The sequence below is a fragment of the Aphelocoma coerulescens genome (assembly GCF_041296385.1).
Source record: "Aphelocoma coerulescens isolate FSJ_1873_10779 chromosome W unlocalized genomic scaffold, UR_Acoe_1.0 ChrW_unloc_scaf_2, whole genome shotgun sequence".
Classification (NCBI taxonomy): Eukaryota; Metazoa; Chordata; class Aves; order Passeriformes; family Corvidae; genus Aphelocoma; species Aphelocoma coerulescens.
This window is the reverse complement of record NW_027184081.1, coordinates 1,928,805-2,000,893: the sequence shown is the minus strand read 5'-3', so window position 1 is coordinate 2,000,893 and position 72,089 is coordinate 1,928,805. Positions and strand designations below refer to the sequence as shown.

General features: G+C 46.4%; 1 pseudogene; it reads right to left on the bottom strand.

Moving 5' to 3' along the window:
• Positions 1–24,975: 24,975 nt before the first annotated feature.
• On the bottom strand, positions 24,976–44,267 carry LOC138102801 (uncharacterized; annotated as a pseudogene).
• Positions 44,268–72,089: the final 27,822 nt, after the last annotated feature.

Here is a 72,089-nt window from a genome sequence, read left to right as displayed (position 1 = left end):
CTTCCCCCTCCCCAAGACACTTGCCTCTGCCATGTGTTCTGAACTCCTTTGTTCCAAGCACGGGCAAAAACAAATGTAACTCAAACTCTTTAGCAGTGTCTGATTGCCCGGTCACCCCGGGTCTTCCCCCAGTCCTCCCCTTTCCCCTTCTCCGAATAAAAAGAAGGGCCCAAAGGGGGGCCTGCCCTCTTTGGCTTGCACCCTTTCTGCAAACATCTGCTTCTGTTTCTGTTTGAAAGCTTCTAATTGCAGAAATTAGGCAACTGAAGACTATATTTCTCCCTCTTTGCTTCTGCTAGTGATATCAGCTTTGCAGCTACTATTGCCACTTTTAGAGCTACTGAAATGCTAGATTGCCTGTGCTACCTCTCTAGGCTGCCCGAGGCTTTCTAAGGCATTGGACTACGAACTAGCTGGTAAAAAGCTGTAAGTATTTCCACAAGAAATGGCAGCTGGAAAGTTCTCTCCAGCTGTAGAAGTGACTAAAAGAAAGATTTAGATTGGAGATTCACCAGAAATCACAGACCTATCTGCTGAACTCTAGACACTGCAGCTGAAATATGCTTTTTAATTTGAAATAGCAGGTACCGTTTATATGAATTGCAGTATGCTCTCCTCTTTCCTTTCTGCTCTGTTTGCTAGAAATCCCACCAAAGGGGGGTGGGGAAAGGTACCCTGATTAGACCACAAGGGGGGAAGGTACTCTGATTAGACTACAAGGAAAAGGTAACATTATATTAGTCTTGGGCTCTGTCTTCAGCCATGGGGGTGGTTGCCAAAGACTGGAGAGATTGATGTGTCTGAGACACTTCGGGATGCCTTTGTGTGAGTGTGTGTGGGGGGAGGGGGTGGGTCAGGCATTGCCCTGCTGAGACAGTGAACTGCTCCTCACCCCATCCCCAGAGCCAGCATCCCAGCTCTGCAGTGGGGCCATTCACAGACAGCAGAGGCAGTGCTCCATTCTCCCCATACCCAGCTCCAGAGAAACCAAGTAAACAAAAAACCTACTGGTGGAGGGAAAGCCCAGGAAGGCCAAGGGAATAAACATTCCTTTTTGAATTTCTATATGGGTGCTTTTCTATATATTCTCTTTCCTTCTTCTTGTCAGGAAAATTAATCCACAAACACCAGAGGTTTATGTCCAAAAAGGAGACAGAGGAGTCCTGTTACTTTATTCGAATAAAGGGAGAGATCATGTGCATTTCCCATGGGGTCTCCCAAATTTTTAGAGGACGCAGCCTCCTTTTTATCCTAATTTCCCAGCCGCATTTCCCTCCCTCTTTCCCCATTGACTGAGGTACTTGAGAGGTACAGACTTCCTGAATCGCCTAATACAGATTTCCTTCAAATGTATACCCCCCCCCCCCCTTTTTCTTTTCCTATGGAATTTGTGGTTCTTCTTATTGCTTCTTTCATGTCTCAGTATCTATCTTTACCTATCAGCAGACTCACACTTTGTTTGTAAAGACAAATCTATCTCATTCATTTCGCTCGTGTCAATCAGTGGAATTCCTATGGAATCTATGGTTCCTCCCATTGCTTCTTTAATCTCTCAGTATCTGGTCTTATCTAGCAGACCCAGTTTGTTTATAAAGACAAATCTCTCTCATTCCTTTCATTCTTCAAAAATTTTAATTAGTATTGGTTAAGTCAGTAAGTTAGGTGGAAGTGACCCTAGAGTTAAGGTCACTTCCAAAGGGGGGAATTGTTGGAAAATATACCAAGTGTAAAATTTTTTATTTTATGACTTTGAATAGCCCCAAACCGGGCCAAGAGACACTTGAGAGACACAGTCAGAGAAGCAGGCATTTGCTTTATTCGGCACTGGGTGCACGGGGGATCGCTTCTCTTAACACACACACCCAGCACTCCATACAGTCCAGTATCATGGGTAAAATTCATTAATATTTATCATATTCCTTGGGATAGGAGTGGTTATATAAATTACTTTTCAGAAGTCATTAATATCATCAGCATAGGTGCAAAGCATGTGCTGTGTACCCTGGTGGTCGCACTGCGGAAGGCTCCTCTTCTTCCTCAGGGGACCTTCTGAAAAAGATTAGTAGTCTTCGTCACAATGCACTTTTCACCTTTCTTTCTGGAGCATGCGCAGTCCTTCGTTGGATGATTGAGCGGTCTCTGTGCTGGTTTTCAAAAGATCCTGTTCCTCTTATCTTGACAAGATTAAGGCGAATCCTGCTTCTTAGGTTTTGTGATTAACGTTTCTGTCTCTTAATAGTTAATTCATGCTTACATTAGTTAACTATTGATCAACCCTCTTCTCAATCCCCCCTTTTCCTTGATCATTTGTAATTCTTTACAAATCTTGTATGTCTTGAGAGTACCCTTTTTTATCTTGTTTTTAAGTTTGTGCTTTTGCCATTGAGAATAAACATTGTGATTTTAAGTACATAATATTATACAAAAATAACTACTAATAAAAACAGTAAATAACAAGGTAATAACACAAATAACTATTGCGGTGGCTAAGTCCACTTTACACCGCTCAAGTTGCCTTAAAAGTGGTCTCTCCTTACAACACTGCTAGAAAGTTCTCCCTTTGTCTAGATTCTGCTGGTCACTGGCCCTCTCCCCCTCCCATCCCTTTTCCCATTGGCCCCTGTTATGCCATTCAACCTTGCCTCTGCCCCCTAGCCCTCAGACTATTGGTTTTGGATGCTCTGCCTGCCTTTGGGAGTTTTCGGGATAAAACGGGTGCAGGCTTTCAGTTGTGGTTCTTTCTTGCCTCTGTTCCCTTCAGAGTGTTGCCATTAAATGCCTCGGAATTGCATGCAGAGAAACCCTCTCGCCTCTTTGTCTCTGGTTCGTGCATAGACTGTGTGTGAGCCGCTGTTCGCAACCACCTGCGAAGGTGAGATTTATGTGCACGCGAAGGTGCTAGGAGAGTGCCGCCTAAGCGGTCCACGAGGGACCCAGTAGGGACAAACGTGGCATCGATCCACCGAAGCTCTCACTTCATTAACTGGAGCATTGAACAGGGACTTCGGCTGAAGTCTTTGGAAGAGTGTCCCCTGGGGAGCGAAAGCCCCGAGGAGCCACTGTTCCAAGACGCCACGAACCCGACAGGAGATCTAAATTCTATTAGACTGGCCTGGAAGGACAGCCGATAACTCTCTCAGCGTGAGAGAACCGGCTGACGAACGGAGAATCATCTACTGAGATTTTTCTTTTACCCGGGAGCTGGGAGCCAGAGGGCTTGGCGGGGCTCGGCGCTGGACGAGTGGCATGGGCAAGGACACCACAGCAGGGCTCATCAGAACGACTTCGGAGTCAGTGAAAGCCGGCGAAACTCGGGGTGAGTGAAGCCGAGGGAAGCTCATTCGGATCCCTTTTCACATTTTCTCTTATTAGCTTTTTTCTCTCGGTGGCTGGGTGAGGTTTCTGGGGAAAGATGGGTGCGAAATTCTCAATTCCCCAACGAGAGCCTTTCCTCCCAGTTAAAAATACCCTAAAAGTGAGGAAAATCCGTTTCTCTAAGAGACTTTTGGAACGCTCTATGCAGTGGATTTTTTATTACTTCCCTAATGTTACAATAGAATCTGTTAAGAACCCCGCGTTTTGGGACCGGGTGATCGAGAGGCTGACTTTCCTGAGGCAAGGGGGGAAGGGACGAGTCGGTTAAGAAGTTTTTCTGGTTAGCAGTTTTAGTTTATAAAGCGGTCTCAGAATCAGAACGGGGGTTACGACGCCTGAGAATGCCGATTCTCAGGCAGGAGATGCTCCTCCCGGCAGCGCAGCGCTCCCCACCCGAGGCCGCTCGTTGCTGCTGCCGTGCCGGGGCGCGACCCCCCCACTGAGTCCACCGAGTAGTGGCGGCAGCCTAGCCTGCACCGCCACGACGCCTTCCCCAGTTCCAAGTTTGCGCACCTCAGCCCCGGCCCCGGGCCACAAACATGGCTAAGGCCACATGGCCGGCTCTGGCGCCCGCCCCCCCCGCTACCGCGTCTCCCGCCCCTGCCCCGAACAATGGAGGCCACGCGTCACCGGCGGCTCCTCAGAATGGCGAAGACCATGCGGCGGGCATTTCGCAATTGCGCGGTCCCCATCCCCCGCCTGCTCCCGCATGCGTCATCACGCCGAGCCCCTCCCCTACGTCGATGGGTGTAACTCCGCCGGGACCCTCCTATGTCACCGGGAGTCCCTTCCATGAGGCAGACCCCACCCCCGCAGGGAATCCCTTTTGCGTCACGGGCTCCGCCCACACCCCCACCCATTCTTTCGGTGGCCCCTCCCCTAACCCCGCCTCCTCCTTTGGTTCCCACGCCTCCCCCTTCTGTTCCATGGTCCTGCAAACCTGGAAGTAACCCAAGACTGGGAGTTCATAGCTGCCCCTGTTACGTACAATAGACAGGGACAGAATCCCCGGTGGGAGCCATTCCCATTTGCCAGTTTAAAAGAACTGTGTAAGGCTGCAAATGATTTCGGGCGGGAATCCCCTTGTTTCAAAAGCCTAGTTCAAGCTACTTTTGCTGCAAGTATTCTAGTGCTGCATGATATTAAGAGAATCATGTCCTGCCTGCTCTCCCCAACTGAATGTCTTTTGTGGGAGATGACATGGAAAAGGCTGCTTCGGGACCTCCATGCCAGTTACCAGAGCGATCCCAACAGATCAAATTTAACCCTAGAGCAGCTATGCGGCAAAGGCAACCTAGAGAAGCCTTTAGATCAGGCCCAGACACTTCCGGAGCCGGTCCTGGGTGACTTAAAGTGGGCTGCAGAGAGGGTGTTGTCCCTTACCCCCATCCGCTCTACCCCTCCTGCCAGCTACTCCAGTATAAAGCAGGAACAAGGGGAGAGCTTCATCAATTTTGTAGACCGATTGAAAGGGGCAATAGAGATCCAGGTCGAAAGCATAGCAGCTCAGAGAGAGCTGCTTAGAACTTTGGCGAGAGATAATGCAAATGCAAGATGCCAAAGTGTCTAAGAGCCTTCCCCTGGATCCTGCCCCTACCCTCGACCAAATGGTGGAAGTGTGCACCAAACTAGTGGGAGAAGAATCCACTGTTAACCCAAGCTTCCAACAAGGGCTGAAGTGGAAGGTATCTTTTCAGCTTTATACCGGCTAGTGCTTGTATTTCAATGCCTTAGAAAGCCTCGAGCAGCCTAGAGAGGCAGCACGGGCGATCTAGCACTTTAGTAGCTCTAAATCGGTACCTGTATCAGCTGCAAAGCAAATACCATCAGCAGAAGCAAAGAAGGAGAAATATAGCTCCCTGCCCGCTCAATTTCCTGCAGTTAGAAGCTTTTAAAATGAGAGAGACAACCAGAGATGTTCACAGGAAAAAAGCTGAGCTGAGAGAGAGCGGAGCCTCCCCTCGACTATCTTTTATTCGGAGAAGGGGGAAGGGGAGGACTGGGGCGGACCCGGGGTGAGCGGCCAATCAGACACTGCTAAAGAGTTTGAGTTACATTAAGTTTTGCCTGTGCTTAGAACAAAGGAGCTCGGAGCACATGGGCAGGAGCACGTGTCTTTGGGAGGGGGAGGGGAAGCTCAGAACAGGCAGCAACAATTCCCTATTTTTTTTCTTTAAAGATGGGTTGTAACTCTTAGTAACTTAAACGTGCATAGAACAGTAACAAAACAACAGTGCAAAACATAATTGGAATCTATCGTCCCTACAACTCGACAGTACCTAGGATGCCTTTAAACTAATTCCCCAGCAAAACTCAGGGGGTTAGTCAGGACATCTATGGTATGGAGTATCAGGATGAAGATTTACAGAATACAGTGCAAAAACCTGAGTGCAAAACAGTGCAATTTAAGGGATTAACATCAAAATGTGCAGTAGGGGGATTACATGAGGGTGCAAAATCAGGATCCTTTTTACGGCGTCTCTTCCAGGAGGCAGTTTTAACCTCCTTAATTTTTGAGGAAGTGACATAAGGTTTTACCCATTTCCCTGGGATCCACCTCAGTCCTTGAGGAGTAGAGACACTGGCATACCCACGTCCCCAAGTTACAAGTTTGTATGGTCCTTGGATTTTTTGAGTCTCTGGGTCCCGGATCAGGACTTCTGGATTTTCCTTCAGTTTCTGTCTCCCGGTGTTCTGGAAATGGCAATAGATGGGAGGGTTTGGATCCTCAAAGGTGCCATTTAGGAAGTTTATGGTAAACAGTGCTTTGCTGAGTCTGAGGACAGGTGAGTTGAGTTTGGTGGTCCCTGATTGTTGTAGCAGCATTCGCTTGAGGGTTTGATGGGCACGTTCAACAATGCCTTGTGCAGTTGGGGAGTGAGGAATACCTGTAACATGTCAAAATCTCCACTGCTGACGAAAGTTTTTAAACTCCTGAGAGGTGTAGGCAGGTCCACTATCAGTTTGTATCTCTTCAGGTATACCGAGCACAGCAAAAGCTTGGACAAGATGTTTTTCAACATTCTTAGCTTTCTCACCTGCATGTGCAGGGGCAGACATAGCCCCAGAGAAGGTATCATTAGAAACATGAACGTATTTTAATCTCCCAAATTCAGGGAAATGTGTGATGTCCATCTGCCACACTTCACCGCTATTAATGCCTCTGGGATTGACCCCCATGCCCAGTGATGGAAGCTGTAGCTTCTGTCAGTTGGGACATGTTGCCACTATTGCTTTTGCCGGCATCTGCGAGAGATGGAACATGCGGATAAGAGCAGAAATATTTTGATGGTACATGGCATGGCTCAATTTTGCCTGTTCGAAAACTTGGGGGGAGCTTTGGTAAATCAGCTGATAAAACTATGTCTGCTGGCATAGCCAGAGCATCAGCTCTTCGATTACCTTCCGCAATAAATCCTGGCAGGTTTGTATGCGACCTCATATGCATGACAAAATAGGGATGCTCTCTGTGGGAAACCAGATAAATTAGCTTTGAGAGCAAATCATAAATTTTTTTGTTTGAGATTTCTTTTAGGAGAGCATGCTCAGCTCTAACAGTTACTTCAGCTACATATGCTGAGTCTGTCACCAAATTAAAGGGTTCTTTGAACCTCTCAAATGCTCTAACTACAGCTGCTAATTCAGCTACTTGTGGTGATCCTTGGATTACCTTGATGTCAGATTCCCACTTTTGCGTCTTTGGATTTTTCCATGTGACCACGGACCTTCTTACTTTTTCCTGAGGCATCAGTAAAAATGGTAATCGCATCGAGGGGTTTTCTACTTTGAATCTCTCGAGGGATGAAAGAGAATGCCAGATTAAACATGTTATGTTTTGGGTAATGATTTGATATTTGGCCTGAGTAACTATCTAATGCAAATTGTAAATTTATATTATTTTGGAGTAGGTGATCTAATGCGTCTGTTGTTACCGGTAAGTAGATGCATGCAAAGTCACATCCTGCCAGGGTGCGGAGCCTTGCTCTACCCTTCATGATAATTTTTGCTATTAATTCTTGTGGCTGTGTGATGGTTTTAGGAGGTTGGAGTGGAAGGAAAACCCATTCAATTATGATGAGGGGTTCCTTCTGCTCTTTGTCCCACTGAAATATGAGGCCATGAAAGCGTGGTACCTTCCCTAGAATGACAAGCTTAAAGGGCAGGGAGGGCTGATATCTGTGTGCTTGTCTGGTGGAAATGAGCTCTTGTATCTTTTTGAGAGACTGCCTTGCCTCTTCTGTCAGGGATCTGGGGGATGCTGGACCGCCTTCCCCTTTTACTAGGTTTGCAATAGGAGCTACATCCTCTGTGGTGAGTCCTAACCAGCGCCTTAGATAGGTCAGTGTCCCACAGATCTGTTGCACTTCCTCTAATGTTTTTGGGTTATTATTAATGGTGACGTGTGTTGGGGTGATAGAGGTTTCTGTGATTTTTGAGTCCGAGGTATTTCCAAGGGCTTGTTCTCTGCATTTTTTCAGGTTGTAATTCAAAGCCCTTGGCCTCTAGGGCCTCAATCACCATGTTAAGTGTCTGCTCAAGATACTGATTATTGGGAGCACACACCAGCACATCATCCATGTAATGTTAGGATGATGGCTTTCTCTGCTTTGGCACGGATGGGAGATAGAATTTTAGCAATATACTCTTGGCAGAGAGTTGTGGAGTTTTTCATACCTTGGGAAAGCACAAGCCAATGGTAATGTTCCATGGGGGTTTCACGATTAAGAGAGGGTACAAAAAATGCAAATCGAGGGGCATCTGCAGGATGGAGTGGACTATGAAAGAAGCAATCTTTAATGTCAAGAACAGCTAAATGCCAATGTTGTGGGAGCATTGAAGGTGATGGCATACTTGGTTGAAGGGGTCCCATGTCTTCAATAACCTTATTAACTTCTCTAAGATCTTGGAGTAGCCTGTATTTGTTCTTTCCCGGTTTTTGTATTACAAACACGGGTGTGTTCCATGGGCTGTTAGTTGGAACTATATTTCCTTTAGCCAATTGTTCAGCTACTAATGTTTTGAGTGCCTCTAAGTTTTCTTTTTTTAGCGACCACTGGTTAACCTGCACGGGTTCATCTGTTTTCCAAGTTAATTTCTGTGGATGGCACTCTGCTTCAGTGGCCTGCAAGGGAAAATTTTGATGTCTAGGGGTGATATAAATTTTTGTTCCCCACTGAGACATGGCATCCCTTCCCCAGAGGGTGAATTTGGTGTCCAGGACATACGGACGAAGTGTCGCTATTTGTCCTTCAGGACCTTCAATTTGGATGGTGTGTTTGGATTGCTTTGCAATTTGGGTACCTCCAATCCCATGTATGATGCCCTGAGATTGCAACTCCCATTGCTCAGGCCACTTATCAAATGGAATGACAGACACATCAGCACCTGTGTCTATCATTCCCGTAATTCTGATTTTATGTGATTTGTGACGGAGCTTACATTCTATTACAGGTTTGTCGTTTCCCAAAACCTCAGTCCAACAGATGGCTGGGATATGACCATCTGTGGGCAGGTATTTGGGCAGTGGAATGGCCTGTGCAATGACTTGACCCTTTGGCATAAAGTACGGTGGATATATACATTGTACAATTAGGTTAGAACACCTGTTCTGATCCACTTTCATGAGTGTGGGTGTAACCTCTATCCCAGCAGGTGTTTCCCAAGTGTCCCCAATAACAAAAAGGTATGTAAAGTCTTGCATGTGGTCCACATTCTGGAATGAGATGGGTATGACAGTCTGTTTGCTGTTGTTGAAATGGGGTGTTTCAGCACAGGTTACCTTAAACCTGAGTCCAGAAGTCCAAGTTGCTTTGTCTGCAGCCCTATTTATGTCTAAACGCTGAGCTGTTAGGACGCGTTGAGTCGCTAGTTTCCCTGCTGCTGACCTGGGGAAACAGTCTTTGGAGAGTTTTTATCAGCAGTTATAATCGCTCTGCAATTGCGAGCTACATGTCCCTTTTTCTGACAACAATAGCATATAAGGTTACCACACAATTGAGTTTCTCCTGTACCCATAACTTTCTCTACAACTTCCCCAACCATCCCCACTTTTTTCAAAAAGGGAACAGCTGTGTTCAGCTGCACCTTCTTTGTACAGACTTCGAGGATGGATTCAACAGCAGGAGGAGGATGAAGAGGGAGAGTGAGGATGACTTGTTTGCAAGCATCATTCGTATTCACTTGGAGAAGTTCGAGTAGGAGCGCTTGTTGGAGGTCAGGATTAGGGACCTGGGAAGAGACAGCTTTGCACAAACGGTTATAAAAGTGAATAATATTTTCATTTGGCAATTGCTTGATGGTGGTATAATGAGAGTTAGGAGTTTGAGATGGTAATAATATTAAGGCCTTTTCAGCAGCACATGTGATTTCAGTAAGAACTGGAAGAGGGATAAGCATTGCTTGTCTTTGAGGATTTGCCATATTATTGTCACCAGATAAAAGGTCTAATGTGATATAATTATTCTCAAAGTCCAGGTAATTTTCTAGAGTTTGCCACAAAATTTTTAATAAATCAGATAAAATTATTTTCCATTGCTTTTTCAACATCACAAAATCACCAGGTGTGAGAAGAGTTTGCATCAATGTAACTAAATCATGAGGTACAAGTAAGTGAGTTGCAAAAGTAGCACTTAAAAGGCTCTTAAAATAATTACTCTGCATTCCAAACTCCTTAATTGCCTTGCACAAATCCTTAATATTAGAATAAGGAAAGGGTTTCCAATCAGGGTTTGCTCCATTGCTAATACGAGAGAGTGTAGTAGAAGCAGTTGGAGTTACTTCCTGGTAGCCATGGGTTCCCGGATTTAGAGAGGTAGTCACATGATTGTGGGAACCTGGGGCGGGACAATGGGAAGCAGGGGGAGGGAGTGGAGGGGCAGGGGCGGGGAGTGGAGGCTGGGACACGGCCGGAGGAGGGGAGGGGTTGGGGGCAGGGTTGTGGGAGGCAGGGGCGGTACTTGAGCCATGGGCGGGCACAGAGGGAGGGGTGAAAAACGACACTGTGGGGGCGGGGTTTGGGGCGGGGTCAGGTTGTGACGCAGGAGTGGGAGGGGATGGGGACAAGAAGGGATTTGTGGGGTGGGGGAGAAAGGGATTGTGGGAGGGGTAGTTTGGAGAGGAAGGAACATTGTGTCCGCCATTACTGGAGACAAACAAACTCGGAGAAAAGGGGTTGGGGGGAGGGATTTTTTCCCGGGCTGCGAGCACATGGCAATGGCTGTCCCTGGGAACAAAGAGATCGGGGAGAAGGGGTTTTTACGCGCGCTTGAAACATGAGGGCTAGAAACTGGGGACAAGGGAGTGGAGAAAAGGGGTTGGGAAGGTCCTGGGACAGGCTCCGGATTCCCGTCCAAGGCAGGGTGCTGAGGAAACACGGGTGAGCCAGGAGGACAATAGCTCTCCTGTACTAAAAAGCAGTCTGCTCTAGCTGTGTTTTCCAGCGTAGGGGAAGAGGGGTCCGGGACACAGGGGTTGCAAGAGGGTATAAGGGAATTAACAGGGTTTTTTTGCAGAGGCTTTTCATGTACTGCCTTTTTCTCTGGCAAAGTATAACTTAGTAACAGGAGAGGAAAGAATTTTGAAACTGTTTCATCTCCTGCACGCCTAAGAGAGGAAAGTTTTCTCCCCACCTTATCCCAAAATTCAGCAGATCTTATGTCTTCGGAGGTAAGATTAGGAAAGTACTGAAAAAGCCATTGTACAAAAGATTGAACTAGATTTTTAGGGTATTTATGCCCAGTTAAGGAAAGGTAGCTTTGAACTTGCGTGTATATTTCTCTATGGTGTGCAGAAACTTCAGATCCCATTATGAATGCACCACCACAAACCTCAACCCAACTCGCCAAAAGGAGGAAAAACAAGAGAGAAAGTTTGAACCGGCACCAGCTTAAGACAGGAGCCCCTAAACCAGCAGGGAAATACTCACCAGAATTCTGGATTTTACCACAGGAAAGCAGGTCCAGAGAAAAAAAATGCGAGAAGGGTCTTCTGCTTACCAGCGGTTCCCTTGCCACGTGGTGCGGGGGAGGTACAGGCTGAGCCTCTGGGCTCACTGTTACGCAAAAAGTAACAGCTCGCTACACAGAGCTGGCACAGCAGGACGTGCAGAGCTAACTCCAGTAGACACACAGCTGCCGGGACACCCTGAAAGTCTCTCAGAACCGGAGTTCAGAGATAGCACGTTGGGCGCCAAAAGTGGAAGGTATCTTTTCAGCTTTATACCGGCTAGTGCTTGTATTTCAATGCCTTAGAAAGCCTCGAGCAGCCTAGAGAGGCAGCACGGGCGATCTAGCACTTTAGTAGCTCTAAATTGGTACCTGTATCAGCTGCAAAGCAAATACCATCAGCAGAAGCAAAGAAGGAGAAATATAGCTCCCTGCCCGCTCAATTTCCTGCAGTTAGAAGCTTTTAAAATGAGAGAGACAACCAGAGATGTTCACAGGAAAAAAGCTGAGCTGAGAGAGAGCGGAGCCTCCCCTCGACTATCTTTTATTCGGAGAAGGGGGAAGGGGAGGACTGGGGCGGATCCGGGGTGGGCGGCCAATCAGACACTGCTAAAGAGTTTGAGTTACATTTGGTTTTGCCTGTGCTTAGAACAAAGGAGCTTGGAGCACATGGGCAGGAGCACGTGACTTTGGGAGGGGGAGGGGAAGCTCAGAACAGGCAGCAACAGGCTGATAGGTGCATTAACAGCAGGAAAGGACGACAATGAAAGGCCCCGGTGTTACAAGTGTGGAAGTTTTCGACACTTCGCAAAACACTGCCCTAAACCCAAGATATCTAACAGGAACAGGAAGCCTATTGTTACAGACTGTTCTACCTGTATGCACCAGCTGGGAAAGGGGCAATGAAGCGCGGCCTGGCCTTCTCACGCTTTGACACCAAATCATTGGCTGTCTCTCCCTGCCCTGCCACCCATGCCACGGACAGTGATTCCTCTCTGCAGTGGGAAGCAGGCAAAAGACTTTTGCTTGTGAGTACCTGTGCACACCTTTTCCACGACAGAACTCAGCAACCCATACATGCATGTTTTGAAAAACTTTTGGATAAAACAGTAGACATTTTAGTAATCGGAGACACCGTGCAAGGTCCACCTGAGCTCTGTTTCACCTGAGGTGCACACGGTAGACCCCAGTGGACAAATACAGATTGCTGTCTCCTGTGCTAACACCCCTTGGTTTCTACAAAAGGGTCAAGTTTTAGCACAGGCTATCATCCTGCCTGAGGACTTCCCCAGGCACTACAGGACGCCATCCAAATGGTGGGCACAAGTAGTGGGACAAGACAAACCAACCCTTCATTGTAAAATACACAATGGGAAATCCACAGCCACATTGGCGGGGACAGTAGATACAGGGGTTGATATTATCATCATATCCGAAGCAGAGTGGCCACGGCAGTGGGGACTTAAGCCAGCTGCTGGGGTGGTTACGGGGATCAGGGGTTCTGCAGCATCTATGAGGAGTACAAATAACATCATTATCAAGGGCCCAGATGGACACTATGCCTCCATCAGGCCATTTTTTATCCCATCAGGATTCACCTTATGGGGCAGTGACCTCCTTAGTCAATGGGGAACTCAGCTGGTAATCCCACCTCCATCTTGGGATTTTTTTGTTGGGGCCACTGTAAAGCGTGCCACTCCAGCTCTTACCTGGAAGACAGACAAAGCTATCTGGAGCAAGCAGTGGTCCCTATTGGCTGAAAAGCTGCATGTGCTTGAGTCCCTTGTAGAGGAACAGCTGGCCAAAGGCCACCTTGTTCCCTCCAACAGCCCTTGGAACTCCCCTGCCTTTGTTCTAAAAAAGCCAGGCAAAGACAGGTGGAGGCTTCTTCAGGACCTCCAGAGAATTAATGAGATAATTGAAGACATGGGACCCCTGCAGCCCGGCCTGCCCTCACTCTCTATGCTCCCCCAACAGTGGAAGCTTGCTGTCATAGACATTAAAGACTGCTTATTTGCCATCCGCTTACATCCCTCAGTTTGCCTTCTCCGTGCTATCCCAGAACCGGCAGGCCCCCTTGCGCAGATACCATTGGCAAGTTCTACCCCAGGGTATGAAAAATTCCCTGACAATCTTCCAGTGGTACGTTGGATATGTCCTGTCCCCTATCAGGAAAGAGTTCCCCAGGGCCATCTTACTCCACTATATGGATGACATCTTGATCTGCACACTTGACGACAATTACCTGGACTTGACCCTCCAAGAGACTCTCCGAGCCATCAAGAAAGCAGGGTTTGAAATTCAAACTGAGAAGATCCAGCGTACCTGCCCGTGGACCTACCTTGGACTCTGCATTGGTGAACAGACCATCGTACCCCAGCAGCTCACCATCCAAGATGACCCAAAGACCCTTTGGGAATTGCATCAGCTTTGTGGGTCCATCAACTGGGTACGTCCTCTGCTGGGTATTATAACAGAAGACCTCTTGCCCCTGTTCGACCTTCTCAAGGGTTGTGAGGACCTGGACTTGCCACATGCCATCACCGCAGAGGCCCGAGAAGCCATCAGTAAGGTGCAGCTCAGCCTGTCCTCTCGACAGGCTCACCGGACCCTTCCACACCTGCCTTTCAGTTTCATTGTTCTAGGTAATGTACCTAGATTTCATGCCTTGGTCTTTCAGTGGGATCCTCTAATCATCAGAGTGGATCTTTCTGTCGCATCAGTCGCCCAAAAGCATCACAACACCACAGGAACGAATGGCCCAATTAATCATGAGGGCCAAGGCTCGCCTCCGAACCCTCGCTGGGTGTGATTTTGCATGCATACATTTGCCATTAACAGTTGGTAACTTGGAGCATTTGCTCCAGACAAACAAACATCTCTAGTATGCTCTGGACAGCTACACAGGCCAAATTTCAGTCCACAAACCCAAACATAATCTGTTTAACACAGCATTCAATCTGGTGCCAAAATCACTGCTAAGTCAAACCCCTCTCAAGGCTCTGGCAGTCTTTACAGATGGTTCAAGCTTGCACAAATCTATGATGACTTGGAGGGACCCCAGGACACATTTGTGGGAATCTGATGTCCAGGTAGTAAAGGGATCCCCACAAATTGCTGAATTGGCAGCCATGGTTAGAGCATTTGAAAGATTTCAAGAACCATTCAATTTAGTCACAGATTCGGCCTATGTAGCTGGCATGACCACCAGAGTAGAACATGCCCTGTTAAAGGAAGTAGCAAATCTCCAATTATACCAACTGCTCTCCGATCTGGTCTACCTTCTCTCTCACCGAGAGCAGCCTTATCATGTGATGCATGTGAGGTCACACACAGATCTGCCAGGACCCATTGCAGAAGGAAACCGGAGAGCTGATGCCCTGGCCATGGCTGTGCACAGTCCCAACTTACCTGACACCTTTCCACAAGCCAAGTTAAGCCACCAGTTTTTCCATCAAAATGTTCCTGCCCTCATTAGAATGTTTAACATCCATAGAGATCAAGCAAGGGCAACTGTAGTGATGTGCCCTAGCTGTCAACAATATCAGGTACCATCTTTAGGCAAAGGGGTAAAGCCCCATGGCATCAGCAGCTGCCAATTGTGGCAGACACGTCACCCATGTCCCCCAATTTGGGAGACTGAAATATGTCCATGTGTCAGTAGATACTTTCTCTGGAGATGTCTTTGCATCTGCCTATGCGAGAGAAAAGGCCGCAGACGTGATAAAACACTTTCTCCTTTTCTTTTCCACCCTGGGAGTGCCTAAAGAAGTGAAAATGGACAATGGTCCTGCCTATTTTTCTAATAAATTGCAAGATTTCTTTAGTCAGTGGGGCATCCAGCACACCACCGGCATACCCTACTCCCGCACAGGACAGTCCATTGTTGAAAGGACCCACCAAACTCTCAAGAGGGTCCTTGACCAACAACGCAGAGGTGCAGAGGTTAATTCTCCTGTTGTGAAACTCTGCAAGGCTCTCTTTACCATCAATTTCTTAAACAACTCCTTCTCAGAACCCACCCCCCCTGTATTCCAGCACTTTACCAATTCAACACAGGCTAAGTTAAAAGAACAGCCACCAGTGTTGGTCAAGGATCCAGAGAGCTGTCAAATTGAGGGACCCTTTCCACTCATCACCTGGGGAAGGGGATATGGTTGTGTTTCCACACCAGCAGGTTTGAAATGGGTGCCAGGAAAGAATATCAAGCCCTACCTTGGACCACCGACAACAGCTCCTGAGAACATGAGAAAAAATGCAGATAACCCTGATGCTGAATCAGCCAAAGATGAGACTAGTGCTGCCTGGAGGCAGCGTCAACGCAAAGTGACAAGCCACATGAACATCTAGTTTGCGCCCCCTCCAGACTGTTTCAGTTTAAAATCCCCCTGAACCCCTCTGACCTTCCCTCATGGTTTCCCCGCCCGAATAATCCCTTACCCTTCTTATACCCCATACCTACCTCCTTTTTTGAAAAGGGGGGATAGAAAAGGGAAACTGACAAAGGGAGAATGAACATTTCTAGTTTCAGGTATTCTTGAGTGATTTGACCTTTCAAAAATCTTGCCATGATCCTTAACAACTTTGTTTGAGACCCTTACAGAGACACCGGCCCCAGCTCCCCCATGGAACCTGGCACCTGTCACCTTGCCGTCTCCAAGATGTCCCTAACCCGAGCAAGTACACAGAGACGCTGCTGTGGCTACAGATGCAGTGGCTGATAAGAGGATGGAAATAGCAGCCTCGGTAGCCCAGAAAGGTCCACCGCACCCAGCACCGTCGAAGGACCTTGGGACTTGTTGGGACATTGGGAACTCGGGGGAGGGGTTACCTCCCTCCAGAGGCTTTGCAGGTGTTTCTGGTTCTTCTGCCATCCATTCATTGTTTGAAATGCTGCCACAACCCTGGGCCCTCACTGTTTAAATCAAAATATACTTTCCCCACTCATAGAAAGGGGAAGAACGATTCTCACCTTGGTTAGTTTCAAGTAAATGGGGGAGGCCTTCTTTTAAAGTAAATTAGGGGGAGATATTGCAGTGGCTAAGTCCACTTTACACTGTTGCAGTGGTGATACTGTAACACAATGTATCAAACAAGGAGGCCATGGAAAAGAAATATATATAGACAGATGCTTGATAGATGTTTCAGAGATGTTTATTTCTCCAGCCTCATGGCCGGGGTCTGCCGAGGAACTGCTCTAGTCACCGGACTGAGGGTCCTTGCCCGCGCAGGGAAACACAAAACAACCAATGGGGAACGAGGCTGACCAGGGCCTAAGGAAACCCCGTGTCTCTCCCCTCAGGGCCCCTCTCCCAGGGCTACATGGCAGGGGGAGGAGACCCCGACATTTCACTCGTTTATTTTTAACAAAAAGAGATTTAAAACTTAACATTGAAAACAACTGGATAAGCATAACAAGAACAGTTTCAAAACAATACAAACCACTCTCCTGAGTCTTTAAATGTCCAAACAGATTCTCTGGAACATCTTAAGGCTGACAGAAGGGAGACAGGACTCTCCGAGCATGCTTTGTGGGGAAACTGAGGCAGGAGAGGGTTTAATTTCTTCCCTCCCCCTTTTCATCCCCCACTTGGCATTGGAAAGGGATTTTTTGGGGAAACAATTGGCAAAGGTATGGTTTTGTGAGGGAAACCATGGAGGAAAAAATGGATTGGGAATACACTGGGGGTAATAGGACATAGGGTAAAAGGGAAAGATGGCATTAGGAAAGGGAGACTGCAGGGGGGGTTTACAATGGAGATATTGTCTAACATGACTATGATTTTTAGCATGTATACTGCCTTTTACAGGAACACCATCAGGCCCAGTGACCTGCGATGCTTGTAACCCTTTTCTACCTTGTATAATTTTGAATTCCACCACCGCTCCATCTCCCCAGCTTGGGATGTATTTTTCAGGGTTATTCTTTTTAATAGCAGTTCTATGAATGAATATGTCTTGCTGGTTGTCACATCTTGTTATAAAACCATAATTTTGTTAAACACTATACCATTTCACTATTCCTAAAACCTTAGCTATGATGATCTTTTCCTTTTTCTGAGTGGCTGCTGTTTTCTGTCTCGCTGTGTTCTTGCTTTCTCTTTCGCTCGCTCCCATGTTGAAATTGTCGGCGCTGCTTGTGCCTGCATGCTCTTCCTGGGGTCGCATTTGGGGATCCGCGGGCCGGGCTGGGCCGCGCCTCTCAGTTCTCTGTGCGTCGCCTCCTCTGCTCTCAGCTTCGCTGCCGCACCCAGGTGCTGCATCCACATCTCGGCCGAGCCCCCGAACGATGACCCCCCCGCGCCCTGCTCCAGCGCACATTTCAGTTAGGCTTGGCTCCGCTCTGCCACCACCGCCGCCGCCAGCCACTGCCTGCGTGCCGCCGCTCTCAGTCAGGCATTCACGGGCCTAGCTCCACCATGCTCTGGGTGGGGCCGGGCGGGCACTGCCGGGTCGCACCGCTCCCGCCGCACCTCGCTCCGCCACCAACACTGCAGCTCTTGTCGCTCCACCCGCGCGCAGGAATTGCCTCACTTGCTGCTAGCAGAGGGCTTGGTCCACGTGGCCTGGGTCACACGGTCCCTGAGCCAGGCTTCCCTTTGCCAGGACACAGCTGACATTGCTCAACAGTCTCGGTAATTAAATAATATTCACGAAAATATTCTTCCATCGGCATATATTTTTACTCAAAAATTAACTGTGTCCAAACGGTGTTCCAAAAGTCTTTGGTAAGAATCAAATCCCAAGAAACATAGAAAAAGTTCTTAAAAGACCATGAAAGGGAATGTTTCAGTTCCTTTTGAGCTTGAATTAAGCTAAAATTTACAAATCGTTGTTCAAGTATCTTTTTAAGTTTAAGATAAATGTCCATATGCGGCTCTGAGAGCCAAGAGTCTTCCCACGGTTCCTCCATAGTTTAGATATAGAATAGCAAAACAAAAACAAGAAGAGGAATCCAAAGTTTCTAGGGTTTACTCACACAAATCAGTTGCTTAGGGATCGGGGATCATTCTGCTTGCAATTCTCCCACCATTATGTTGCAGTGGTGATACTGTAACATGATGTATCAAACAAGGAGGCCATGGAAAAGAAATATATATGGGCAGATTCTTGATAGATGTTTCAGAGATGTTTATTTCTCCAGCTGCATGGCTGGCATCTGCCGAGGAACTGCTCTAGTCACCGGAACAAGGGTCCTTGCCCCCGCAGGGAAACACAAAACAACCAATGGCGAACAAGAGTGACCAGGGGCGAGGGAAACCCCGTGTCTCTCCCCTCAGGGCCCCTCTCCCAGGGCTACATGGCAGGGGGAGGAGACCCCGACATTACACCACTCAAGTTGCCTTAAAAGTGGTCTCTCCTTACAACACTGTGCTAGAAAGTTCTCCCTTTGTCTAGATTCTGCTGGTCACTGGCCCTCTCCCCCTCCCATCCCTTTTCCCATTGGCCCCTGTTATGCCATTCAACCTTGCCTCTGCCCCCTAGCCCTCAGACTATTGGTTTTGGATGCTCTGCCTGCCTTTGGGAGTTTTCGGGATAAAACGGGTGCAGGCTTTCAGTTGTGGTTCTTTCTTGCCTCTGTTCCCTTCAGGGTGTTGCCATTAAACGCCTCGGAATTGCATGCAGTGAACCCTTCTCGCCTCTTTGTCTCTGGTTCGTGCATAGACTGTGTGTGAGCGGCTGTTCACAACCACCTGCGAAGGTGAGGTTGTGGGCATGCGTAGGTGCTAGGAGAGTGCCGCCTAAGCGGTCCACGAGGGACCCAGTAGGAACAAACGTGGCATCGATCCACTGAAGCTCTCACTTCATTAAATAACTATTACAAACTATTGTTTAAGCTAGGATAAGTTGGGTAACCATGCTGTAAGTTTATCTTAAATCTCTTTAAACTTCTAAGAAGTGTCGTTTAAGGTAATCTGATGCAATGTTTGGTTTTGTCCCAAATTGTAAGGTCCTTCCTATTTTTCCTGGAGTGGATTTCTTGAAAGAGACTTAATATGAACTTAATCTTTTGGATTCATATTATGAAAGGGTTTATCAGGTGGTGGTGGTTGACAATTAACAACTGTAGTGCTTATTGATTGTAATTTTTTACTTAAATGCTTAGCAAAGTCATGGGCAGAGCCTGATACTAGTATAAATTAGTTTCTTGACAAATTTTGGCTAATTGTTGCTGTATTAAGTGATTCTTTTTTTTTTTTACTTGTTTACTTGCTTGTGGTCTGTATGGTGTATGTAGTTGCCATTATATACTTTGTAGATGACTCACTCTTTGCACTACCTGGGCTACAGAGTGTGATCTCTTATCAGAAATACTTTCCCTGGGTGTCCCAAATCGCGGAATAATTTTCTGTATTAAAGCTTTAACAACTTCTCTAGCCTTATTTTTCTACAAGGGAAAGCTTCTGGCCAACTTGAAAAAGTATTTGTGAGGACTAAGAGATACTTGTATCTCCTTTTTCTAGGTAATTTAGAGAAGTCAATTTGCCACACATCCCGTGGTAAAACTCTTTTAGGGATAGTCTCTGTGTTTAGCTTAACAGTGGTATTAGGGTTGTTTTTCTTCAATTGTTTCTTTTAATTTTAGTATTATTACTTTGTCCTTTAAGTGGTTATGTAAAGCATCAACTCTTCAATGTTTTCTCACATGTTTGCTTTGGATAAATAATTTTAATAGTTTTCTGGGTATGACTATGAGATCTTTTATTTTAGCTTACCCATTTGCGACAGTGAAAACAGAGCCGCATTGTTCACCTCCTTCAGAAATGAACAATCTAAGTGTTGGGTTATATCTGCTACGTAAGCAGAGTCAGTAACCAAATTCAAAGGTTCCTGTGAGAATCGCTGAAAAGCCATGGTAACAGCCCTTAATTCCACTAACTGAGCAGAGCCTGACTCATGGCCCTTCAGCACCTGCCATTCAGATCCCTCCTTCCAGGTAACAATGGCTTTCCCAGTTTACCCAGAACCATCTGTAAAGACAGTGGGTCCTTGCACTGGCACTCGACTACTTCTCCGCCGCAAGGAAAGTATGGTCAATTCTGCCAACTGCAGTAATTTATGGATGGGCAGATGGTAAGTGATCTGCCTTGAAAAGTTTTGCAGCACGCTTTGCAAAGGAGCACTATGGATAAGGCTCAACTCCAAGTATTCCTTTGAGACCGGAATGACAATTACTGCAGGATCCGCAGCCATCAGTTGCAAACACTGTTGGCGGCATTTGATTATCAGAGAAGCGACCAATTCAAACACCGTGGTCACAGTCCGTTTCGGCTGATGAGGCAAAAAGACCCATTCTAGGATATTCAAAGGATCAGGCCCTTGTGCATTCCACTGGCCAATGATACCTGTAGGATGGAGATCTGGAATAGTAATGAAAACAGTGATAGCAATGGAGGGGTCCACTCGATAAACCTGATGAGTGGAAGCAGCCCGTTGGACCTCTTGCAGCACTCGTCACGCTTCCAGATTCAGTTCCCGAGGTGAAGTCAGATCCGGATCCCCTTTTAATGTATTAAAAAGCGGGAAAAGTTGCTTCACGGTTAGACCTAAATAAGATCATAACCAGCTGACTACACCCAGCAGTTTCTGAGCATCATTCAAGGTTTTAATCGAGTCTGGGAATTGCACCTCTTGGCGTTGAATAGTTTGGTCCAAAATTTTCACTCCTAAATATTTCCAAGGAGGATGCTGTTGAACTTTCTTTAACGTTACCTCTAATCCATAGGCATGCAGAGCAGCGAGCAGCTGAGGCTGTATTCTCAGCAGCTCGTCTCAGGTGGACGCTGCCACCAGGATATCATCCATGTAATGGTAGCAGCGTGCATCAGGAAACTGCTTGCGAACTCCAGATAAAGCCTGAGCGACATACTACTGACAGATAATTGGGCTGTTCCTCATCCCTTGAGGGAGGACCTTCCATTGGTATCGCTTAGCAGGTTCAGCATTGTTAATGGCAGGCACAGTAAAGGCAAATTTTGGTTTGTCATCAGGATGCAAAGGAATTGTGAAAAAACAATCCTTTAAATCAATTATCAGGTTGTCCCACCCCATAGGAATCATGGTGGGAGAGGGCATGCCAGGCTGCAATGCCCCCATACCTTCCATTACTGCATTAACTTTCCGGAGGTCCTGCAATAACATCCATTTCCCTGATTTCTTCCTAATTATGAAAACAGGAGTATTCCAGGGGCTAGTAGAAGGTTCAAGGTGCCTCGGTTGTAACTGTTCCTAAACCAGCTGATGAAGGGCATCTAACTTCTCTTTTGGTAGGGGCCACTGCAGCTCAAAAATTGGTGTGTTAGTCAGCCACCGCAAAGGCAGTGTAGGATACTGTGCGCCCTCACGCACAGTGACCCCTGCTAAAAATTTGTCCCAGTCCATACCCTGCCAAGCTGCCAACACGTCCCGTCCCCAAAGGTTAAGGGAAGTGGTAGTAACATAAGGCCTAATCATAGCTCTGTGCCCCTCTGAGTCCCTCACCATCACAGGCTGCTCACTGAAATAGCTCTGTGTGATTCCTCCTAGTCCTGCGATGGCCAATCCCACCGGGGATAAAGGCCATGAGGGAGGCCACGCAGAGAAGTAGATGATAGTTACATCAGCACCCGTATCAATCAAACCTCGAAGCTGAATCCGGGGCGGATGGGCGTTCGGCAGGATCAGGGTACATGTCATCTGTGGCCTTTGGTCAGAGATGTCTGCAGTCCAGAAGGCCTGCGGAAGTCCCGTAGATCCACTGCCGTTATCCCAGTGAGTTGGTTGTTCTATCCTGGGGACACAAGACTTAAAAGGCACTAATTTACCAAGGCAGGTCTTTTCAGGAATAGTTACAGGGGGGTTTGGAGTGGAGACCATAGCACAAATCTGACCTTTAAAGTCAGCATCAATAACTCCTGAGTGCACTAAGATTCCTTGATGGGCAACGTCAGGTTTTCCCACCAGCATTGCACTGGATCCCTGGGCTAAGGGTCCATATGCATCCAAGGGAACCTTATAAATACCGCTAGAGTCTAAGACAACTGTGGCTGCGGTATGGACGTCAAAACTGTCTGATCCCTGGGTGCCATCTCTCGGGTGGCTGGGTAGGCCTGTGCCTGTACCTGTGCCACTCTCTGGGGGAGCGACTGCATCGGAGAGCAATTCCCCCTCCTTGCACCCCGGCGGAAGTTTCCCGACAAAGGCCGACCATCAGCATGAGTCAGAGATCTACAATAGTCCGAGCAATGCCCTGGTCTGCCACACCTCTTGCACTGGGGGATCGGTGTGTTTTCTTTTTGGCTCAGCTTAGGCCGCTTCCGTTTTTCGCCTGTTTGGGTTGCTTTGGTTCACTATCAGATGTGCGAACAGGCTGCAGGAACGCAGCCAAAGCAGACCTTTTCTGGTTCCCGGATCCCACCTTAGCTCAGGCTTCGACCATGTCTGTTACCTTAGGGTCTCCTGGTAAGGCATCTATGATTTTTCTGCACTCTTCATTTGCGTTATCTCTCACTAACTGCCTTAACAACAACTGTCTTAACCTGTCAACCTGCTTCTCGAGAGAAGCAGCGACTTTCTCTACAAAGAAGAATGACTCTGATTTGCCTTGAACTATTTCAGTATATCGCTTTCTAGGTGCAGACAACTCTATGGTTTTCAACAGGGCAGCCATGCCGACCTGTTGAGCTTGCTGCAGGATGCTAGTGGGCAAAGTACCCTCTAGGCTGGGATCAGAGAAGGGACCAGTCCCCGTCAAAGCATCCATTCCTTCTGTCCGTCTAGGATCGGCAGCAGGGAGCTGCATATTCCCTAATGCAGCCTTGTCGGCCAGCTTTCTCCTGGTTTTCTCAAAAACCGTAAATTGTATAGGTTGAAATAGAATTTGACCTAAGTGTCTAATATCAAATGGAGCAAGCAAATCTGTATTTATCACCCTTATTATCTGCATAACCTCAGCAGAACCTAGTCCATGTTGTGCCACCTTGGATTGTAAATGCTGCACAACCTTCCAGGCAATTACCTCATGCTTATCATGCTGGCCTGAGTTTGGGAGAGCCTTAGATACTGGGAAAGCTTGAATCTACCCTTTCAGGGAGTCACTACCAGCCTGAACTTCTGGCATAGCCTGTGGATGCAGTGTAACAGCTTCCTGATTACTCCCAGGATCCTCAACTCTGCTTGGCATCCCCAGTTTTTCCAATAAATCCCAATCACCCACCTCCAGAGCCCGCATCTTAAGTGACTCCCAGAAACGGTTGTAGTGTCTCGGACGCACTGTCACAGTGCAGTCTGGGAAGATCCAGGGGCGAGACTGGAGCAGCCTTTTCTTTCGCCTCCTGGCTACAGCCGCTTTACGACCTGGGGCCAAAGCCTCCTCTGTCTCACTGCCTGACGATGAATCATCGGGTAAAGGCAACTTTGAGGTGCCATGAACGAATAAAGGTGGGCGGGGCGGGGAAGGGACTGACCAGAAGAGAAACTGGCAGCACAAGCTGCAGTCGGCTGCACTGTGGTTTGAACTGCAGCCTATTTTTGGGATGTGATCTCTGCCAGTTTCGACCGATCTGGCGCTGGAGCTGCTGCTGCTGTCTCTGGTGCTGCTTTCGCCCCCAGAGCCGCTGCCATCTCCTGTGCCGTGGCAGCACCTGGAGTCGCCGCCCACCTGGGCACGGCCGCCGCTTCCACCGCTTCTGTCGCTAGTCTTGGCTCCATTGGCGGCTGGAGTGCCGGCGCCGCCACTGCCGCCACGGGTTCCAGGTTTGGAGCTTCCGGCAGCGCCACTTCCATGTTTGCCATATCTCTTGCAGGTGGTGCGGAAGGCGCAGGCATGGAAGGCGCAGGCGCGGTGCGCCCTGCTTGGTGGGGCACCTCTGGCCGCTGTAACAGATGCCTTTGCAAGCTGAGCAGTTCCAATAGCTGCTGTGATATGTTCGGCAGCTCTGTCAACAAAGGCAGATGCTGTATTAGAAGGTCGATTGCTTGGTTCTGCTTTTCCACAGCACTGTCTGTCGCTACGGAGGGTGATGAGCCGCATCCGGGCATTCTCAGTGTGGCAGGTGCATGCGCAGCCGGGCTAGGAGCTGCCATGGGCATCCAAGATGCCAGACCACTGAACCGTGGCCCCGAAAAAGCGGTGGCCGCGGCTGAGCCGAACGGAAGGGCGGGCTGTCCGCCCCTCCGTCAGTTTCTCTGCCAGCGCAGGGTTCCTGGGGGGGCGCGGAGTCCTGCGACTGCGCAGGGTGACCCGGTACAGGCTCCAGGGCATGCCCCGCCTGTGGACCCGGGGTGGATTTTTTGGATCCACCACCACACGCCCCTGGAGCCAGGCTAGTGGGGGTCTCCTTCGGATATCTCTCCATCACTCGCCACTGAAACAGGCTAGCCAGCTCTGTTGCCACAATTATAGTCTATTAGCAAATTAAACAAACCCCGCCATGTGCGCAGTAATTCCAGCACTGGCGGATCCCCAGATGGAAACTCGCGCCAGAGCACACAGCTGACTTCTTGCCACAGCCTGAATTCCAGGGCGGTGTCTGCGTTCGGGGACATGCCATGCAGAGCAGCCCAGTCTATTAGCTCACAGAGGGAATTCTCATAAATGCAGGCATTCATTAAACTGAAAACACCTTTCCAGACTGATAGCACAGCGTCAGTTTTTAAGCCACTGTTCACCATTCTCTCAGTCCCGTCGGACATCCCGGTCTGGGGGAGGTGGGGAGGGAACAGCGTACCTCTAAAGAATTTCGGCTTGGTTTGCAGCGTGCAGGACACATCGGGGTTCACGAAATATTACTGTATCCCGCAGCCGTAGGGAGGTGTCATGGGTTAGCTAGCATAGTTTCGGAAGTGATGTTCTCGCAAATGGGTGCTTACAGCTTCCCCCATGACCTGACAGAACCTATCAGCTAGCCAGTTTGAATATGGACAATTCTTTAAGCCACTTAAAATTGCGACCGCCTCTGTGATACACACTTAAGAAAAGACAAACCCCCCCCACAGCTCTCTCTCGTTTCCAGTGCTGGGACAGGTGGCTGCGGGCCCCATGCGGGGGCCAGTGGGCCCTGCCCAGGCCCTGCTTGGGCCAGGCCGGGCCGGGCCACGGCCATCCTGGAGCCAATGGGCCCTGTTCCACCTGTGGAACCACCCCACAGCAGGGCTGTGGGCAGCCGGAGTGGCTCGGCTCTCCCCCCACCTCCACTTCAATAAGCCACATTCCAGCCGCAAGGCCGAGGTGAGATTAACCCTTTTAGTGCTGTGAAGAGCTGAAAACCTGAGGGAAGAGAAAGAGGAGATGCTTAAAGCTGAAATTCTGTTGTGAAGCTATGATATGTCAGAGTATCCCGTTGTAATCTCATGAAGATATGGGGGATGGAGTGTTCAGTTCAACTTGTAAGCAAAAGCACCTGTGCTGAGATAGGCAGATGCTGACGCAGCTGTAATTTCATGAGAAGTTTGGACAGGGAGAGATGGAAGCGATGAGGACTTTTGCTCCAAATGGGAAAGGAGAAAGCCTCAGTTCCTAGAGATGCTCCCAGAGATAGTCCTAAAGATGAAGATGAGGAAGACCCTTTGCTCCCAGGGAAGGAGAAGGGCCTCTGTTCTTAGAGATGAAATGCTCCCAGAGATGGGTGAAGAGAACTTTTGTTTCTGAACGGGTCAACCTTAAAATTGTACCCCAAAAACTTCAAGAGTGGACCCTCGAAAGCAGTTGTGGGAAAAGCTGCAAGTCGGGGGAAGGGACTCACATGTGAGCAGAGAGACCTCTTCCTAAATGGACTGAACAAGGTTATTATGGAAGTGGTAAACAGACTGAACATCTCAAGGGTTGTCTTTTTACATTGTCAGTGGGAGAAGGGAGGAAGGTGGGGGGAGGAGAAGAGTTCTGAAGGTGTGGTATAATTTTTTTTTTCCTTCTTTTAGGTCTGTTAATAAACTTCTTTATATTCTTTCAAGTTTGGTGCCTGCTTTGTGTTTCTCCTAATTCTTATCTCACAGAAGGTAAACAGTAATGAGTATCTTGGACCAAACCACTACACTAAATTGGTGTTTCTGCCCGGTTACAAACCCAACCCGCTACAGGAGGAGAGGAGAGATATCCAGCAGGCAGGAATTGTGCAGCAAGATTGATTTATTTAATTATTTTACAAACTCTTTTACAGACTTTTTTCTTCATAGTCTAATTGGACAAAGGATCAGCCACCCATTGGGGTGATTGGCTAAAATTCTAAAACATCCATTGTCAAAATATTTTTCTACTGTACCATAAACATGGATTTGCAAGGCTGCAGGTGTTCATAGTTTTTAGAACTCTGCTACTATCTTCCTGAGAGAGAAAAGTATCTCACGGGCTTAGAAAGAAGCAGGAAAATTTCTTGTTAACAGCATTTTTGTATCCACAGAATTGGACAGTTGCAAAAGCAGTAATACATAGAGTGAAGAGAAGCATACAACAGCTGGGACCAGACTGTAAGGATAATGTATGGTTTTGGGATATACCAACTTGAGTTGTCGCCTCTTTAATTACACCTGGGGTGGCGGCAGCAAAAGCATTAGGAGATTTAACTAAATTAGGGTCTTGGGCTGTGAAGCAGTTAAACATAACATCAGATATTATTACGCAATTGCTTATGGATGTAGATAGCGTAAGACATGCTGTATTACAAAACAGAGCTGCAATTGATTTTTTGCTTTTAGTGCAGGGACATGGGTGTGAGGAGCTTGAGGGAATGTGTTGTATGAACTTATCTGACCATTCAGTATCAATTCATAAGAAGCTGCAGGAGTTGAGTGACAACATGAAGAAGTTGACTGTAGGCAGTTCAGGCCTTGATGAGTGGCTAAAAGGCTGGGGCATAACCAGATGGTTATTAGATATTTGTAAGCAAGGCATTGTAATTGTAGGCTTTGTACTAATTATTTTATTAAATGTTCCTTATGTAATGAGAGGGGTGTCTGGCACGATTGACAAAGCTATGAAGAAGGTTTGGCTGGTTCAAGAAAAGAAAGGGGGAATTGTAGAGATGTATTTGGAGGAAAACAGTTACATCATGAACCAGCCATACGAGAGTATAGAGTAAGCACGTAGCCAAGTATCAAAGGTCACCGGGAGGAGAGGAAAAGAGGAAGAACATCGATTGCTTCACTAAGAAATGAGGAAGAAAGCCAAGAACAGCTGGATACGCGGGAAGTACACCAGAAACTAACTGGACCAATAGAAATATTGCTGAGTTGCATGATTGCCTCGTGCAAAAGGACTTGAACCAATCAGTAAGAGCGTGATTGTGTGAATAGACAGAAAAATTGTATATAAGGGATAGACAAAAGCAATAAAGTGGCTTCTGCTTGATTCATATTGAATCGTGTGGAGTCCATTGTTTTGTCTCCTCATCCCACAGGCAAAAGTCCTCCCCAAACTGCTGCAATGTGGGTCGTTCTCCCACAGGGTGCAGTCCTTCCAGGACAGGCGGCTCCAGTGTGGGCTTCTCTCTCCATGGGTCTCCCATGGGGTCACAGCCTCCTCTCAGGCATCCACCTGCTCTGGCATGGGGGTCCTCCACAGGCTGCAGGTAGATCTCTGCATCCCCATGGATCTCCATGAGCTGCAGGGGGACAGCCTGCCTCACCATGGTCTTCACCACGGGCTAAAGACACATCTCAGCTCCAGTGCCTGGAGCATCTCCTCCCCCTCCTTCTCTACTGACCTTGGTGTCTGCATAGTTGTTCTTCTCACATGTTCTCACTCCTGCTTTTCTCTGGCCGCAATTACAACTGCACAACTTTTTTTCTTTCTTCTTAAATATGTTATCACAGAGGCATTACCACCATTTCTAACTGGCCATGATGCCTTGGGCTTTAACTTTTATATTTTTCAAATCCTGTACTGCTTTGTGTGCAACTCTGAAGTTTCTTGTAGCCTGTAATTTCTGCTCTCTCATGCTACGTAGACATAACAAAGCCTCTCCAGGCTTGCCCTTCAAGGACACCCAGACCGTCCTAGGCCCAAAAAGTATAAACCAAAAGCCTCTAAAGGGGGGCAAGCTGAGGGGAATTACATAATTAAACTGAAGCTTTAATTGGAGAATTAACCCTGATATGCAAATGAACCAAACCTATAAAAGTGTGAAGAACTCATGACCTGTCATGCATCTTGGGGTCCATCTTGGCAATAGCCTCTGGCTCCCCAGGGGGTACCTTTGAAGGCCTTTCAAATAAATACCTACCTTTATTCCCTTACTCCTGTCTAGTTTCTGTTTGTAGGTGGTCTCTCAAGGCATCAGTTCTTTGGCACCACCAGAAGGGACAACAAGGCTTCCGAAAATCCTCTGGGACTCAGAAAGATCCAGCTCAGCTCCCCTCCTTCTGCCAGCACCCGGGGGGGGGGGGGGGCAGTTGCTACAGTCCAGGAGGCAGAGGAGCCCCAAGAGCCCAGAAAATTCTCCAGGTCCAGCACAGAGGCATGTGAGTAAATGAATAAAGGTGGTATTCTGTTAGCACCTGGGTTGGGTGTTAAGAGATCTCTTACAGTTTGTTTAGGGGCTCAAGAGAGTCCACAAGGGTCTCAACTCCAGTTGGAACACCTTTGTTTGCTAGATGCTTGTGAGAAGCTTGTCAGGGAACTCGTGATGAGTCCCAGGGGATTCCCTCTGTCAGTTTGTTCCTGCCTTGTGAAAGGTTTAGAATTGAAGCCACTGTCCATCGGTACATAGCCAGGTGGTGCTGTGGCTTGGGGTCTTGAAACATATTTCCAGCCACATTTGAAACCCCGGGGTTGTGAGTTCCAATCCTGCCTTCTCTAGTTTTCTTTCTTTGCTTAGTAGCGTGTTTTATAGATCGCTTTGCTTTATTTTTGTGAATTTTCTGTTTATAAGCATAAAACCATGGGCTGTAATATTTCTCATATGGAGAATGAAATACCGCAGAGCTGCCCTTTGAGGCATGTCCTAAAAAAATGGGGGAGGTTAACTGGTGGAGATAAAGCCCTTACAAAAGCAGAATTAATTTGGCTTTCCACAGTGATCTAGCCAGTTCATAGTTAGATAACCAGCAAAGGTGGCCCCAATTTGGAAGCCTAGATTGTTGGAGTCAAAGCTTCTCGGGACCCAGGCCCAGAGGAAAGCCAAAGTACAGGGGTTGAATTAAAACCTTTGGATAAGCTGAGATACATGAAGTCACACCAAAGTGAAATAGAAATATAGATTTTTAACTTTTAGTAGAAATATATGCTAAGTGCTTTAAACATTGAAAAGCTGCAGCAGAGAACTTAAACACAGTTTTTATTGCAGCAGTGTTATCTTTTCACAGAATTTCTTTACTTGAGACAAAATATAGCTAGAACTATACTGTTCACAGTTTTTAGATAGAGTGTTCACATAAACAGTAAGAGCTGATAGAAACTATATACGCAAATCTGTGTTGATGCCATGAAGATTTTTGCCTTTTCTTTTATACCCGTTATACCTTTTTACAACTTCTGTATTCCTAGTGCTTATTGCCTACATTCTTGGACTTGTTTGTCAAGCTGAGAGACTAAACATTTTAGAAGCTTCGTAGCTAGAGATCAGTGTGCCCCAGACCCCAAGGTCCTCTCCAGAACACATTCTGTAAACCAAGATAGAACCATCCAGGGGAAGGCTCCTTGGGGAGGGGGGCTCACTTGAGCCTCTCATTGGGGAATCTTTGATAGATATGCTAATTAGTAAAACCTATAATGTTATACCCAATGTTGGGGAGGGGGGAGAGACATAGATAGACTCGGCGGGGTGCATCTCGATGCATATGACCTGGACGTGTACACCTAAGGATCCTTAAAATAAACACCAAGGTAAAATCCCTTTTCCCCTTCTAACCGTGTATGACTCTTGATTTTAAGACCAGAAAAAGGCATCAGTGTGATACATATGTAACACTCGTGTAAGATTTACAACTGTTAGAATTAGACCAGGATAGGTTAAGAAAAGGAAAACTAGAATCACATGTTAATCTTATTGGTCAATTAACAAATATAATCCACACTTCTGTAAGAAAAAAAGAAGAACTAGAATTAGAAGAAGCTGTTTGCTTCTTGCTGTCTGCCTGCTGCTGCTGCTGTTGCTGCTTAGCCTTATGATGTAACCCCTTCGAACTCTGCCTTCAAGAAAGCTATGAGACTATGAAATAAAGAATTTAGCAGAACGGCAGCCTACTTTGCTCTCTCACCCTCGTCCCAAAAGGAAGGGTATCCCATCAAAAGCTCAACACTAGATGAAAAATTAATATCAAGTTTAATATCAAGCCTTCAAAAACACCACTGCTTCTTAGAAATCGAGTATGCAAGACTTTTTAGTTATAGCCCAGTTACAAGAATCAAAGAAGCATATACTGCTTTAAAAGAAAAAAGAGAAAAAGAATAAGAAGTCTATGTTGGACGTGACAAATGGGGAGGACGTGGAGATAGATCTAATAGCTCCTGCCTTGAGAATGGGTCCTCCCCCTCTTCTTTCTCAGCCGATGGGGGTATTGCAGATGGGGGGGGGGGGGGGGAGGAGGGGAGGAGAGACAGCTTTGGATGGGTCCCTGCCAGTGAAAAAGGAGAAGGTGGAGGCTGTGAGAAATGAGACAACTCTTAGTTAAAAAAAAAATTAAAATAATTTATTGAAAACAGAAAAATGGAAAAATTACAGAAATTAGAAAAATATAAAAATTTGGGATCCTATGGCTCAATAGATGGTATGCCCCCGGAGCACAGGGATTTTAGATCTTCTGGCTGAAACAGCTCTGCACCTCAGAGAAAAAGGACTTGCAGTGCTAGGCTGGCTTTTGGCTGGTCCAAAAGCAAAAAAATTACTAAAGGCTCCTTAAGAGGAGTAGGCTTTCCCAGCACTGACATCCACCACAGCTAGGCTGGAGAGAGAAAAGGGGCATGGCTCTGGCTGCCTCATTGTTTTATAGTGCCTTTGCTCCGCCCCAGTCCGCCCACAGCCCGCCCACAGCCCACCCCTTCGGTTTAAAGTGATTGGTGCTTTCCCTTTGACAGATCATCTCCATCCACCACTGGCTCATCGTTGTCAGAGGGGTGGTACTAGTTGAGATAAGGGTGCTACAATGCCTTCATTAAAATTCAGGTTGCAATAGAGCTTGCCTACAGGGTAATGGCTATGGGGCTAAAAATAGCTGCTGGCTGTTAGAACTGGGGTTTTTGAAATTTGCCTTGGAACCAAAGTACAAGTAAAAACACCTAAAAAAAGTATTAAAATACATCCAATACATCTTAAAACACTTGTAAAAGTATACAATAAACACAGGAAAGATAACTCTTATGGTGTACAAGTGGTTTGAAGTTTGAAAAGGGAGCATTAAGTTGGGAATTTTAACTGGGGAATTTTTAACTGGGAAGGGTGCAACTCTCTTAATAAACTACTTTGAACAATTGAAAACACTGATAATGGAACTTGATTTTTGTGCCTGGGCTGATGGGTTAATTTTAACATTCAGTTTAAAAATCTTTAACTCAAAATTAATTAATTAAAGCACTTAATATGCAAAGACCAAGCACAAATAGGGATTTCATGTATGACAGAGGCGGACTGGCTGCCCCTGCCCCCTCCTGCGGACCCGGGAGACCTCCCGGCAGCGACTCGGGCTGCGATTCTGGCCAATGTAGCAGGCCATCCCCTACAACCACTGCTGCTGCAGCCAAGCAGGGACCCAGCTCTGGCAGGGCCACATCTGAAGGAAGAGGGGGACTGGCTGTGGCAGCTCTGGGTGATGTTTGCATCTTCAGTGACTTCAGCCCAGAAGCCGCAGGCTGTCTCCCCTCTCCCCTCCGGTCCCTCCGGGGGGGGGGAGGGACTGAGGGGAGAGGACAGCCAGCATGTGTAGCCTACGGCACCACCCTTAGAGGTGGAGCTGGGAGGCAGGGCTTTCCACCGGGGGGGTGGGGAGGGAACCTCCCACAGGGGAGGCAACGCTGCGTGCCTGGATAGCGGTTCAGCGGATGACGTCAACAGACTGAGCCAAGTCCTTTCGGTAAAGGAAGCTGATGGTAGGAGTTACCGATTAGTGCAAAATTTAAAGGTAATTAGCAGAATTACAGAGGCCATACACCCAGTGGTAGCAAACCCTTATACACTTTTGACCACACTGACAGATGAATTTGGGTGGTTTACTGTTGTAGACCTGAAAGATGCCTTTTTCTGCATTCCTGTACATAAAAAGAGCCAAGAGCTTTTTGCTTCTGAGTTGGAAAATCCCGAAACAGAGAGGAAAAGTCAGCTTACTTAGACAGTCCTAACCCAGGGTTTCAAGAATAGCCCAACAATATTTGGAAAACAGCTAGCAAAAGGAATTAGAAGATTGGAGGAGACGAGCCAGGAAGGGTTATCCTTCAGTGTGTTGATGACATCTTGATTTCAGCTAAGACCAGAGATGACTGCATCCAATTCACTCTAAGCTTGTTAAACTTTTTGGGACAGAGTGGATACAGAGTTTCCAAAGACAAAGCACAGATCACCAAGGAATCAGTAGTTTACTTGGGACTTGAGATCTTCCGTGGACACCAACAGCTCAGCAAAGAATGGAAAGAAGCCATCTGCCAGCTTCCAGAGCCCCACTCTGTGAGAGAGATGCAAGCTTTTCTGGGAATGGTAGATTGGTGACATTTCTGGATAGCAAATTATGGGTTGTTGGTGAAATGCTTGTATGGAGCAATAAAAGCAGCTGAAAATGGCATTATAATTTGGACTGAAAGCACAAGGGCTGCATTTAAACAGCTGAAACACTTTAAGCTCCAGCACTGGGCTTACCAGACTTGACTAAGCCTTTTGAACTTTTTACACATGAAAGACTTAATGTGGCACTGGGCATATTAGCACAGCTATAGGAGAAAGTTTCACGAAGGATGTCTGGACTTCAGGTGGCTCTCTTGAAAGCTGTTTATTGCATAGGTGAAGTTACAGCATTTCAGGGAGTGGGTATCCAGAGCCAGCCCTACAGCTGCCAGCTCCAGCTGTAGGCATACCTGAAGCCGCTTTCTGTTCAAGTTACAAAGCATTTTATACTTTTCTTTGCAGAGTATCTTAACATATAACAACCAATAAGCACCATACACAATACCTTTACATTTGCCTATTGCCTATCATAACTACTACCATCACCATATTATAGTCATTATTATCCAATCACAAGAGTAAGTAAGTTACAATTTAAGCTTACAGTGGAAAATTCTCAGACCTCTCTTTTTCTTCCTACATCAACATTTCTTGTTTGCCTGCCATATCTCTCTTTTTGGTAAAGACATGTTTTCTATTTACTTATGCTCTTCTTGAGACTTATTTACTCCATGAAAAACATGTCTTTGTTTGTAGTCACATACCTTTGCCCTAATCATAAAAATCTCCTTCCAACTCATCTCCAACCTTTGCCTTCTCAGTTACTCAGTGGTCAGTGTTTCAGCAAAACATCTTTTACTCTATATCAAAACTTGCTTTCATTTCTATCTCATCCCCAGTTTCTACAGTCACAGATCTTTCTGCCAAGCCTAAATACCTGTGAAACTTCCCAACAAACTTTCATCCTCCCCAACACACAGTGCCTCGGATGCCAACAGAGGGCTGTGGCCTAGTTTTCCAAACAGCTAGACAATGTTAGCCAAGAGTGGCCTGGGTGTTTGAAAGCCGTGGCAACTACTGTTATCTTGATTCAAGAGGCCTGGAAACTCACCCTTGGACAACACATTGTAGTGTATGTGCCACATGCAGTAGCAGCAGTACTGGAACAGAAAGGAGGACGTTGGCTGTCCGGCAAGTGAATACTTAAATATCAGTCACTGCTGTTAGAACAGGATGATGTTACCCTGAAAACAACTTCTGTTGTTAACCCTGCCATGTTTCTGTCCTCTACCTTAACTGATGATGTGCCTCAGCATGACTACAGGCAATCGAGGAGGTCTATTCCAGCAGACCAGACCTGAAGGACGTGCCCCTAGGAAATCCAGACTGGGAGCTGTTTAGAGGTGGGAGCAGCTTCATGAGAAATGGTAAACTAATGACAGGTTATACAGTAACCACTGAGGACAAGGTGATCGAGGTGAAGGCCCTGCTAGCAGATGTGTCATCACAGAAAGCTGAACTGATTGCACTGACAAGGGCCTGTCTTGGGGTGACCTTATGACGTGTATCCCATATCGCTGCCTATGCCCAGAAATTAATTCTTGTGCCTTTCTATGCCTCTAAACTGAGCCTGAGAGGGGGAAGAAAAAAGTGAGCAAAACTTTTTCAAAGCAGTTTGCAGCTTGTTCAAGGTCACACACAGATAGCAATTGGTTTTCCCAGCTGCGGCAGGGGAGGGAGGAGGCATCCGGCTTGCTGCTCCCGGGACAGTTTTTGGGTCAGTGGTTCAGCTGCTTTTTCTCCGGAGAGACTGAGAGTTGAATTTTTCCTTCCCTGGAATTTTAGATTTTCCCCCTTTTCTACTGGACTGCTTGATTGCTTTAACATCAGAACACATCGGGAGGACTTTCCACCGGGCACAGAGGGCCTGGCCGTGGGCCAAGCCCCAGCTCCGAGGAGACCAAAGGGAGGACTCTAACACTTTCCCAGGTTTTTCCTCCACAGTGAAAGATTTTATTATTTAGCATTATTTTCCTTTTCCCATGTGTTTGTTAAATAAATAGTTTTATCTCCTTCACTTTCCTTCGAGGAAAATTTTTTTTTTTTCCCGAACCTGGTGGGGGAGGGGTGGTTGTGCCTTCCCTCAGAGGATATATATCTAAATTTGGCCAAACCAGAACAAATTTAGTGGCCCCCAATGTAGGGCTCGAAGGAAAGTGAAAAACCTGCGATAATTACATTTTGGTTTGAATTTACTTATTCTGTGTCCGGGTAAAATAGCCATCATGTTGGTTGAGCTCATAACGTTTCTCTGGCTTGATATATTCATGTATTTCTGGTCTGTAGGGTTGTTTAAGGTACTAGTGCCTTTCTGGTCCCTAGGCTTATTTGCCTATCCACTGATGCCTTTTCCTGGTCTTAAAATCAAGAGTCATACACGGTTAGAAGGGGAAAAGGGATTTTACCTTGGTGTTTACTTTAAGGATCCTTAGGTGCACACATCCAGGTCATATGCATCAAGATGCACCCCACTGAGTCTATCTCTGTGTCTCTCTGTTTCTCTCCCCAACATTGGGTATAACATTATAGGTTTTACTAATTAGCATATCTATCAAAGATTCCCCAATGAGAGGCTCAAGTGAGCCCCCCCCCACCCCCCCACAAGGAGCCTTCCCCTGGATGGTTCTATCTTGGTTTACAGAATGTGTTCTGGAGAGGACCTTGGTGTCTGGGGCACACTGATCTCTAGCTACGAAGCTTCTAAAATGTTTAGTCTCTTAGCTTGACAAACAAGTCCAAGAATGTAGGCAATAAGCACTAGGAATACAGAAGTTGTAAAAAGGTATAACAGGGGTATAAAAGTAAAGGCAAAAATCTTCATGGCATCATTTCCCCCCTTTTAGAGACTAACAAAACTCTATCTTGTCTAGACTTTACTCTACTCTACTTTACTCTACTCTATTTTTACCCGCAGAACCAGTTTACACAACTGTCTGCTCCCCAGGAAATTACACAGATAATAACTACAATTACAACTATTATGAATATTTCTTTTACCCAGGTCCAGTTTGGTAACCATGAGGTGAGGGTATCAAAAATATGATCAAATTTTAAAGTGTTATTTCTAGAAGCCACTTCATGCAGAATTTGAGTTCCCTTCCAAATTTTATCCAAATCTTTCTTAATTTTTCTATTAAAATGCTAATTAATGGCCAGTGACCCTTCCCATCTAGGGGCGGTAACTGAGTACAGATCTAGCAATTGCTCATATTAAGAATTTTGGACACATTTTGGACCACAGTCTTATGCAAATCATGGGGTGAACCCTGAACCATGGTTACCAGTTGGGCAAACAGCAAACATGTAAAAAACAGTCTAGACTGCATCTTTCTGATTTGTATCAGTCTCTGTCTTCTTGGTGATTTCGGGAGCAGAAGCTTTCTTCACCCTGGAGTAGTGAATCCACGGTCCCTTGCCAGCAACCTTGACCGCAGTAAAAGTGGTCAGCAAAATTTGGAATGGTCCCTTCCACTTGGCTTGAAAGGGGTCACTGCCCCACCACTTGATGTAGACCCAGTCTCCAGGCTGGAATGGATGAGCAGGTGTGTCCAATCCTATTGGTTTGGGTAACACGACGAATCTCTGGAGCTTCTGCAAAGTGGAACTCAGAGCCATAAAATATTTCTGCAAATCATTTTTACCTCTCATATGAATTTCCCCTGGGATATGTGGAACCTGGTATGGCCTGCCATATAATATTTCATAGGGACTGATGTTGTCCCTTCGCCTTGGCTGTATGCAGACCCTCAGCAAGGCTATAGGCAGGGCTTGAACCCATGTCATGGATGTCTCTTGACAAATCTTGCAAATCTGGGTTTTGAGGGTCCTGTTCATGCATTAAACTTTGCCACTTGCCTGGGGCCTGTATGGTGTGTGCAGGTCCCAGGTAAGTCCCAAAATCTTGCTAACTTCCCCAACCACCGTTGCAACAAAATGTGGTCCCCTATCTGATGACATTCCCAAAGGAACCCCAAATCTTGGTATTATATGATTGAGCAAAGCTTTCACTACTTCTTTTGCTGTGTTGGTGGGACAGGGGAAAGCCTCAGGCCATCCACTGAAGGTGTCAACCAGTACTAGTATATACCTTCATCCCTCTTTGCGTGGCATCTCAGCAAAATCTATTTGCCAATAATCTCCTGGGAGATCTCCTGTCTTTGTCACTCCTAACACAACTCACCTGCTTGCGTCAGGGTTGTTTTTACAGCAGGTTTCACACTTGCTTGTTACAGATTGCACAATATCAGTCATTCCTCTCCCTATCACTACTTTCCTCAAATGTTTTAAAAGATTTTCTGTTCCCCAATGGGTACTTTCATGCTCTCGTTGGGCTATTTCCCGAAGGATCAGGGGTGGAACTACGACTTGTCCTACCAGGGTAACAGCCCACCCACCTTCTTTGATTTCAGCCTTAGGGAACTTAATTAATTTGTGATCCCTCTGATCGTTTTTTGGGGTAAATGATGACAAATCTATCTCTTTTTGTGGTACCACTGCAAAAATGCCTTTTTCTGCAATCCCCCTGGTTGTTTCATCAGCAAAACGATTTCCCAGTTCAGGGGCTGTTTTCCCTTTTTGATGACCCTTGCAATGCATGATGGCCACTTCCGTAGGCTTCCAAATGCTCTGTAAAAGTGCAAGAATCTGTTTAGCATGCTTAACTTCATTACCTTGAGCAGTCAGCAGGCTACGTTCCTTCCAAATAGCTCCGTGGGCATGCACAACACTGAAGGCATATTTGGAATCAGTCCATATGTTCACCTCCTTCCCCTCACTCAGTTCTAGAGCTCTCGTTAGTGCAATGAGTTCAGCTTTCTGTGATGATACATCTGGAGGCAAGGCTTTTGCGTCAATGATTTTATCTGAGGTGGTTACAGCGTAACCGGTCATCCTCCTACCGTTTCTCATGAAGCTGCTCCCATCAGTGTACAATTCCCTGTCTGGATCCTTCAAAGGAACATCTTTCAGGTCTGGTCTGCTGGAATAAGTTTCCTCTATTGTCTGTAAACAATCATGCTCAGGCACACTGTTAAGTAACGTGGATGATAAAAACATTGCAGGTTTTACCACAGAAGTTGTCTTTAGAGTCTCCAAGGTGCTGTGCCAGTACCCCCAGAGCAACATTCAGTAGCTCATGTGTAAAGAGTTCAAAAGGTTTAGTCAAGTCCAGCAGCCCCAGAGCTGGGGCTGACATCAAGGAATCTTTCAGCTGTTTAAATGCAGCCCTGGCATTCTCTGTCCACATACTTGTCCCCTTTTCAGCTGCTTTAAGGACCTCATATAAAGGTCGCACCAGTATACCATAGTTTGATATCCACAGGCGACACCAACCTACCATTCCCAGGAAGGCGTGCATCTCCCTTATGGTATGGGGCTCTGGAAGTCGACAGATAGCTTCCTTCCATTCTCTGCTGAGTTGTCGATGTCCACGGAAAATTTCCAGGCCCAGGTATACTACTGTTCCCCTGGCAACCTGTGCCTTCTCTTTCGAGACCCGATACCAACTTTGGCCCAAAAAGTTCAACAGACTTACAGTGAGCTTCATGCAGTCATCTCGTGTTTTAGCTGCTATCAAGATGTCATCAACATACTGGAGAACCGCTCCTCCTGGTTCTTGTTTCCTCCAGTCCTCAAGCTCCTTTGCCCGCTCGTTTCCGAATGTGGTCGGGCTGTTTTTGAATCTTTGTGGTAAAATTGTCCAGGTGAGCTGTGTCTTCCTCCCTGTTTCAGGATGTCCTGGGTTGAGGTGTATTCTATTACCATCCTCATGAGCAGTGGAAATCAGGTGGGGCAGTGTTTCCTTGCCTCCTCCCCCCAGACTATCTTGCTGTTAATGGCCCATCATTGTCCTGCTGCATGACTCAGAGATAACTCCCTCCAGACTATCTTCTGTTAACGAGCTTAATCAACACTTGGCCTCACGAATAATTACCCTATTGTGAGATGCTCCACCCAGAGGGAGGAACCAAGCATCCCACCGTGGATATAATCTGGGACTCTGAGCACCAGAGACACTCTCTTTCCACTGGATTTCCAGAGGACAGGAGCCCCACAGCCACCACTGGACTTTCTGAGGAAGAGCAGACCCCTTCTACTACAGGATCACCACTTCAGAGCACTGCGACCACCACTCTTCCTAACAGGGACTCAGGTTGTATCTTGACTCTCAGTGTTTTCTTTTACTTTCTTTCCCTTTTCTTTAATTTCCATTAAATTGTTATTCTGACTTGGTGCCTCCCACTGGTTTGTTTTCAAACTAGCACAGAGGATTCTCCCACTCAAAAGCAAAGAGTTCTTGGCTATTCTTATGCACAGGAATACAGAAAAAGGCATCCTTGAGATCTAAAACAGTGAACCACCCTAATTCATTCGTTAGTGTTGTCAAAAGTGTATAAGGATTCACTACCACTGGGTGTATGTCCTCTGTTATCTTGTTGATTTCCCTCAAATCCTGTACCAACCTGTAGCTTTTACCATCAGCTTTCTTTACTGGCAAAATTAGTGTGTTGTACCTGGATTCACACTCCACTAACAACATAAATTTGAGAAACTTTTCAATCACAGGTACCAATCCCTTACGAGCTTCTAATTTCAGAGGATATTGTCTTTGCCTTACTGGTGTAGCCCCTGCTTTGAGTGTGATACTCAGAGGTTCAGCTTTTTTGGATCTGCCAGGAGAATCATTGGCCCACACTATTTGAATGACAGCCTCTTCAAATTCTTTGGGAATTCTTCCATGGCATTCCTGTACAAGTATAGCAGCTGCTTCGATAATTTTAGATTCTGGGATTATAACTTTCACTCCCCCTTCCTTTGAAAACTTAATTTCTGCTTCCAATTTTTCCAATAAATCTCTGCCTAACAATGGCAGTGGGGAATTTGGCATATACAGGAACTGGTGAGTGACCCAGTGTTTTCCCAATTTAAATTTTAAAGGTTGGAAAAAAGGCCTTGTTTCACTTTCCCCTGTAGCTCCGATCACATCCACAGTATCTTGACTCAGTGTACATTTTAAAGTATTTAACACAGAATATGTTGCCCCTTTATCAACCAGAAATTCAACATCATCATTCCCCAGCTTAGCTACAACCGAAGGCTCTGCTGGGGTAGTTACCTTCGGTCCCCGTCAGTCCGTATTTACAGTTAGTTCCGAAACTGGAGGCTTCTTTTCTGCTCGTGATGGACACTCATTTTTCCCGTGCCCCCATTTTTTGCAAATTGCGCATTGGTCCTCAGATAGGGGAAAAGGGGGATCCCTTTTTGATGTCTCAGATGACTTTTCCTTATCATACTTCTTCTTGTAGTGGGGTTTATGATGTTTATCTTTGTCTGCTAAGTCCCTGTTCTGGTATACCTTCCAGGCTACAGTCAACAATTTACTTATATCTGGTGGCCCATCTATCTTTTGCAGCTTTTTCTTTATGTCATTAGCAGATTGACCTATAAACAGGTAAGCCAGGTGGATCTGCTGCTCAGGTGAGTCAGGGTGTAAGGGTAGTGTATTTTTGTGCAGCCTCTTTAAGCCTATTTAGAAACTCTGCGGGGGTCTCATTTGGATTTTGTTTGATCTCATACAACCTAGCCCAATTCACTGCTTTAGGAACGGCACATTTTAACGCAACAACCTCCCATTTTTGGTATCGCTTCAGCTTTTCCATCTGTTCTGGGACATTAGGATCCCAGTTAGGGTTTGCTAGGAGATAGATATCCCTTGAAGACTCCCAGTTGCAATTTGAGTTTCTAAAGAAGATATAGCAGCTTTGTTGACCATTTCTCTCTCTGTTTTATCCAATAATTCATCTAGCATAACATTTAGATCACCCCAATCTGGGTTTTGAGCTTTTATGGACATTTCTACACCCATAGCTACTCTCTCTGGGTTGTCCCTGTACTTCCCAATTGAGTTTTTCCACTGCTGTAATTCTCCGAGAGGAAATGGTGCTTTTATATAAATAACTCCTTGATTTCCCACAGCCTGTCTCAGAGGTGCTTCTAATACAAGTTCTTCTCCCTCCCCCTTTATCTATTTTGGACCTTGTGTGTTTAGCGACGGGACTGACTTCTCTCATAGCTTCTCGGGCTATCCTGCCCCTTCTTCTACCACCCTCCCCGTGGGAACCATCTGTATCGGAATCATCCCATTCGCTTTTAATCGAAATTGGTTCATTGGTTTTAAAACTTGTTGCAGGCAAATGTTGATCAGGAACTGTCTCGCTCTTTGCGGCGGTGGAGGGGTAGGGAGGCAGGGGCTGCAAGCAGGTTCTCCCGTCCCTAGCTCTGCAAGAGCCGCCTGAGTCGGGGCCATCCCATCTGCCCTCAGCTTTAACACTGCCTGTGCTGCAGGGTGGGGAGAGCGAGCAGCTCCTCCTGTCTCTGGCTCGGAAACTTGCGGTTCTCTGTATTGGGGAATGCCGCCGCAATTGCCCGTGTCCATTTCTACCTTCACTTCTGTGTTCAGGGTACTCGGGGAAAGGCGGCCAGCCTGCCCCTTCCCCTCCCCCTTCCCCGTCTCTGCCTCTGGAAAGGTCAGGGGGCGGCGGCCAATCCACCCCTTCCCTGCCTCTGGAAAAGTCAGGGGGCGGTGGCCAATCCGCATCTCTCCTACCTCTGCGCCTGCCCTCTGCCCCTGATGAGGCTGGGGGTGGGGGGGCCCCGCGCCCCTCCTCCAGCTTGGAGCCGGCCGCCTGCTCCCTCCCCTGCCCCCGCTCGGACAGCGGCGGGGACAGTGGCGGCGGTGGTGGGCGAGCCACTGCTCCCCCATCCCCCGCCCCCACCTGTACGGGCTGCCCCGGCGGTGGAGTCGGTGGCGGCGGTGGTGGGCGAGCCACTGCTCCCCCATCCCCCGCCCCCACTTGTGTGGGCCACCTCGCCGGCGGAGGCGGGGGCAGAGCCACCGCTCCCCTACCCCCCCCGTGCGGGCTGCCCCGGCGGTTGAACCGGGGGGGGAGACACCCCCCCCCCGGTGCGCAAAGCTGGTGCTCCCATATCTGTATCTGTCATATCAATTTCTCTGTCTGTATTAGTATACGAGTCAGCTTGCTGCGGCTTTTTCTTTCCCTTTCTCCTCCTTAAAGTCATTTCCATATTACTTTTGTCTACTACATATGCTTCTTCCCTGTTCAAATACATAGTAAAAAGTTCTGCATATCTTAGTTCATCAAACTTACGTAATGATCTCAGTTTTACCATCAGGTCAGTAATGATGTTCCTTTCCAAACTCCCATAGTGAGGCCAATTTCCTTGACTTAATTTTAAAGTCGGCCAAACCCGTGTGGACAGTCTGATCAATTCTCGGGTGTCCAAAGTAGTTTTTCGCCCTGTCAGCCATCTCCAGTGTTTTATTATCAGCTCTAATTGAAAAGCGGAAAGGACTCCACTACTAGAATAAGTAGTAAAGTAGGTATGCTTTATTCCAGCGCTGGGACGCACGGGGGATCGCTCCTCCAAAATCATGCGTGCCGACAGCTGCATTCAGCTCGGTATTTATCGGGTTACAAGTTCCATATTCATTAAGTTTCCTAACAAACTCATACATATTCATCACCTAACCCCGCCCAGCTTTGCTTCGTATTATAATGAACTCAAAAGTCCTTTACATCCGCATAGCGCTTGCGCAGTGTTGTTTGGTGGTTGTGGTAGGGGTCTCCCGGGGGGTCTTGTGATGAAGTCAGGGGAGTCTTCCTCGTCCTGAACTTTTCACCTTTCTCTCCTGCGCATGCTCTTTTATACCTTTGGCCTGGGTTTAAGCTTTGGTACTGGTTTGAGCTAGTTTTGGGGAGGGCAGGATGTCTGTCTGAGGCTCCCGCTGGTCTTATCAGCAGTCTCTTATCTTTTTTCTTCCTGCTCTGGTATGCTGACCAAGCTAGATGCATTATTCCTGACAAATGAATTCTTCTGCTCCCCATCCCCCTGATTCAGTCCCCCCTTTTCTAAAGAGTTAGTAAATTCTTTTACTAATACTTAAATTCTTTTCCTAATGAATTTTTTGGTAGGCATCTCTTAATGTTTTTCCGTGTGCATTTGACAAAGTAGTTAGGACTGATAGCCTTTTTAGTACTCTATAGTTCCAAATAAGTAACGCGATAGACAGCGCGAGGCAGGTACTAACCAAGGTTAATAAGACAATTATGGGGTGACATAACATATTTAGGATACCAGTTGTGGTAGGTGACCACCCGAAAAGTGAGTCCCACCAGTTATGGCTTGCGTCTTGTTTTACTCTTTGCAAGATTCTGCTGATTTCTTGTGTGTCATAATGGACGGTGACTAAGGTCTTTTCCCCGTTTCTTTGGATTTCTCTCAAAATCTCCATGAGGTTCTGATGCTTTACTAATTGCTTTACTAATGTTAGGTCCATCCCAATAGGTGTGGGTAGCAATTTATGGTAAATGGTATAGTTAGATCTTATTAATTGATGAGATACGACTGGTGCTAAATACGAAAAGTCACACCCAACAATCTTGGCAAAATTACAAATACAAAAATTGGAGTGATTCCTGGCAGTTACATTTATAACATTGTCATCTATCATCATCGAAGTGCAGGTAGTTCTTAAGCACACACAGCCTTGACTAATATATACAAGTACAGTTTTTGGTGAAGTGTCTGGGTGGATCTCAAAGTGACATATGCCTTGTTCTGTATCAAGACATATGTCTCTGGTATCAAGTGTATTACTTTCACAGATAAATCCTTGTTGTTCCCGTGTAATGCAAGATTCTAAATTTACCGTTTACCATTTTTCTCCTACCATCCGAGCCCATACTCTATGTTCAGAGGGGTAGAAAACTGTCCCTTTATGGTTTAATCCCAATGCGACAATAGGATGAATTACATAAACTGTGGCATTCTGTATCGTAAGGACAAAGGCAGTAGCTATGTTAGTCATTGGGTCATAGGTGAAATTTACCAAGGTCCACCAGGATTGGAGCTTTCTTTCTAATTTAGTAGCATTGTTCCAAACAGCCTCTCGGATCTCAATAGGAAATACACCTTCATTACCTTCTCTTATGATTAAGGAAGCTGTGGACTGCATCCATAATTGAGCTTGTATGCAGCTAAGGGCTAATGAGACATTGTCCTGAGCTGTGCCAAGTGTGTTTAATATCAGTTCGTGGTCCAGGTTGCTGATTTTCTCAAGGTCTGGGAGTATTTTTGAGACTTGCCACTGGCTGTTTCCTAATGCTAATAGGGAAGACTGTAGGGGTTGTTTTAATTTGGTCAGGTCACTGGTCGCTGTGGCCAATTTATTCATCAGTATCTCTGAATCAATCCCATTTATAACTCCCAGTCCTGTTCCTAGTATGCCAGTCAGGTCTCTCTGCATCCTGCCCTTGAGGGGGGTTTGCTTTTGCAGCCAGGCTGTCCACCCTTCAAGGGATGTTTGAATTAAAGGGGAACAGGCTGGTTGGATTTCAGAAATGTTAATTTGCATTAGTAGTTCTACACGCTTAAGAGACCATTCTGGGTTAAACAGTAGTAATTGTTGGCATGTGTTCCTTACTACATAAGGGCCAATCTCATAAACCTTTGGCTCAGATTTAAGTGGTGTGACCTGGGTTTGGATCTGATTGCCAGAGTAGGTCGTAGTAGGCCTAGCCATGGCATTTATCTGGAATTTGAATGAGAGCCCATTACTGCCTTGGCCCCAAAGACAAACCACTTCAACAGTCTGTACTAATGTAAAATTATACCAACAATCTGCTTCACTTGAGTAACTACAGATTTCACGGTGTTTGTCTGTAGGAGTAGTTGAGACACTGATTTGGGTTGCTTTTCTGTGAGTAGTCCCGTTAATCATTCGGCATCCAATCTTGATTTTTTCTCCTACAGTCCCCTGGAGCTGCCAAGTTCTTTGTTTTTCCCATTCTTGCTTTGTATACACTTGGTTTCCGTGCATGACTACAGTCAACAGGTTTAAATTTTTTAAATCAGAATATTTCCCCATGAGTCCAGTAACCCACATAAAGGCTTGAGACCATATGTCTTCTCTCCTATGAATAACTTCCCTGCTGAAGGCTACAATTATAACTGTGAGAAAAACAATTTTCTGGGTTATACTTGCGTGCCACCCTAACATTTTCATTTTGTTCGGGTAAACTTCAATTTCAGTTCATCATCCCCAGGGGTCACTTTCCAAGGGGTCTCTGGAGCCTTCTTTACTCGGGTATGGTGAATCCAGGCACTCTGTTCTCTGATCTTAATCGCGGTGTAAGTGGTGAGGAGCACCTGGAATGGTCCTTCTCACTGTGGTTCCAGAGTCTTTTCTGTAAGAGACTTAACATATACATAATCTCCAGGCTGAATGCCATGTACAGGACCGTCCAAGCCTCGACTTCGAGTTCCAGCCACGTTTTCCAATTTCTCTAAGCTGTTTATCTAAAGCAATCATGTAGGTGGTTAGCGTTTCTTCCCCTATTTGGGTAGATATTCCTTTCTGTACCCCATATGGTCTCCCATAAAGTATTTCAAAGGGACTTAGCTTCTCTTTAATTCTGGGCTTGGTCCGAATTCGTAACAATGCAAGTGGAAGAGATTGGGGCCAGGGTAGGTTAGCTTCTTGCCCTAATCTCACAATTTGCTGTTTAATCAAATGGTTCATTTTCTCTACTTGGCCACTCGACTGGGGATGGTATGGAGTATGGAGTTCCCAGTCTATGCCTAAATGTCGGCTAGTTTGTTGCACCACCCTTGAAATAAAATGTGGTCCCCTATCTGAGGACATTGTGGCTGGAACTCTAAAGCGCGGTATTATTTCTTGTAGTAACACCTTGGTTACTTCTCGAGCCTTAGCGGTCCTAGTAGGAAAAGCTTCTGGCCATCCTGAAAAAGTATCTGTTAGCACTAATAAATATCGATACCCCCCTTGTCTTGGAAGTTCTGTGAAATCAATTTGCCACTGCTGTCCCGGCCCATGGCCTCTCCCAATCTGGCCCATTTTTGGTTTGGGGGTATTTTTGGGATTAGTCTGGAGGCAAAGGTTGCACTGTCTGGTTACTTGCATAACAGTTTTGTATAAGTTTCTGGCGATAATTTTCTCAATTAAGTAGTTATATAAGGCATTTGTTCCCCAGTGTGTTTTCTGGTGTTCCTCTCTAACTACGGCCCATAGCAAATGAGAGGGAATAACTACTTTTCCTCCTGCAGTGATAGCCCATCCCTCTTGGTTAAATGTTCCCTTTTCATCTTTAATCAATTTCTTGTCTTTTTTATTATATGTTGGCTTACCCTCTAGGGAAAGTTGTCCATCTGGGATCAAGGCTCCAGTTGTTGTTACTTCACCTTTTGCTGCTTCTTTTGCCTCTCTGTCCGCCAGTTCATTCCCTTCTTCCAATTCTGAGCTCACCTTTTGATGCGCCCTTATGTGCATGATTGCTACCTTCTCAGGTAGCTGGACTGCTTCCAACAGCCACATTATTTCTCGTGCATGTTTGATGTTCTTTCCATGCGATTTTAACAGTCCTCTTTCTTTCCAAATGGCCCCGTGTGCGTGCACAACTCCAAACACATACCTTGAGTCTGTATAGATGTTTATTTTCTTTCCTTTTGCCATCTCTAAGGCACGGGTTAGGGCGATTATTTCAGCCTTTTGTGCAGAGGTGTTTGTTGGCAGAGGTCCGGATTCTATCACCTCCTGGCAGGTGGTAACTGCATACCCAGCATGTCGCTTTCCACTGATGATGTAGCTGCTCCCATCAGTAAACCAGGTCTCTGCGTTGTCTAAAGGGATATCCTTTAGATCCGGGCGGCTGGAGTAGGTGGCTTCGATAGTCTCCAGGCAATCATGATGTACCGGTTCCCCTTGATTTCCACTGAGAAAGGAAGCTGGGTTGACAATGTTAGTTACCACTATTTCTACATCATCTTGTTCCACCATGATGGCTTGATATTTCAGGAACCTTTGTGGGGAGAGCCAGTGCCCACCTTTCACTTCCAGCACCGCAGACACCGTGTGGGATACCAGTACAGTCATTCTCTGACCCAAGGTGAATTTGCGTGCTTCCTGGATGTTTAGCACGACTGCTGCAACAGCTCTGAGGCACCCAGGCCATCCTTTGGCTGCTGCATCTAGCTGCTTAGAGAAATAAGCAACTGCCCGTCGGTATGGGCCCAGGTCCTGTGCTAGTATTCCCAGGGCGATCCCTTGCTTCTCATGGGAAAATAGAAAGAATGGCTTACTCACGTCTGGGAGTCCTAGTGCTGGAGCTGACATGAGGGCATTCTTTAGCTGGCTGAAGGCCCGCGTGGCCTCCTTTGTCCACTGGAGATCTCTGCTTTCCTTTGTAATGAGTTCATATAGTGGTTTCACGAGCAGCCCGTAATTGTAAATCCGCAGTCTGCACCACCCTGTCATCCCCAGAAAAGTCCGTAACTCTTTCGCTGTCTGGGGTTTGGGGGTTTGGCATATCGCTTCTTTGCGATCTTGCCCCAAAGTTCGTTGCCCAGCACTGACTTCATAGCCCAGATAGATCACTTTCTGTTTCACCACCTGAGCCTTTTTCTTGGATACCCTGTACCCTTGGAGTCCCAGGAAGTTTAAGAGGCTTACCGTCCAGGCTGTGCAAGCTTCTTCTGTTCGGGTAGCTATTAGGAGATCATCCACGTACTGCAATAGCTTCCCTTCTCCTGGTGGGGCTTCCCAGGACTCTATATCTTTTGCGAGCTGTTCTCCAAACAAGGTGGGACTGTTCTTAAATCCCTGAGGCAACACCGTCCACGTGAGCTGGGTTTTGCGCGCACTCTTAGGGCTTTCCCATTCGAATGCAAAAATTTTCTGGCTGGCTTCATGGAGAGGGAGGCAAAAGAAGGCATCTTTTAGATCTAAAACGGTAAACCAAGTTAGCTCTGGTGTTAAACATGTTAACAGAGTGTAAGGGTTTGCCACCACAGGATAGAGATCCTCAGTTATCTTGTTAACAGCCCGTAAATCCTGTGCCACCCGGTAAGATCCATCAGGTTTACGGACAGGCAGGATAGGAGTATTAAAATCAGATTGGCACTCTTTTAACAATCCCAACTGTAAGAATTTTTCAATTATTGGGCCAATTCCTTCCCTGTCTTCCCTTTTAAGGGGATACTGTTTAATTCTAACTGGTTGTTTCCCTTCTTTGAGTTTGATCTGTATTGGGGTTGCATTTTTGGCTCTCCCAGGTACATCTGTGGCCCAGACTCCTGGGAACACTTGGCTTATTATCTCTTACCTAATTTCCTCCGCAGGGCCTTTGGTTGTTAATATTAGGCTCAGTATCTCTACGTACTGTTGGTCATTTACCTCCAGAATAACTTCCCCATTCCTAAAAATAATGGTTGCTTGTAATTGTTCTAATAAATCTCTTCCCAAGAGTGCTTTTGGAGAATTGGGTAAATATAGAAACTTGTGAATACTCCATTGTTTCCCAATTTTATATTTCAATGTCTTACAAAAATAAGCTTTTTCAGATTGGCCAGTTGCTCCGTGTACCACAATATAGTCATCCTCCACAGGCATTAAAGCTTTATTTAAAACTGAATATGCTGCCCCCGTATCCACTAAAAATTCTATTTCTTTTTCCTTGTCCCCTAGCTTCATTATAACCAGTGGATCTGCTAGGGTGGAATCCCCCGGTCCTCTTCAATCTTCTTTCACATGTGCAACCACCCTCCCCCTTCCTCGGTTTCCTCTGTTCTGGCGGTCTTCTTGTCTTCTTTCTGGGCACTCATTTTTCCAATGGCCGGACCTTCCACAAATAGCGCATTGGTCTCTACCTAGCCGGGGTGGGCCTTGTCTGGGAGGTCCTCGTCTGGGGGGTCCTTGTCTAAGTTTTCCTCTATTCCCTTCTTCTACTACTGCTACTAATCTCCTCATCCCTTGCTTGTAACTTTCTTCTCGATTACTGAATACCCTCCAAGCTGCATCTAATAGAGTTTCCAAGTTCCTCCCTTCTGGCCCCTGAAGTTTCTGCAATTTACGTCTGATATCTCCTGTGGATTGCCCTAGAAACAAAGATACCAGCTGTTGTACCCCTACCTCGGTCCCAGGATCCAGCGATGTGTTATGGCGCATTGCATCCCTCAGACGATCCAGGAATTCGGATGGTGACTCGGAAGGACCCTGTCTTATTGCGTACAAAGCTGACCAGTTTAGGGTCTTGGGAATAGCCCTTTCTACCCCTTTTGCTATCCATTCTTGATAACCTTTTAATTTCTTTAATTCAGCTGTTCTATTCGGATTCCAGTGTGGTTCCTGGAGTGGGAAGTAATCTTTTACATCTAATTGTTGCGTTTTGTAATAATCCTCTGCCAAGTCTCGAGCTGTTTTCAAAACTAACTGTCTTTCTGTCTCTGTTAGTCCACCCAATAATAGTTGTATATCAGCCCAATCTGGATTATGCTGTTTAATTATAAGTCGCAAGCGCTCAGCAGTACCCGCTGGATCATTTCGGTAATTTTTGGCAATATTATACCATGCATCTAGGTCAGCAGTAGAGAAAGGTACTCTAATCAACATTGTATCTCCATCAGGTGCCACCGCCTCTCTCAGGGGTGCCATCAGTACCTGTTTCCTGGTTTGGGACGAGACAGGACTGCCCGGGGGAGAGGGGGTTGGCGTTGGTGTTCCTTCCGAGTCCGCATCCTCTTCCTGTCTCCTGAGGGGGGCCTTAAGCAAATTGGTTAATTCATCATCATCTTGTCCCTGAGCTGCTGCTTGATAGACTTTGTCTGACCTTGTGCATCTCTGGCCTATGCTGCACGAAGAACAGCAGCGCTTAATTCTTCTTTGGCCCTTTTTATTTTCTTTTTCCAGAGCTAACACCATAGGATCACTGGGGGGTTTGATTCCACAGTCTCTCTGCCATTCAGGGTGTTTTCGGAGAGAGAAAAATGCATCAGCGTAGGAAACTTCTTCCCATTTACCTTCCAGCCTCAGAATCCGGATTAGCTGAAGCAAAGTATTATAATCTAAAGTTCCATTAGATGGCCATTTGGCTTCATTTTCTAATTTATACAGTGGCCACCACTGGGTACAATATTTTATAAGGGTTCTTTTATTTTCTGTGCCTCCAGCTCCTACTATCTCCTTCCAATGGGCTAGAATACAGCCGAGCGGGCTTGCTCTGGGGATTTCCTTACTTTGTCTGGTTCCCATCCTCCTATTTGAGCTTACTCAAATACTGTGCCACCCTCTTCGGGTCACCTGTATCCTATGCTTTTTTCCAAGCCTGTTTTGCTGCTTGAAATCTCCTTTTTTTTTTTTTTTTTTCTTTTTGTTTTTCCCGACTTCCACAAAATCTGCACTGAGCTTACACCCACACACAAAGCGGGGAGTCCTTTCTATCACTCGAGCAGATAGGACACATGAATGGAGAGAGTTTCGTCCCCTAGTGTTATCTCGTTTCCACCCAAATCTTTCTTCACACTCTCTCACAGTTCTTTCCCAATTTTCTTCCCGAACCTCCCAAACCTCAGGCACCAAATGCGACTTCCCACACACAATCTTTAAAATCTCAGGCTCAAAATACAAACTTTACACTGCATTAATACCCATGCAACCTGCCACCCTCCCGTTGAATAAAAGGTTCTGATACATCCACAAGAACAAGCTATTCCACGTACTCTTTCAAACTCTAAATTTTCTGCTGCTGGTTGTTCTCAATCAAAAGCCACTAATCTTCCTGCAGAGGTTCTCCCAGTCAAGATTCCAAATTCAACAAGCAAGCACCCTCCCAAACAAATGTCTCAATATCGCACTCTCAAGCAACACACAGCAACACGCACGCTTCCTGTTTTACAAACGAATAGGCGACCTAATACACATCCACACCCATAAAAGCAGTCCGACAACAACCAATGTCTGCACAGACATATAAGCAACACAACATTCAAACCAGCTACTAGTAGCAAAAATGTTCGTAACACCCGCTTGTAATAGTTTCAGGGTCCCGCTTATATTTTCCCAACACAGTAACAAGTTCCACCGGGACCCCCCCTGGAATCACCCGATCCGCCCTCAGGATCGCTAGCGGCCGCCCTATCAGTCGGCGATTCCCCCTTGCCGTCTCTGTAGCCGGTTGCTTGCAAGCCCCACCTGTACCCTCACAGGGGCTGCGCTGTGCGCGGGACGTCTCCTCACGGCTTACCAGCAGCCCTGGCCACGCGTATGACTTACAGGCACCTTAAATGCAAAACATACCGTTTGTCCGCAGAATTAGCAGGTTGTCTGTCCGCCGCAGTGAGGGAGCTGAGGGGAGGAGATCCTCCAGGAAAGCCCTGGGGCGCGCCTAGGATGTCCGCTCCTCAGTCGATCCTGCAGCCGGGCAGAGTTTCTCCTGGCTGGCTCGCCAAATGAAAAGTGGAAAGGACTCCACTACTAGAATAAGTAGTAAAGTAGGTATGCTTTATTCCAGCGCTGGGACGCACGGGGGATCGCTCCTCCAAAATCATGCGTGCCGACAGCTGCATTCAGCTCGGTATTTATCGGGTTACAAGTTCCATATTCATTAAGTTTCCTAACAAACTCATACATATTCATCACCTAACCCCGCCCAGCTTTGCTTCGTATTATAATGAACTCAAAAGTCCTTTACATCCGCATAGCGCTTGCGCAGTGTTGTTTGGCGGTTGTGGTAGGGGTCTCCCGGAGGGTCTTGTGATGAAGTCAGGGGAGTCTTCCTCGTCCTGAACTTTTCACCTTTCTCTCCTGTGCATGCTCTTTTATACCTTTGGCCTGGGTTTAAGCTTTGGTACTGGTTTGAGCTAGTTTTGGGGAGGGCAGGATGTCTGTCTGAGGCTCCGGCTGGTCTTATCAGCAGTCTCTTATCTTTTTTCTTCCTGCTCTGGTATGCTGACCAAGCTAGATGCATTGTTCCTGACAAACGAATTCTTCTGCTCCCCATCGCCCTGATTCATAATGGGCTGTTAGGAGGGATTTTTTCATTCACACCACTCATGTTTTCTCACAGACAGGAAAACTCTGCCAGAGGAAAGCTCTTAACTCTGGAATTCAGCCTGCAATCTGGCCTTGGAATTCCGATTTCCCAGGCAGTTTATCTAGGTTACTACACAAACACTTCAGAACAGCACTTTAAAATACTAAAAAGCAACTAGTTTTAGCAAGCAGTAAATGAGTGGGCGAAAATCTGGTCTCAAATGGATTCTAACCCTCAACTTCCCGACGTCCCAACCAACCAACCAACCAACCAACCTCTGAGCCACTCCTGCAGCTGCGTAGGGTGCAGCCTCTGGGCTCTTGTGGACTCCACAGAGGGCGTCCCCTCCTTTCCACAGTTCGCAGGGGAAAAGTTTAAGCTTTCCCCTTTTGTGGGCTTCTATGCCCCCAACCTTTCCAACCCCCTGGGAGATCTCCTTCCCTAGTGCTAGCACCATCTCAGTAGTACTGATCCCCTTTTCACTCACCTCTTTCCGGGCTTCTGCCTTTCCGTGCTGGGTCCTAAAGTCCTGGTCACAGTCTTAGATTGTTGCTCCGGCCCCTCTGTAATTTGCCGGCAAAGTGAGAGGCAAAGCAAGATGTGTTCCAACCCAAGACTGCGAGTTTCAAGGTCTTTAGGGTCCCTTCGTGGTCGCCAGCAACTGATGCCTTTTCCTGGTCTTAAAATCAAGAGTCATACATGGTTAGAAGGGGAAAAGGGATTTTACCTTGGTATTTATTTTAAGGATCCTTAGGTGTACACGTCCAGGTCATATGCATCGAGATGCACCCCGCCGAGTCTATCTATGTCTCTCCCCCCTCCCCAACATTGGGTGTAACATTATAGGTTTTACTAATTAGCATATCTATCAAAGATTCCCCAATGAGAGGCTCAAGTGAGCCCCCTCTCCCCAAGGAACCTTCCCCCGGATGGTTCTATCTTGGTTTACAGAATGTGTTCTGGAGAGGACCTTGGGGTCTGGGGCACACTGATCTCTAGCTACGAAGCTTCTAAAATGTTTAGTCTCTTAGCTTGACAAACAAGTCCAAGAATGTAGGCAATAAGCACTAGGAATACAGAAGTTGTAAAAAGGTATAACAGGGGTATAAAAGAAAAGGCAAAAATCTTCATGGCATCAAAAGAACACCCCCCAGTTTTAATTAAGAATTTAGAATCAGGAAAAATAGAAAGACCATATGATCTTATAACAGGGGGAAAGGGGTTTGCATGTCTCTCCACAGCTGAAGGAATCAAGTGGATTCCAGCAAAGTATGTGAAGCCGTACCACGCATCAAAGCCTGTTGTCGGTTCCACTTCAGCCAGTGACCCCGCGAGTGGAAGCTGAGATGCGGCACCCAAATGTGAATTACGCAGAACCACTGAGAGATCGTCTGCCAGAAACAGCTCAAGAAAAGAATGGAGTTTTATTATTATTTGTGCAGATGCATGTTGCTTTTACCCTTTTGTTTTTGTTTTTGCAGTGAAGCTTTACCTGTAAATCAACCAAAGACAAATGTTTGGGTTGCTTTAGCCAAGTCCGACACCATCTGTTTATCCAACATGAGCCCTGACAAACCCTTCTCAACCTGTTTAGTTCAGTGCCTTTCCCAGAAGGTTTTGGTAATGTTACTTTTGATAAATACTAGCCATATGATGATAATCACATTTCTCCAACTCCCAGCCCTAGACACCAAACTTATATTGATAATTTCAAAGTTGATAAATCTAACCTTCAAGAATTAGAAATTTTAGGCACAATAAAGAAGTAAGTGCCACTTCTTCTATGATCGGTGACTTGCTGACAGATGAAGAGGCTGTCAAACATGCCACTTTACAAAACAGAGCTGCCCTTGATTATCTTTTGCTAGTACATGGGCATGGCTGTGAAGATTTTGAAGGATTGTGTTGTATGAACTTATCTGATCATTCTGCTGCTATTCATAAGCAGTTGCAAAACTTAAGAGATTTAGCTAACCAAATTACAACAGATGAACCACCTTGGCTAGACAGTTTGTTTGATGGTTGGAGCTTTGCACCTTGGCTGAAGGAACTTTGTAAAATAGGCTTAATTATTTTGGTAGTAATAATTGTGGTTATAGTAGTAGTACCCTGTATACTTCAATGCATGCAGAAAATAATGAATAAAACAATTTCTAATATTTTAATAGTTCAACAGAAAGGGGGAGATGTTGGGAAGGATGAAAGTTTGGTAAGAAAGTTTCACGGGTATGTAGGCTTGGCAGAAAGATCTGTGAATGTAGAAACTGGGGATGAGATAGAAATGAAAGCAAGTTTTGATATAAAGATGTTTTGCTGAAACAGTGATCGATGAGTAACTGAGAAGGCAAAGGTTGGAGATGAGTTGGAAGGAGATTTTTAGGAGTAGGACAAAGGTATGTGACTACAAACAAAGACATGTTTTTCATGGAGTAAATAAGTCTCAAGAAGAGCATAAGTAAATTGAAAACGTCTTTACCAAAAAGAGAGATATGGCAGGCATACAAGAAATGTTGATGTAACAAGAAGAAGAAAGGTCTGAGAATTTTCCACTGTAAGCTTAAATTGTAACTTACTTACTCTTGTGATTGGATAATAATGACTATAATATGGTGATGGTAGTAGTTATGATAGGCAATAGGCAAATGTAAAGGTATTGTGTATGGTGCTTATTGGTTATTATGTGTTAAGATACTCTGCAAAGAAAAGTATAAAATGCTTTGTAACTTGAACAGAAAGCGGCTTCAGGTATGCCTACAGCTGGAGCTGGCAGCTGTAGGGCTGGCTCTGGATACCCACTCCCTGAAATGCTGTAACTTCACCTATGCAATAAACAGCTTTCAAGAGAGCCACCTGAAGTCCAGACATCCTTCGTGAAACTTTCTCCTATAAGTCACCACCATCCAATCACAAGAGCAAGCAAGCTACAATTCAAGCTCACAATGGAACACTCTCAGACCTCTCTTCTTCCTGCCACATCAACATTCCTTGTCTGCCTGCGATAGCTCTCTTCCTGGCAAAAACATATTTACTTATGCTCTTCCTGAGACCCACCCACCAAGGGAAAAACATGTCCTTGTTTGCAGTCACATACCTCTGTCCTAACCACAAAAATCTCCTTCCAACTCATCTCCAACCTTTGTCCTCTCGCCCATTCAGTGATCAATGTTTCAGAAAAACATCTTCCACTCTACATCAAAACCTGCTTTCATTTCTATTCCATCCTCAGTCTCCACACTCAGAGATCTCTCCACCAAGCCCACACATCTGTGAAACTTTCTTACCAAACTTTCATCCTTTCCAACACCAAACATCATTTCGTAAGGTGACACTCTCAGGTCTGACCTGGGTTGTGTCCGAACCCTCAATAAAGCCAGAGGTTGGCATTTTACCCATGACATTTGAGTTTCAATTATTAATTCAGTTAAGGTTCTCTTTAAAGTTTGTTTCATCCTCTCTACCTGTCCTGAACTCTGTGGGTGCCATGGGGTATGTAGTTCCCATTTTATTCTTAAGGCTTGAGTTAGTTGCTGTAAAACTTTTGATGTAAAGTTTGTCTATCTTCTTAATCATTCCATACCTAGGAATAATTTATTCTAAGAGGGTTTTATATACTACATTGGCTGTGGCTCTGCCAGTGGGAACAGCTTCCACCTAATGGGTAAGATGGTCTGTTATTACTAACAAGAATTTCTACCTCTGCACTTGGGGGAGTTCAGTAAAGTCCACTTGGATACTTTGAAATAGTTGGAGAGCTAACTTACGACCTCCTGGAGTTGTTTCTCTCATCACCTTTTTATTTACTTTTTGGCAAACCATACATCTTTCAGTTATTTGTTTAGCCAACCCATAAATTCCGATGCCTTAGAAAGTGATCACACAAAGCCTTAGTACCCCAATGAGTTTTTGATGCATGTTTTCTAATATTTTTCTGGTGAGTGACTTATTAAGTAACTGCCTTCTGTCAGGAAGTTTCCATTTTCCACATTTGTCTGGCTTTCCTCCCCTCTTAATTAATTCTTTCTCCGTTTCACTGAATTTTGGAGTCTCCAGTTTTTCGTTCTTTGAAGTCAAAATTAACACAACCCTTTTTATCCCATTCTCTGCAGCATCCTCAGCCCCCCCAATGTGCCAAACTACCTCCTCCCATCTCTGAGGCCATCCTCCCCTTGTATCTCCCCATATGTACCACAGCTATCTCTTCAGGCAATTCCAATGCCTCTAAAACCTCCAAAACAAGTCCCCTATGCATCAACCCCTTTCCCTCTGAACCAAGCAATCCCCTTTCTTCCCAGATTTTCCCAAAGGCGTGCACCACTCCAAAAGCGTACCTTGAATCAGTATATATATTTCCCTTCTCGTGTGCTAAATATTCTAGTGTGCATAGTCCCCCCATCAACTAAAGCATACCCTGTCATTCTTTTTCCTTGTACACATCTGGAAGAACCGTCTATATATATTATTTCCTTCTGAAAGGGCTTGTTCCTCGAGATCAAACTTTGGTGTTTTGCTTCTCCTTTAAGAGGAATAGCAGAAGCGGTCGTTGCCAAGGGAACGGTGCAGGCGAGGGAGGGGGGGTAGGGAGTAGGAGTCCTCTTCGAGGCTGATTCCTTTAGGAGTGGGGGAGCATAGGCGGAGACTGCCACCAGAACCGCCAAGGGGACAAGCTCTTCCGGTGCATACCAGAGTCTGGCGTGGACCCTCTGCACGCGGTCCACGGCAGCCATGGTGACAGGACTCTTGAGCTGCCGGCGGACCCAGCGCGGCCCACGGGGCCGAAGCTGGGTTCAATGGAGCCGCAGCAGACAACGCAGCAGGGGCAGGGGCTGGTGGAATGACCGCGGACATCAGAACAGGAGCCGGAGCCGGGGCGAGGAGAGGGCCCCAAAAGCGGAGGGCTGGGCTGCTGTGGAGCAGATACCCGGTCTAGGGATGGGCCGGACACCGTAAGGGCGGGCTGGGCTGCCTCTGGACCCGCAGGGGCTGGAGGGGGCGGTGGGAACACCGGGGCCACCGGCGGAGCCGCCGCCGCTGGGAAAAGAGGTGGAGCCGCGGGTGGTGCCATGAGAGCCAGGACAGGCGGTGCAGCTGCAAGTGGCGCAACAGGAGCCTGGGCTTGGCGGGGGGGCAGGCGGGAATGGAGGGGGCAATGCTTCCAGGGGGTCCCAGCCCTTCTCTTTCTTGTTTTCCCTTTTCTCCTTTCCTTGGGTCTCTGACCACTTAAAAATTCTTATCCCTTATACTCTATGTTTCCCACCCAGCATGAAGCATACTTGCTTTCTTCTGTGTTAAAGGGTTCTTTTGAATTTACAAATATTTGTAAAGCCTGACAGATCCAGACTTCAAAAGAGCCATATCTGGGCCAGAAAACATGGTTGGATTTTATTTCCTTCTCAGCCCAACCAAACATACAAAACTGTATCATTTTGACTTCGCTCTTTTTCTTTGTACTTGGGTTTGTGAAAAACGAGGTTCACTCTCCTGTGAGAATTTAAAGGGTTTAATATAAAGACAATAAGAGACACATAAAATAAAGCAAAGAGGTAACAGCCGGGTGCCTTGGCGCTCTGCCAAGAGCACACCTGATGCTCAAGGTTAGTCCTTTTTATACCATTTTTACTGTGTTCTCTATTCATATTCAAACTTTTCCAGGAGCTGTTCTGCATGGCCACTCCTTGGTTCCGCCTTTTTAGAGCATTCGTATTCTTCTGCCTTGCGGTTTTATTTCTTTTGATTCTTGGGGTTGGGCTCGCTAGGTGAGAGTTGATAGTAGGGTGGATCTCTTAATTCTCCAGACAGTCAGGGCTGATTGCAGCTTTGGGCCTCTTTGTATCTCCGGGCAGAGCGGTGATAACGGCTCTTGGGCTCTCCTGGCCCCCCCCCCGTTCTCCGGGCGGAGTAGCCTTTAGGCCCTTTTGTTCTCTGGACAAAGTGTTGATTAGCAGCTTCTTGGGCCTCATCCTCTGTTCGTTTGGAGGTTATCTTACTTGCTCACACTTGCTAACATTCTTGCTAAAAAGAGAGAAAACTACATCCACACAGCAAAAAAGCATTTCTAACATTATATAATATCTACCTTTACTTTGCGAGAAGCCAATATTATAATATATGTTTATAACAGGTTAATATTCCAGTTAGCTAACATAACTCCCAAAGGGCTTTCCTGGGGTATCTCCGCTGGCACGCCTCTATTCCTTTCCTATTTTTTTTTTTTTTTATTCCCTGACTCTTGCTTACTAGTTTTATGTCCCATTTTCTCAGAATCTTATCTATCCTTCCCAGGCCTTTGTTTCCCACTTTTTTAATAAAAGCCAACAAAACAAACAACTATTCGAATCCCACCACCTCTTTCCCCTTTCTTCTAGAATACAAAAGTTCCCACCTCTTAATAAAATATGCCTCCCTCCAGAAAATAAAGTTATATTTCAAGGTTTAACATTTCTATCACATACATTTTTATTCATTCTCACTCACTCTTTTTTATTGTTTCAATTTCTCTTTCTCAAGCGCTATCAGTCACAACCACACAAGACTTAGGTACCTTTTAATTTCAAATTGTTGGCCAATATTCACCCCTGGGCCCAAAATTCCAGGTTTCTTGGGGTAATCCTCAATTTGTCAGAATTACGCCTGGATTTCTTGAATTTTTTTAACCCTCAATCCAGCAGTCTCAAAACCCAAATGTCTTGGAACTAACCCTCAATTTAGCAGAATTAAGCCCGGATGTCTTGAATTTTTGAACCCTCAATCCGGCAGTCTTAAACCCTAAATTTCTCGGATCCAATACTAGGAAACTCTTGACTCCCCTCCTTCAAGGAGTCCTATCCCTCCCCTGAAACCCCATCCCAGTTAGACTAGGGGTTCTCTCACTCTTTTTATCTTTCTCTTCACCTCTTTACTGACTGCTTCCCTCGCAGGAGAGCAGAACTGCAGCCTCAGAGACTCCACACTCACTTCGCAGGTCTGGGGTAACCAGCCCACGTCTCATACACACACTTTCATCCCCCGTATTCCCCCAGAAAGAGGAAAGAAAAGATACTCAACTTTCTCAGAGTCTTTGTGCACAAGATTTTATGTGTTTAATTACCGCGGTATCTTAGGGAGCCTTTTCTTCCCTTTCTTTTTGCTTTGTCTCCTCTCTTGTCCTCCAGGTGTTTGATCTGCAAACCCTTCTGACCACACCGGGAAACACAACATGAGGCCGCCAAAAGCAGGCGGGGGCGCCCCCCCCACTCTGGGGTCCCCAGGAGATCCCAGAGGTGAGGCCTTTTCCCCGTATGGGCCACCAAATTGTGAAAAAAGAGGTTCAGTCTTTGTAAAATTTTAAGAAAAATTTAATAAAAGGGACAATTAGGAGACAACAGCAAAAAGGGTATTACGGCCGGGTGGTTTGGCAGAAATCCAAAGGCACAACTCTACATCCAAAAGATCATCTTTAAAAGTACATCGCTTATTTCATATTTATCACCATCATGCATAATTCATTAATTCTTTGGAGTTGCTAAGTATCATCCCATCAGCCTTATCTTCCTCCTTGGCTCCATTCTGTCTGGTTTCAGGTTTTTCTTCTGATAAGATTCTCCAGGAATGTGAAGACCCCCCCCCCCCCATCCTTCCCAAACTGACCACACAAACAACAGACATTCTACAACATTACATTAGAGAATCTAGGCAAAGCCCCCCCCAACAATAAGTAACATGCAAAAACCAATATCACAATACATTCATAACAATTATATAACATGCAAAAAGCCAATACCACAGTACATTTATAACATCCAGAAATACCGTTCAGTGGAATGGACTGAGTATGATCAATGGCCCCATGCAGGCTCATGTGGTTAAGAGCCTCAAAGAGGAGATTAGGGAAGAGATGAGGGAGGAGGTGATGGAGGAGGTGAGGAAGAACAGTTCCCATGTGGCACCAGTGCAAACCACATGCCCCAACATCAGAGCCTGATGTCCCCCAGGTAGGGAGAGGGGGTCCAGCCCATGAGGCGACCTGTGGTTCTTCCTGTGTGACCATGGGGAAGATATGAGATAGTGGGATGGGAAACCCACTTCTATCCTGGCAGCATGGGTGCATAAACTCAAGGAGGAAAACACTAACCGAGAGAGTTCCGCTAAAATGAAGGTAGCCTCAGTTTCCTGTGACCCAGCTGCCAGGTATAACAGAAGGGAGGATAATATGTCTGATTCCCTTGAAGGAACCTCCAGAATGTATGCCCAGGGAGGGAATGATTAATGTGGTCCCTGCTTTGCCATTAACAGCCCAAAGGCATTAATTCATAGATGTGTAAAAGATGCAATTTTCAGACAAATCATCCTAAATATTTATTGTTTTCCCTTAGCCCATTGGTAGCTATTAAACAAACTGGTGTCAATTCTATGTTTGGCTCAAAATGTACCTTAGGAAGGCGAATGTTTTATTTTTCCTACACTTTTTCCTTAGGCATCTGCTGGTAGGCACTGTTGGAGGATAAGTAGTGGTTCAGTCAATACCCAAATAGAGCATATGGATTTTTAAACTGCTTTTCTCAGACTGTGCATTTCTTAATATAGCACTTGCATAGTTTCCAACAATAAACTGATTTTTCCAGAAACATGACATTTCAGTAGAAAGTAAGCAATAAAGAACTTCCAAAGGGCTCTGATTTACAAAGTCATTTTCAGTCTAAACATGTGTCCTGGTTCCAGCCAGGACAGGGTTAATTTTTGCAGTAGCCAGGAGGGGGCATGGCTAGGACCCAGCGGTTATTCTATACCACCTCACTTAAGGGAACAGGGAAAGGGCTTTTTTCTGGGTCGGGGTAGCATGGCTGCAGTTGGGTGGGGCCCAGGCAGTCACCATTTTGCATGTGAATCACTCACCTCTCTCTTGTACCCTCTGTCATTAATATTGTTGCTGTTACTGTTCCTTTTCTTATCTCATTGTTATTTCCAGTAAATTGTTCTTATCTCAACCTTTTGTGCCTCCAGTTCTCCTCTCCAGCCTGCCTCAGGGGGAGGGGGGAGTTAGCCAGAGGTGCCTGGTTTCAGTGGGAATACTAAATTGGAGAATATAATTCCTAAATCAATATGAGGTAAACAGAATTGCCCAATCAAATTTACAAAGAAATAACATTTATTATGTGACCGAAATATCGGTCTCAAAAGCCATGATCGAGAAAAGCAGCTCCGAGCCCAGGGTCGGAGCTGGGTGAACACGCATAGATCTGATCTCTATCGCACCAGACCTCCCAAGTTCCCGACTGCTGCTTCAGCTGGTCCCTTCTTATACAGTTTTTGGGTAGAGTCCGAATTAATTCTATTCTTCTCGTAATTTTAGCATATTCATGAAGTTTTCTTGTCCCGGAGTTGGGCTGCACAAAGCCTTTCCTGGGTCTGATGAATTGTCCATCCTGGGTGATGAGTGGGCCATTTCTGGTGATGGAAGGGCCATCTCTGATGATGAATGGGCCATCTCTGGTTCCTGGAACAGTTATTTTTAGTTCCCAGAATGTCCAATTCCTTATCAGGTGAGATGTAGATATCAGAGTGTGGTGATCAAGTTGTCATGGTGCAAATGTCCCGGTGATAAGATCCAATCCCACCTAGGTGGAATCCTCACTTATTGTGAGAGAACTTCTTTTAGTGTTGTGAAATTTTTCTCTCAGCCAGGCTGGTGGAGGGATTTTGAAACTCTGTCTCTACATGGTCTGATTACATTCCAGTTTTATACATAATAGCACGAATTACATACTTTATTTATAACAACATGTTCTCTACTCATCAACATTTGTGATTCGGTACTTGCTCATTTGGACTGGAGAAACAGAAGTGGCCATGTCTGAATGCCACCTCCTTCACTTTTGAAATGATTAGCATAGCTATCAGACCTCATTCAAGCTAGTCACCTAGGAAGAGATGTAGCCTGGATTCATTTTGATGCACAATAAAACCAGCTGTCTGATGGTAGAAAAACTAAACAGCATTTTACTTCAGCAAGATAGCCCATGGTACTGTAGCGATTTCCAAATCATTCTTGATAAGAACTTTCCTTCACCTTCCTACTTCCAAGGGGCTGTTGGTTATTTCAGATAATTTTCTTGGTTTGGATTTTCTTTTTGTTCTGTGCTTCCCCCCCTCCCTCAATATTCTTTGCCTGTTTGTACAACAAATTACCTCTCAGCTGTTTTAAAAAACTGTTTTTGGCCTTTACCTTCCTGATGACTGTATCTGGCTCTCACCTTGGGCGAGTGTCGGGGTCCCTCCCCCGCCATGTAGCCCTGGGAAGAGGGGCCCTGAGGGCACAGACACACGGGGTTTCCCTGCCCCTGGTCAGCCTCGTTCCCCATTGGTTGGTTTGTGTTCCCCTGCGCGGGCAAAAGGACCTCGGGTCCTGGACTGTAGCAGTTCCTTGACAGAGCCCGGCCATGCGGCTGGGGAAATAAACATCTCTCTGAAACATCTATCAAGAATCCGTCCATATATATATTTCTTTTCCACGGGACTCCTGGTTTGATATAGGCATGTTACAGTATCCCCACTGTAACAAAATGGTAGAGAATTGTGAGCAGAACGATCCCCGATCCCTAAGCGACTGATTTGTGTGAGTAAACCCTGGAAACTTTGGATTCCTCTTCTTGGTTTTGTTTTGCTATTCCACCTCCCCTGGCAGTGGCAACGCAGCTGAGAGCAGAGGAGGCGACGCACGGAGAACGGAGCGGCGCGGCCTGGCCGGGCCTGCGCGGCCCCAAACGTGACCCTGGGAAAAGCGCGCCGGAACCAGCAGCCCCGACAATTTCAACACAGGAGCGACCGAAAGAGAGAGCAAAGACACAGCGAGACAGAAAACAGCAGCCACTCAGAAAAAGGAAAAGACCATAGTAGCTAAGATCTTAGGGACAGTGAAATGGTATAATGTTAAACAAAATTATGGTTTTATAACAAGATGTGATAACCAGCAAGACATATTCGTGCATAGAACTGCTATTAAATAGAATAACCCTGAAAAATGCACCCCAAGCTTGGCAGATGGAGAGGTGGTGGAATTCAAAATCATACAAGGTAGAAAAGGGTTACAAGCATCGCAGGTCACTGGGCCTGATGGTGTTCCTGTGAAAGGCAGTATACATGCTAAAAATCGTAGTCCTGTTAGACAATATCTCCATTGTAAACCCTCCCTACAGTCTCCCTTTCCTAATCCCACCTTTCCCTTTTACCCTATGTCCTATTACCCCCAGTGTATTCCCAATCCGTTTTTCCATCCATGGTTTTCCTCACAAAACCATGCCTTTGCCAATTGTTTCCCCAAAAATCCCTTTCCAATGCCGAGTGGGGGATGAAAAAGGGGGAGGGAAGAAATTAAACCCTCTCCTGCCTCAGTTTCCCCACAAAGCATGCTCAGAGAGTTCTGTCTCCCTTCTGTCAGCCCTAAGATGTTCCACAGAATCTGTTTGGACATTTAAAGACTCAGGAGGGTGGCTTGTTTTGTTTTGAAACTGTTCTTGTTATGTTTATCCAGTTGTCTTCATTCTCCTTTTATTAAAATAAAACGGGTGAAATGTCGGGGTCCCTCCCCCGCCATGTAGCCCTGGGAAGAGGGGCCCTGAGGGCACAGACACACGGGGTTTCCCTGCCCCTGGTCAGCCTCATTCCCCATTGGTTGGTTTGTGTTCCCCTGCGCAGGCAAAAGGACCTCGGGTCCCGGACTGTAGCAGTTCCTCGGCAGAGCCCCGGCCATGCGGCTGGGGAAATAAACATCTCTGAAACATCTATCAAGAATCCGTCCATATATATATTTCTTTTCCACGGGACTCCTGGTTTGATATAGGCGTGTTACAGCATCCCCACTGTAACAGGCGAGTAGTGTGGAACAGCAGTCGTGGACAGCAGATGATGGTGTAAGATTTTTCTTTTTTTTCTTTTACATGCTGTCCTGTTCAGCCATACCTTCATGCTCACCTCTGACACTAAAAATTCAGTTTAATAGTAAATGAAGCATATTTCTAAAACACTGCATATTAGCTGCATAGTTAATGTTGCAAATCCATTTTCTTCCTACACTTGCAAGAAAACACCTGTCCAGAGAAGGGCATTGAAGCTGGTGAAAGGTCTGGAGTACAAGTCTTGGGAGGAGTGGCTGAGGCAGCTGAGGTTGTTTAGCCTGGAGAAAAGGAGGCTCAGGGGAGACCTTATTGCTCTCTACAACTACCTGAAAGGAGGTTGTAACAAGGTGGGGATCAGCCTCTTCTCCCAGGCAACTAGTGATAGGATGAGAGGACAGTCTCAAGCTATGCCAGGGGTCATTCAGTGTTGGGGTTCCTCCCCCCTGCCATGGGGTCCTGGGAGAGGGGACCCTGGGGTAGAGGCATGGCCTAGGCACGGGGTCTCCCTGCTCCCTGGTCACATGTACCCTAATCCTGTTCCCCATTGGTTATTTTGTGTTCCCCTGCCTGGGGAGGACCCTGGTTGTCCAGTGATTCCGGGGTCTTTGGGCAGTCCCCTGGCCATGTGGCTGGAAAATAAAGATCTCTGAAACTTCTATCAAGAATCGCTACCTCTTTCTTTCCATGGGCCTCGCTGTCTATGGATGTTGCAGGAGACCCCACTGCAACAATTCAGGTTGGACATCAGGAGGAATTTCTTCTCAGAAAGGATGATTAGACATGGGAATGGACTGCCCAGGGAGGTTGTGGAGTCACAGTCCCTGGAGGTTGTAAGAGACTGAAATGTTAACGGTTAATGACAAACAGTTGGCCATTGACAAAAGCAGCAGGTGCTTTGTGGAGGCCAGGTTTGCACCCCCTAACCGAAGGGGAGGGGGAGAGTTTTAGGGTGTGTGGTAGTGAAGCCTCTGATCTGCATAAGAGCAGCCCAGGTGCAGAGGCGGTGTGCACCCATCACCAGAGAATGACCATCACAAACCAACCTTTGTTCAGCAACAAGCTGGGTTTTGAGCCAGATAAAGGAAAAGAATGACAAGAAGCAGATCCTTTGAGGTGGGATAATGCTTTTTATCATGCCAGTGTTCTCCCTTACACATCTGGCACAGGTGTAAAACTCCCCTCGGGGAAGGTATCAGGACATTCACTTTTGCACATATTCATCCCTTCTGAACAGGAATAACTGGCTCAACTACGCTGGCCTGAGAGGCAGCTTTCATGTCTGTCTTGGTTTGAAAGACAGGTGTCTGCCAAGGAAAGCAGGAGTCTCCCTTGAAATGAAAAAGAAAATGCAACCCCCTTCCCTCTGAATTATTATAATTTTGAAATTAAGGGGCTTTCAGGCAAAGATATGAGGAATAGGAATAACAGTTCTTTACTTATATATATGTATAACAAGGCAAATAAACAACAATAACTATGGCAGTAACAGCAAACAGAATCACAAATCCAGTCCCAGCCTTCTCAGCTGTCAGGCCCTTTCCCCTCTGGTGCAGTTACGGTCGCAGCTGGCAGGGGTGCTGGAGGCTCCCAGTGAGCAGGGCAGGTGCGATGGTTCCCCCGCAGCTGCAGGGGGCGCTCCAGAGCGAGCCCGGGGAGCACGCAGCAATGGCGGCTTGGGATGGAAGAAAAGCTCCACAAACCCCCTGGGCAGCTGATCCCGGTGTCTGGCCAGACCCTCGGGGACAGCAGGCTGGAACAGCAGGGACAAGCACAAATCCCGAGAGGCAGACAAGATGTATCGAACTCCAGAGCTGCGATGGGAACCCCAGGAGGTCTCGGCAGGCAGGGCGTGCGGAGCTACAGTGTAGCGAAGGCTCGAAGCAACGGCGGGGGCAGGGCAGCCACGGCCCGGCTCCCAGCGGGGCAGGGAAAGGCAGGCTTGGGATCCCGGGGTTTTCCCTGAGGCACCCGATCAGATGGTGAAAAGGTCCCTGTTTTAGTAAGGTGGGGTGTTAGGGTCCCAGTGTAACAGCCACTCCAGCGAGCAAGCTCCACTCATGGTAGAAGGAAGGCAGACGAAAGCAGAAACCTGCAGCAGCGATGAACTCCCTCCACAAAGATAGGAGCCCTCGTCTAGCTCCGAACACCAAGAACACCAGCCAGCCAGGAGCTGAACCCAAGCCCTTTTTCCCAGTTCAAATCTCGTGGCATCCCCCACCCTACACAAGAAAATCCCAGGTGAAAGAGAGTAGCCAATTGGAACCCTCCCCCTCTGTCCAGGTCTTTTGTTTTTCTTAAGCACCCAGTAATTTGTCCCCCTGGCAACATATATAGGGAAAATTCTTTAAGAGAAAAAGAAAATAGAAGGAGAACTCCTAAAACCCCAACATCTTAGAAGGTGTCGTAAAACATCAAAGACCCCTGAAGCACCCCCAGACTCATTTCTGGGTCCTTCCACCAGAAGACTGTGCATGATCCTCAGTGTTGCATCAGACTATAAAATTCCCCCCTCAGAGGAGGTACCTGGGTGTTCCATCTAAACCTGAAAGTATATTAACCCATTGAACTTTGTGTTTCATGGGCTTCCTCTACCCCCGATGCATCAAGACTACAACCATCATTTCGACCAACGGACATCTAAATTGCAACAATCAAGTCTTGTCTCTGGATTCACAGATGGTGATATCTTTCCTCTCTGCTATCTACTGTTATCTTTCCTTTCATTTCTTTCTTTTCCTTATATATTTTCTTAAGTGATATCTTTATATTTTTATATTACTATATTTCTATTAATAATAACCAAAATGGCTACATCTAAAATAAACCTGCTATATGCATAACACCAGTTATTCAGTGTCATTTCACTCTAATTCACCCCAAGGGATCTATTATTAACAAGGACCTCAGTTACCCTGTCTTCAGGGGTGGGTTGTTACAGGTGTTTAAGGAAAGAATGTATGTTACACTTAATGCCATGGTCTAGTTGACATGGTGGTGGTCAGTCACAGGTTAGACTCGATCTCAGAGGTCTTTTCCAACCTAATTCTGTGATTCTGTGAAATTAGTGCTACTGACTTCTTATTTTCCTCAATCATTAAATTTATGCAAGACCAGATTAACATGTAATTCCTCTTTGAAAGACTGTAATAAATGACTGGGGAAGTGCAGTTAAAATTTTGACCATAACAACATTTCACTATTTACAAAGGTCAGTTTCCACCCACAGCATGTATAGGTAATTAACCACTGGAATACCTTGCGCAGGATGGAGATTTTCCTCTGCTTTTGATTATTTTATCAGCACTGAGTAACTTTCCACAGCCTGTGGTGAGCAAGAAGCAGATAAACTCCATCATTCTTCTTGGCCTTGAAATTTATGATTTTAGAATTAAAAAAAAAATTGTCTAGTGAAAATTTTCCAGTTTGTTGTAAGGAATTTATTATCTATAATAAGGATCCTGAAATGTAGGAAGGAGACCACAAACAAGCACATACATTTCTATACAGGCACTTCCCCTCTGCATTATTGTCGCGACATGGTGCTGGATGGTAAAGTGCTGTGACCTTCCCAAAAGCATCTCCAGGAGGACACCACACACACACACTATACCGGATAGCTAAGGATGAACTGATGACAAAGAAGGCAGGAAGGATCTCCATATGGGGTTCCATGGGGGAGGTTTATTCCAGCCACCTACGTGAAGGGTTCTAGGGACGAAGACAAAGAACAATGGAGGGTCCAGGGTTATATAGGGGAGCAGAGAGACCATCAGACACCAATGATCTGAGGACACAGGGGCGGTACAAAGGCAGGACTAGGGTAAGGGAGCCAGTAGGGAAGCTCTGAGGGCATGGGGATGGGGCAAGGGCCAAGGGGGGGGAACAGGGAGTGGAGAACCTTCTAGGGCAGGGACATATAAGGTACCAAAGGGGCAGGGAGGCCAAACTGGCCAACCAGGGACACAGAACTGGGGTACATTAACATAACAGAACAGAGGATCCTGGGGCAAGCCTTTTCAGTCACCCTAACCTGGGGAGGATCTCTGATACTAGGGACTGTCTCACCAGTGGACTCTCTTTGTCCCTTGTACCACAGGCCCACTGGCCCCCACAACTCCCCCTTCTCTTTTAATTAAAAAGGCTTCCCCTGAGGATCTCAAAAGCAATAATTTAAAGCAACCAAACACACATAAAACAACAAAAAACAGCCAGAAGCACTCACAACCCAACGCCCCAACAAGTCCTCAAATCCTTCAGGAGATTTTTCCTCTGGATGATGGTATGGATGCTCTCACTGTGGATGGCAAGATCCTCTTTGGGCTGTGGCTCAGTCCAAGCATCCACTGCCAGTGGTACCAGGAGTGTCCAGAGGATGGCGGTGCGACAAGTGCTGGGTTTCATGATGGAGTGTTGGCAGGCAGGTGCTTCTGCTAGAGTTTTAAATAAAATTGTTAAAAAATAGCAATTTTGGGGGGGATTTCCATTCCCTCCCTCATTGCATTCCCCCTTCTTTATTAACTAAGAAGCCATAGAAAAAGGGAGTGGTAACAGGGGTATGGGGACACGTGGCTGGGGAATGGATAACGTGGAGGAAAAAAGGGGGTAAGATATGAGAAAATGTCAACTGTGCAAAACTTATCTGGTCGCAGCTCTGGTTGTGGGACGGCGAGTCGGTGTCTGCGGTGGAAGTCGGTGCTGCCTCTGTCTCCATGCTGCGGTCGTCTGGTCTTGTGGTTGTTCTGCGTCAGCTTCAGGTATGGCTATGTCTTCGGGAGCAGTGTTTGCTGGCCCAGTGTAGGGCTTGATGTTCTTGCCCAGCAGCCGCCTTGGGCCCGATGGTGTTGAAACACAGGCATACCCCCTCTCCCAGGTTATCAATGGGAAAGGGCCCGATATTTGCTGAGTCTCAGGATCTTTGATCAGCACTGGCAGCTTCTCATTGAGGTTAGCTTGGGCCGAATTGGAGAAGTACCGGAATATGGGGGTTTTGGCTCTGTGAATGAGCTGTTCAAGAAATTTATTGTAAAAAGGGCCTTACAGAGCCTCTCAATGGGAGGGCTGATCTCTGTCCCTCCCTGCTGCTGATCAAGGACCCGCTTGATGGCACCATGGGCTCTCTCTACCATCCACTGTCCTGTGGGTGAGTGGGGTATGCTGGTGCCGTGCTTAACCCCCCACTGGTTGAAGAACTCTCTGAGTTTGTGGGAGATGTAAGCAGGGCCGTTGTCTGTTTTTATTTGCTCAGGCACTCCTAAGGTGGCAAACACGAGGAGGAAGTGTCTAATGGCAGCCTTGGCCTTCTCTCCCGCATGGGCTGAAGGAAACACTGCTCCAGAAAAGGTGTTTATCGACACATGAATATACTTAAGTCTGCCGAAAGATGGATAATGGGTGACATTGGTCTTCCACAACTGGCAGCTGTTGAGTCCTTGGGGGTTAACCCCGGAACCCAATGATGGTATTTGGTATTGCTGGCAGTTGGGGCAGATGGCCACTATCACCCTCGCCTGGTCGCGTGGTAGATGGAACGTGTGGACCAAGGCAGGCACATTCTGATGGAAAAAGCTGTGGCTCATTTTGGCCTGTGCAAAGATGTCAGGTATGTTAGCAGTCTGCACAGTCATGGCCAGGGCATCGGCTCTTCTATTACCCTCCATGACTGGCCCTGGGAGGTCGGTGTGTGACCTCACATGCATTATATGATAAGGTTGCTCTCGGTGGGTGTCCTGGGTTGAGGTGTATTCTATTACCATCCTCATGAGCTGTGGAAATCAGGTGGGGCAGTGTTTTCCTTGCCTCCTCCCTCCGGATTATCTTTTGTTAATGGGCCCATCAATGCTGTGCCGCATGACTCATAGATAACTCCCTCTGGACTATCTTCTGTTAATGAGCCCATCAACACCTTGCCTCCTGATGAATCATCCCATTGTGAGATGCTCCACCCAGAGGGAGAAACCAAGCATTCCATCCTGGATATAATCTGAGATTCCGAACACCACAGACAACCTTTCCACTGGATTTCCAGAGGACAGGAGCTACATAGCCACCACCGCACCTTCCGAGGAAGAGCAGCCCCTTTCTACAGGATTACCACTTCAGCAGAACCACACCCATCACTTCAGGAGGACTGCAGCCACCATCTTATTGGACTGCTACTGCCACCCTGACTAACAGGGTGTCAGGTTGTATCCTGACTATCAGTTTAACCCAGTTTTTTCTGCCTTTATGTTTTTGATTTCCCCATTAAATTGTTATTCTGACTTGGTGCCTCCCACTGGTTTGTTTTCAAACTAGTACAGTGGGAGAGAAAGTAAATCAGCTTTGAGAGCAATCTGTGTAAATTTGGGTTTGTCACTTCTTTTAACAAAGAATGTTCAGCCCTGGCAGCTACACTGGCTACATACGCCTAATCCGTGACCAGATTGATGGGTTCGTTCAACCTCTCAAAGGCCCTGACGACGGCTGCCAATTTGGCAATTTGTGGGGATCCTTCAACAATTTGGACCTCAGACTCCCACTTCTGTGTCCTTGGATCCCTCCAAGTGAAACATAGATTTAAAAGAAACATAAAGATTTTAGTTATAGGCTAGCTGTGTTGAAATTAGTTAGAATAAGAAGGAATTTGGGCCTGGCTAGAGTTAATTAAAATAGTAAAGAGAGCTGGACCTGAAATGGTTTTCAAGATGTTAGTAATTGATTGCTAAATAATTGATGATCTGTCATTTGTATGTTTGTTTAGCTGTGCTTTGATAAGTTGGTCTAGGGAACAAGGACAATTACCAATTTCCTCCTTCTGTGGGAATCTATTCAAAAGTCATGCAAGAGTAAATTTGGAGGTCACTAAAATAATTAGGATTGTTAAAGTTCAGAAAGGTGAAAAAGGTCAAAATGAGGGAGATGAGCTTACTTCATCTATCTGGGACCACTGACCCAATTCGAGACCACTGATTCAATTCAAAGCACACATTATGCATGCTTAATGACATTTAAGCTCATTTCCATATGAAGTGGAGAATGGGAGGTGTTAATGTTATGAATATGCATTTGTATTTTGGATATTCATAATTTTTGTAAATAAAAAGCTTTGTATTTGCTCAGATCGGGGGTCTGCATCTTAGGGAGCTATCCCACGCAGTGCCTGGCACCAAATAAACATACACTTTCTAACTCTAAACCATTATAGAGTCTTTGTCCATCTCAGTTGGATATCGATACTAGATCGATATTCATATTTTAATAAATCACAAGTCATGGCTGAATTTTTGGATCCCCCCAGGCTGTTGGTGAAAACTGTTAAGGCCTTTAAAGGCCTCCGACTTTGTAGGGATTTTGGGGCCAAATGAAAGGCCAAATTAAAAAGCTTGTGGCTAGGTTTATGTATTGAAATTTGGCCCGTCTAGCGGTCTAGGGCGAACTGGAGGTGCGTGTTGTTCTGGAGCAAATGGTCTAGAACCCCAGTGGTCAATGGCAGGAAAATGCATGAAAAGTCACAGCCCGCAAGGGTGTGGAGGTGTGCCCTGGCTTTAATGATCAGCTGAGCCATGAGCACTTGTGGTGTCGTGATAGTCTTAATTGGCTGATTATGCAGAAAGACCCACTCGATGATGAGGAGTGGGTCCTTCAGTGCAGAGGCCCACTAAAAAATTAGTGCATGGAATCTGGGTGACTTACCCAGGAAGACGAGATGGAATGGGATAGTGGGGTCAGACCTGTGCATTTGCCGGGAAGACAATGCCTCTTGAACCTTTGTGATGGATTCCTGGGACTCCGAGGTGATGGTACAGGGCGAATCAAGGTCCTTGCTGCCTCGGAGGAGATTGAAGAGCGACGTGAGGTCTTTCGTTGTGATCCCCAGCAGTGGACGCACGCAGTTGATGGACCCGTAGAGCTGGTGGGGTCGTGGAGGGTTTTTGGGTTGTCCCGGTGTCATGGGTTAGCAAGCATAGTCACGAAAGTGATGTTCTTGCAAAGGGGTGCTTACAGCTTCCTCTGTGACCTGACAGAACCTATCAGCTGGCCAGTTTGAATATGGACAATTCTTGAAGTCACTTAAAATTGTGACTGCATCTGTGATCCACACTTAAGAATAACCCCCCCCCCCAGCTCTGTCTCGTTTCCGGTGTTGGGACAGGTGGCTGCGGGCCCCATACAGGGGCCAGCAGGCCCTGCCCAGGCCCTGCTCGGGCCAGGCCGGGCCAGGCCACGGCCATCCTGGAGCCTATGGGCCCTGTTCCACCTGCGGAAACCCCCCCCCCCAGCAGGGCTGTGGGCAGCCAGAGAGGCTCAGCTCCCCCCCTCCTTCCAGTGCTGCCAAGATTCATCTGAAGCTGCACCGCGCTCGGGCAGAGATCATGTGACCAACAGCAATAAGCTTCA